This window comes from Alnus glutinosa, chromosome 4 (assembly GCF_958979055.1).
Source record: "Alnus glutinosa chromosome 4, dhAlnGlut1.1, whole genome shotgun sequence".
Lineage (NCBI taxonomy): Eukaryota > Viridiplantae > Streptophyta > Magnoliopsida > Fagales > Betulaceae > Alnus > Alnus glutinosa.
The window spans coordinates 13466769-13536715 of NC_084889.1; the positions used below are offsets into that span (position 1 = coordinate 13466769).

The following is a 69947-nucleotide window of genomic DNA, read 5'->3' on the forward strand; positions in this document are numbered from 1 at the left end:
TAGTGCTTTATCAAAAATGGTTGTTAATTTAGAGGGGGTAAATAATATTTAACAATTTTTTTAAAATGTATATATTTATTTTTTTAATATATTTTTATATTTAATGGTACTTTTGTCCTTTTACATCTAAAAAGCACATATTTTCACCAAAAAAAAAAAAAAGGAGAATAAGAAGAAAGTGACACATTCCGAGTTGATCTTCCACCTTCAATGCCCATTGTTGATTTGGACTATTGTTTGATGAGAAATGCTACGCATTCCTACTCCCACGCTCCTAAATGCGTACTTTGTTTGATGAATGCACCCTTCCAAATGCACATTATCTGAAGCGATAGTGAAAATCACAATTATATCCAAAATTTAATGGTAATTTTCACTAACACTTCAAAGAACGTGTACTTAAAAGTACATGAGTGAAAATGTGTGGAGCATTTCTCATTGTGTGATATAAAATAATCACTTGCAGAGTAGTAGTAATATTAGTTTAGGAGAAGGGTGGGCACTGACTCTAATAGCATAAAAAAAAATGCCCCTTTTGGCTTCAGCCTCCGCTGGAGTCGAAAGCATCAGAAAATGGACTTTTCCTGGGCTTCGTAAAAAAACATAGATCTGTTCTTCGATGAAAAAGAGATCTTCGACTCTCCATCTTCGATGATAAAGAACGAGAAACATATCCTCGTTCGACAAGTCAACAATGAAGAATAGTTCTTCATCTTCAATCGAAGGCAAAGATTTGCTCTTCGTCCTCGAAGACAAAGAACGAGTAATAGATTCGAGTTCTTTGAGGATGAACTTGCATGTTTCTTCTCTTTCAAACTACTAACCCAAGAAAGAAACAGTGGCGAATGAATAAGAAGATTCGAGAGAGAACTAGTCTATTGGGGAGCCCCTAACAGAACGAAATGAAACCTAAGTGGAACCCTCCTTTAGTGCGAACCCGGGGAACCGATAGAGATGCTCCTATCAAGCGACTCCAATCGTATCTGAATATGTTTTAATGGCAAAAAAGAAACCCCAAAGACAAGTAGTTTGTTGTGTTGAACATAGTTATAGTTTCTCCACCTTGAACTGAAATCTTACCTACCCACCACCAGCAGGCGTCTCGATTGAGTCAATGGTGGTCGTATGTCGCAAATTCAGGCTTTTGAACAACCCAAGTTTAGGAAATGAGAATATACAAGGAAACGCCAGGCTGACAAGGAAAGTAGTGAAGCCCCAAGAAATTGCCTTAATATGGGGTACACTAATTGACATTATAATTCACATTAGCAGGTCATTCCATTTACTGCAATTCTACCTGTCTTTGAATCCAGAGATCATTTGGAAGTCTTTACATGCGTGCAATATACATAGCTTATAGTATGGTTTAAGATTAGTCATAAAACAATGAGAGAATACTTCATGTATTTGGTGAGATTCAGAGACCATAAATTTATAAAATTGACTCTAACTGCTGCATTTCCCGGTCCAACGTTTCAGGTTCCACATCTTCTCTAATCCTATAAGAATCAGCAACAGCCTTCCCTTTGTCTAGCACATCAGAAGGTACAGTTTGGAGGAGGCTGTAAAACGGAAAGCTTCTTAGGTTCCTTGGTTATATGCACATCAATTAACAAAGTATGATATAGAAAGGAAGATTATGGAACACATAATAGAAACTCAGTGTTGAGGAGCATAATATATGAACTGCTTGAAGTACCACCTCTCCAGAGCGTTAAGGGCAGTATTTATCTTTCCCTTCATTGATTCAACTGAGGCTTCTGGATCATTCCTTGATGCGCGCAGAAATAAGGAATCAAGTTCCTCCAAGGCTCTGCAGAAGTAGAGGTTTCACTGGACTCAAGTTGGTTCGACAGCAATTGTAAACTTGCGACTAACTAGCATAAAATCCAACATGGTGATGTTTATTAGCTGGGACATTTCCAATAAGAGTAGTTATATATCACATTTTTATCTTAGAACCATTCCACAATGTTGATGTGACAGTCTCAACAAATCCTTAATTTTTATTTTTATTTTACCTTTTTTTTTTAAACAATGACTGATCTATAGGTTAATTGAGACTGACACAACATCATTGTGGATGATTGTAGAATAAAATTATAATTTCTAGCATTACTCTTCCAATAACACTGATTCTCCTAGTGGCTCAGTAGACAAGAAAGGGAGAGGACGGCCTCTCTTGAGTAACCCATAGGTCAATAGGCCTCCAATGGACCCAAAAAAGGAAAAAGACGGACTTTCTACCACTATATCCTTGGTGGGGTTGGGATCAAGCTTTGGCTTAACTCGTCTTGAGGGAGCCCTTGTGTATCCCTCCTCCCCCCTTTTGTTCATATGAAAATAAATAAATAATCCGTGATCTATAACTGCAAAGGTTCTTAATAGTACCCTCTTAACTGAGCTATGACTGAGTGGCTTGTGTATCAACCCTTAAATGTAGAGTACCTAGGAGAGTTCGATTTAAGGATATTACCAGGAGTAGTTCAATAAACCCACAACATTTATCTCTACAGATAGTCCCACAAGCTATTCAGGCAAAAGTACACCTTGAAATGAGTAAAACTTGCAATCAGATTGCAGGGCAAGATTATGGGTTAACTCAAGTGCTTAAAAATTACGACGAATTTCAGCAATGAGGTGATATACCTGAGACATTGATCAACACTGTTGGAAGCAGTTTTACCATTGCCATTGTCTGAAGCATATTGTTCCACCTATAGTTCCAAAGAAAATTTTCCAAAGCTCTTAGGAACTCATGCATACAAAAACTGCCATGAAGCAAATGTAAATGAGCATGGAGAGTGAGAATGGATGTATCATCTAATATGAAACACATGATGACAAGAACAGCGAGTCAGTAACAAACATGAACAAAAGGCAACACTGTTTGACGTACAAGTAATTACAGGAAAACTGAAAACACATGATACAGAGGCCCAGAAACACATCTCCATGCTCATTAACTGAACCACTTGGGGGACAAGATCAGAATTAATGGCTGATCAGAATATCTCTGGTCAATCTGAGAGGCGCTTTCCTGGTTAAATCTGAGAGTTCTTGCAATATTTGCATTACTGCAAACAGTGCTTTGGGTGGTCCATGCTCATATCTATTAGAAGTGAGACTAATTTTGGCAGTACAGTAATGCTCTGGTTGCAAAATGCGATAAACTTTGAGAATGGCTTTTCACTGAAAGCCAGACACTGTTGTATAGTATAGGAACCCAAAGGAAATGTAAAGGATCCAAGCATTCTAGTTGAATCCAGAAGAACATGATTCAACATAATGTAGAACAGGAACAGGGATGAGAAATTCTTTCATGCCAAGAATCAGAAGCAAACCACAGCTGGAAGAGGAAAACATAAAAAGTACTCAAAAGTTCAAGGAAGTCTCAACATACTGCTCGAATGTTTACACGAAGGGATGCTGCAGGGCCAGAGCGTAGTAGAGATCGGCAGGTAGCATACTGGGGTTGATCAAATTCTAGAGATTTCTCTGTACCAGTGGAAAAAAAAAATATAATTACTATCACCCCTGGTGAATACCTTTTGCAAATGCTTAAGCAAGCCAAACGCTAGAAGGAGCATACTAAAAGTTCATCGAATATAAATTAAATGCTTAAGCTTTTGGAATAAATAATGATTTAACATGGTATCAAACAAAAGTTTTGAGTTCAAACCTTGTAATTTGTATTTATCATTCATCTCTCATTTCAATTAAAAATTTTTCGTGTTGGGCCCCACTAATTAATGAGCCACGTGAGAAATGTGTTAAAATATAAATTAAATTATTAAATTAATTATTTACTATTAGCTTAAATTTTTTAGATAAGTACCACAAACGAGAACCAGAAAATGAGCAACAACAAAGATCTAAGAACGTGGGAAGAAAAAGTATAAAGACATACAGAAACAGACACAAGCACGCACACAAATTAATCACTAAACGGAAAATGAAACTCATCTCCATCAAAATAGAAACTGAAGAAAATTTTGATGAGATTGTAATGGACGAAAACACATTAAATGCACAAATCAAATAAAAGCGACATTATGAAATGAAATCAAATGATAGAGACCTTATCATATCTGGCATTAACTCCTTAGATAATTAAATAAATAAATAAAATAATTACCCAAGTCCTGGATCTGTAACTGTGTCAGTATGACAGCTGGTACATAAGCCTCTAGTGGGTCAAGCTTTTTCCTGGTTATTGTATCATAAGAAGGATTAGTGATGAAGAAAAAAAGTTTCAAAGCACAAAAAGAAATAAGGCCTTTTTGTTTGAAATATTTATTGCCATGATTAAACTAAGAAAAAAATAATAATAATTGAAACCATGCCATAGACGTCACCTTTTCACATATTTATCGAAAATGCTGCCGGCGATGGCATCTGCCAGAGAAAAATACAACAAATATGGGATTTGCTTTTGTCGACAACCAAAGAGAGGGGGGTACATAAAAACTTACGGTTGGGGATAAAGAGGAAGTGGGTCAGGACGAGGGAGACCAATCGCCTGCTCTCCCGCCATTTTGGGGGTGACAATGCGCACCTCGCGCGCGGTAGCTTCTTCCCGGCTCTAGCGGTCAGAGAAGGAGGGCAGCTCAAGGAATTCAAGGGCTTGGTGCTAACGTACGCAGGGGTGCCGAGTGTAGCCATGCCGATTGCCGACCCAACATCCGCTTTTCCTTCTCGGCAAAGATAGACAGTCTGGTCTGGTCTGGTCTCACTTGGATTTCAGGAAAAACTCTCGGGTCTTATCTCTTTGTTCATCTCTCGCGCCTTTCACGAAATATTTCTGTAAACTGACATATTTGCCCTCAAATTTGTCTTTTATTTTGAATGTATTTCCTTTTTTTATTTATTTTTTTTATTATTTATTTTTACGTATTTGGAGTTATTTTTGCAAATGCAAATCAGAATGTACCAACCTAAGGATGTACAATCGGTTGCGGTTGTAATTATTTTTTCATAATCGCAATTGCAATCAAGATATCCCGTTTACCGATTGTAGTTATTACCAACTGGCAGTTAGCAGTTGTTGGCGATTATTAACGGTTAATAACCGCTCCACTTGTAAACCCCTTATGTACCACCCGTACACACACCAGTAGGCAAAGATATTAGTGTTTCTTGTTGTCAAATTCTAGACTTGGGCACTTTTTGTAATTGGGAAACGATTGGCTTCTATTTTTTGAGTATTTTTTGTTCATCTTTATATAAGAAATGGGCAAATCACATCATTAAATACTACAAAAATTTAATGATGAATTTACAAAAAGAGATTGATATAAGATAGGCAAGAGATGAATGTATAACAACTCTCTTTATAATTAGAATATTGTTGTTGTTAGAATATCTTAGAATATTTAGAATATATTATACTCTAATTAGGTTTATCCGTATTTTCCCTTTGTAAGAATATTTATATTTTCCTTATTCTATTTCTTCAGTAAATTTATTTCCTATCTTATTTAGTTTAGGATTTCTTGTTCACTACTCATTGCATCTTTATAAATAGAGAATTATGTAATATTGTTTAATACAATGAATATACAAGATGTAGCCAATACCTTTAATTTTCTCTGTTTCCGCTCTTTTTTTCTCTTTCATATTTTATTATTTTATATTTTTTTCTACACTTGTTGATGCAACATGTTTGACAGTCGACTGGTGCCAAAGTTCTTGCAAAATAGGAAAAAAAAAAATTATCAAAAATTGTCGATCTTCAGGAGATTGGAGGAATCTCCAATACTTGAGTTAGCAAAGTTTTTTTTAAGAGAAAACAAATGCAAGCAGCAGGAAGAATGTATTATCCGATTGTTTTGAAATGCGTATCTCTTTTAAAGGGAGACTCTTTTTCTTCTATTTTTTTTTTTTTTTAACTAATTAATAAGGTGAAAAGAGGCAATCAGTGTAATTACCTCATTGGCGCAATGACGGAGAAAGGGGGGCCGGTGGGAGCCATGGTCCCCCCTCAACTCTTAGGCCTCGTTTGGTTCGCGGAATGGTCATTCCATTAAGAAAATGAATAGGTGGGAATAAAAAGTGGTGGAATGGAATGACTATTCCTATTCTTTTGTTTGGTAATAAACTGGTGGATGGCCGGCCACCTACCGTTGAACCAGAGGTGCCCGCAGCCACCCTTGAACAGCCTCCGGGGGTGGCCTGTGCCACTCCCACTTGCTCTGGGGGTGGTCGCACCACCCCCAGAACGCCTCAGTGGTCCCCCCGAAGCATTCCAGGGGTGATGCGACCACCCCTAGCCCTCCCACAGTCGTTGGCCGACCACCCATAGATTTTCTTTTTTTTTCTTTTTTTTTTTATAAAAAAAGATTAAAAAGAAAATAAAAAATGAGTTTTTTTTCTTGAAAAATGTCTTTACTCCAAGGAATAGCTATTCCTCTCATTTTTTAGAGGAATAAGTATTCCTCTTCGTAAGGGAATAGCTATTCCAATGGGAATAGTTGTTCCATGGAATATACCCCTACCAAACTAAAGAATAGTTATTCTTATAGAATAGTCATTTCATTCCAGGGGCCTATTCCACGAACCAAACAAGGCCTTAAGAAAAAAATAATAATTAAGATAGAAAAAAAAAATTAAGGTTTTTTGCCTATTGGACTATAGCCACAAAAAAAAAAAAAAAAAAAAAAAAAAAAAAAAAAAAATTGGCCCCTTGGCCCTTCCCTTTTATCATCACTTCAACTAATTTCATCTCATTTGGAACAATAGCTTTATTGTCAAAACTTTTTCCTTTAATATTTCACAGGTAGCAACGGACATGTCTGAGAATGTAACAATGGAATGAACTTTACAAAGTTGTAAAGGCTTTGTTCAAAGTAAATGAAAATGGTTTAGTAAAGCAATTCATTGGAAGAAGACGTGTGGATTTAAGGAGTCAAATGCTTAACAAAGCTTGATTTCTTAAAGATGTGTGGCAAAAATAACATAAAATTGGCAAAAATAGCTAGATGGCATTAGAAAAATCTAGAAGATATGCGTTTCATTTGTTTTATGTTACGTTTAGTAGAACGTGTTTTGTGTAGAATATAGTGTGTTTTATATAATAGTTAGTGAGCTATTATGTTAACGCGACTTTAATTGAACTGTTCTAACAAAAAGAGCAAGATAATGTTAACTTCAAAAGCCATGTCATTCAGGTAAAGCTTTGCAAAAAGGCCGAGAAATACACAATTCATCCAACTGAAATTTCTCAATTTTAGTACAGAAACTGTGACCTTTTTATTTTTCATTTTCTAAATCTTTGAGCAATGGTTTTCTTTACTTCTTTTTTTTCTTTTTCTTTTTTTTTTTTTCCAAAAAACTCTTCACTTTTACTTATTGATTTTTAATTTGAAGGGAATAATAAAAATATCAAAACTAGGTTATGTTTAATTTACTTAAAAAAAAAAAAAAAATTATATATACTTTAACCCCTACTTAAGAAAAAAATTTATTTGGCCCCCCTCCCATTAAAATGTTTGGCTCCGTCCCTGCTTGGGCGTGACTGTCGATATTTCTATTCATAGTGAAATGTTTGGTTTGAGCTATAGTTACTGTCTTGAAAGTCGAGTCCATCACCACAGCCCCACCAAAGTGCAAGTTGGTAAAACTTATTCTTAGCAACATTTGATTCATGGACTACTACCGTAAACGGGTTCGAGTCCGCGACTACTAAGAAGAAAGGAGGGGGGTTGAATATGATTCTTGAATGTTTATCATGTGGCGAACTTGTTGCCTAATAATTATTTTCCATTTGAGTGGACTAATGATTATTTATGTCTCCAAAGGGAAAGGAAAAATAATGTTTGATTTGTGTTCACGAAAGAACCAAGCTTATTTTATTGGTTTTAAGTGGTCAATTTTCATCTGGCCATGTTCAAGTGTAATGCAAGTCCCGTTTTGCACTAATACAATTGCTTTGCTTGTATCATATACTATAAGAAAAAGAAACCTCGTTTTAGTTTTGGGAATAATAAAAGCCTCGTGCTTCTTCTCTTAGCTGTTGAAGGGTATTGCAGTAGTTAGAAGGAGAAATGTTATTTAATATAAATAGCATGGCTTAAAAAATAGATATTTATTTTTTATTTTACAAGCCTTTGTTAATTTAACCGCTAATTTTTAGCGTTATGCTATCTCAATTGTATGGCATCATTATAACAGCCTATTAAATACAACTCATTCTTAAGATGGTTTAAAACAAATGATAAAAATTTATGAATAATTGTATCATTGGTCTTTGAGATTGGTTTAAATTACGAATCACTTCTTGTTGTACAAAAAATTTATGAAAAATTCATGTGATAAACTATAATTACGAATCACTCCATGAACTCGTTTTCTATCTGCCAAATTAAAAGTTTCCTATAAACGTCAAACCCATTTGGAATTTTGGAGAAAATTTGTGTCCTGAAAAGACATAGTAAGGGACGCCACCAGTTGAAGCAGACAGAAATACTACTAAAACGCAACCTCTGCTTCATCTCCGATCTCTGTGGGTTCGTTAACAGCAGCGAGAATGACAAAGACTCTGTGGCTTCTCTTGCTCTCCCTTCTCTTCGTCTCAGCTTCTGCAGCCGCTAATCAGAGTAAGAAGTCTCTACATTGCCTCTTTATACATATGTATGTGCATCATGTTTTGAATTAGTGGGGATTTATCAGATGCGGCTGATCTGCTTGAAAAGTTTTGAGAAGTTTGTCTGAATGTGTGTCTCTGTGATATTTCCAGAAATGCCATTTCTTAATTAAACACCCCCGAGGTGTTTATTTATGGTAAGAATGAACAATTATCAGATCTCTTGCTTAAGATAAGATTCATTAGTTAGTTGATGTCTCTGATGGGACATTTGTGGTAAGAATGCTGAATGTGCTCCTTCATTGTTTTGTTTGGTTCCTGAGAAATCGAGGTCAAGGAGAAGGAAAATAAATTACAGATTTTGGATTTTTTTTTTTTTTTTTTTTTTTTTTTTTTTTTTTTTTTTCTGTTATTCACAGACCGGACATATAAAAGCAGAAATAGAAACTTTTGTTTCTTTCTTTGCTTTTTCATTCGAACTCAATACAATTCTTCTGCTTGGTTTAAGATCTAACTTTTGGGGACTACAACCACTGAAAATCTCTTTTCTCGATGATTTTTTTTTTTTTTTTTTGTTCTGTTTTTTTGGGAGTTGATGGGATGTGAAAACACAATTAACCTTCAAAACTTCCTTGTCAATGTAGGATTTTTCGTCATTGTTGTTCTTTCTTCTTATATTAGCAAGCAAGAGGGATATTTCCTAGAACTTGGAACTTCGGGCAATCTCCAACACCAAACAATATAATTGGTTCCTAAGACCATAATAGCTCAAATGGGGCCAAAACAAAGTTAAGATTAGAATAGGGATAGGAAAAAGGATGAAACAAACATCGGAAATAAAGCTGGATTTAGGACATTCTATTGGAGGATTAGCTAAATCCACTTTGCTTAAAGTTCTTGTATTTATTTTAACCTTCTTGGGACTTATATTTCATAGCACAGTACATATCATGACAAAATCTATATGATTCTGCATGGCTGACTAACAAAAGAAACCCTTTAATTCTGGGGGCGTTTTGATTGTCCCCAAATTCTACGAAATTCTATCTATCTACTATAAAGCCTTAATCCTCTATATGCGCCCGCGCACACACATATATACATCTAAAGACTTAGGAGTGTACCTGCCAGAAGACCCTTTTAGTGAAGCGAATATGTCGAAGGGTTGATTTTCTTTTTTATTTAAACAAGTTATCTCTTGTAGTTTGCTTCATAGATTGTTTTTAGTGCATTAGTTCCCTTTGTTTTTTTCTGTCTCACCCTCTCATTAGTTGCTTCCTTTTTTCTTTTTCTTTTTTCAATTCATTTGTGGTTTTTATTATACGTTGAAATTACATATATCAGTTCTTAGATATTTTCCTTCCTTTAACCATTTTGACTTACCCATCCGCTATATGCTCTAAAATAGTTCAAATATCGTTGCTGCAAACCTTTTTTTTTTTTTTTTTTTTTTTGTCTGTTTCTGTTTCGCAATTTAGTTTATTGGATTATGCATAGGCATTAATGCAATTATATTCTCCCCATAAATGACATTATGAATTAAAATTGCTGTAAAAGGTACAAATAACCCTGCCGATGAGTTAGTGGCTGTACTTAATAATAACAGGACTGCACACCAGTTGAAATCCCTTTATGACAACCCTGGCCTGGCCTGCATCGCTCTGCAGTACTTAAAAGCCTACCAAGGTGATTGTGGTGCAGTAGGAGGGCCTAATGCGAAAAAGCCTGCTGATGCTCAATTTGCTGATAGTTTTGGTCCCAGCTGTGGTGTTCTTGTCTCAACCCTGTCTCCTATTACTGGTCGTCTACTTGGCTGCCAATCTCGTTATGTTAAAGCTTCTGAAGCATTTTCAGATATCCTAACGAAAAACAACAAGAGCTTAGAAATACTTTACAATAAGAATGACACTGAAGTTGGAGCTGCTGTGAGTGGCACTGATGGTGGGTCTCCCTACTTCTGGTGTGTCTTGTTCAGCAGCGGCAACACGAACAGCAGTTTTGCTTTTGAGGGAGGTGTGGCTAAAGTAACAAGACCCGGGTGCTATAGCGGTGCTAATGACGATTGCAGTGGTGCTTATGGTTGGTCTCAAAACAGCCGGATATGGCCATTTGCTGCCACAGCTTTGCTTGCAGTCGGATATGCTTTTGGATTATGATCAAATTTTTTTACCAGAATTTGAACTACTTATTACTTGATTTGGGGGCCCCTTTTGTTGTGTTTGTAATGAGAGGCTTGGCCTTTCTCATTCAATTTCTGTTTTGTATTTTCCATTCCTTGTTGATTGCAAGTGAAAGATCCATCCGATTCATTTTCTTCACTTGTAACTTGTGTAAACGTCTCTATTACTTGAGCTTGCTGAGGGCAATTTTTTTCTACATGAAGTTTGTTGTCACTTTTAATAATAATAATAAAAATATTAATATATTTTTAAAAATTAAAAACCTAAAAATTAAAAAATATAATTTTTTTTTTTTTTAAAAGAAAAAAAGTGGGTTTGGGAGGGGTGGCTGCAAGCCAATTCTTTTTTAATTTACTTTTATAGTAAATCCAAATTCTTTTTTAATCTACTTTTATAGTAAATTAAAAATTGGCTTAATTTACTATAAAATAAATAACACAAGGAAATACGGGTGGTTCGGTGTTAGACACCTCTGTACACCACTCTAAATAGCCCATATGACTACATTGTGTTTCATTAACTTATTTGTCTACGATACAGAAGTCCTATTTATAGGGTAGTGAGTAAGTACAAATATGATAATTAAATCTCCAAGAGGATTGTATTACAATACTCATAAGAATTTGATTACAATCAACCCTTAAATAGAGAATATTTCGACATTGAATATAAAAATATAATACTGAATATAAAAATATATTACATATTATATTAATAGAATTAAAAATTACAAATGAATCACAGGTCGTGTACTTACCTTGATTCATGGAATCCATAACTCTTGATGAAGAAATCTGCAGCGGAAAAACTTAAACAAAAGGAACAGATGATCCTTCTAGAGAGAAAGAGAATTCTGTAAGCATGAATAAGAGATGGGGTCTCTCAGGCATATATATTAACTCTTTTCTCTAGAGACCAACCATTATAACTTTTCATGAAAGGTCACTTCCCATCAAAGACATCCTTTCATTGATACCCTTTCAATGATACCATTTCAATTAAAACTCCCATTAAGACCCATTAAACTTTATATATCAAGATCTCTTTAGCCTAAGTCCAAGTGTATCATTGTCAAATGTGGTCCACATATGGCCTATTTAAATATTAGGCTCTAACATTCTCCCACTTGGACCATATTGACAAGTAAAAGAATGTTTTTTTTTTTTTTAAAAAAAAAATATATATATATAATAATAATAATAATAATAATAATAATAATAATCATAAAACACTTGAACTTGGTAAATTTAAAATATAATAATTTGCGCGCATTTAACAAAAATATCCTGATATAATTCTGGGCCAAACTTTATATTTGATTACCTAAGAATGATAATATGAACCATGGCGGAGATCTACGTGTGAATGGCATAAACCCTTCCATGATCACAATATCACCAACTTTAATAATCAAATCTTTATGGGTTAAATCTTCTGCATGAATGGATTTCTCATAAAATCCACTCGTTGGTCAAAATTTCTGCTATAAAATAGATTATCATATCATCAAGATATAATAAGCAAAAAAATAAATAAATGTGACATAACAACCATCAAAAGATGTCTCAAATTGTGCACAAATAGTACATCAACGAAAAGTATATCTTAATAGACCCATATGACCTACACGATCTTTAAACAATCCCGGGGATAAAGCCTTAGTAAAAGGGTCGGCAACCATAAGCACAGTACTGATGTACTCAATTGAAACCTTATGCTCATCGCATTTCTCTTTTACAACAAGGTATTTTACTTCCATGTGCTTATTTCCATTAGATACCTTGCCATTATTTATTGAGAAAACTGCTGCTGCATTATCACAAAACATTTTTATGGGCCTCGAAATACAGTCCACAACTTTTAGTCCCATAATAAAGTTTCTCAACCAAATTGCCTGAGTAACTGCCTCATAGCATGCCACTAATTCAGACTCCATAGTTGAAGCAGCTGTCAACTTCTGTTTCATACTTCTCCAAGAGATCACTCCACCAGCAAGTAGAGAAACATAACTTGATGTTGACTTTCTACTATTTGGACATCCGGCAAAATCAGAATCTGTATATCCAACTATTTCTAAAAGGTCGGATCTGTTGTATGTAAGCATGTAATCTAGAGTTCCTTGAAGGTACCTAAGCACCTTTTTCGCAGCTCTCCAATGATCCAAACCAAGGTCACTCTGAAATCTCCCCAATACTCCAACTACGTATGCTATATCTGGTCTGGTACAAATTTTAGCATACATTAAAGTCCCAACCAATGAAGCATAAGGATATGCTTTCATTTGATTTCTTTCAAGCTCATTTTTCGGAGATTGGCATTTACTTAACTTATCACCCTTAGCAATAGGCGCAGGGCTAGATTTGGAGCTTTCCATACCATATCTTTCTAGCATTTTCATAATGTAAGCTCATTGAGATAGATAAAGTTTTCCTTTAAATCTATCTCTGTGAACCTCTATGCCGATAACATATGAGGCTTCACCCATATCCTTCATGTCAAAATAACTAGAAAGATAATTCTTAGTCTCTCTAAGCAATGCCAAATCACTAGTAGCAAGCAAGATATCATCTACATATAAGACCAAAAAAATGAATCGACTCCCACTGACTTTAAGGTATATACAATGATCAACAACATTTTCTACGAAACCGTATGAAGAAATCATGTTGTTGAATTTAAGATACCATTGACATGAGGATTGCTTAAGTCCATATATAGACTTATTTAACTTGCAAACTAGATGACTCTGATTTTTAGAAACAAAACATTCAGGTTGTTTCATATACACTTCCTCCTCTAAATTACCTTTGAGAAAAGTTGTTTTCACATCCATTTGGTGAAGCTCTAAGTCAAAATGAGCCACCAAAGCCATAATTATCCTCAAGGAGTCCTTCTTTGATACAGGAGAGAATGTCTCATTATAATCAATACCTTCTTTTTGAGTGAACCATTTGGCAACAAGTCTAGCCTTATGTCGTTCTACATTACCTTTGGAGTCTCTCTTGGTCTTAAAGACCCATTTACAACTGATAGCTGTAGCCCCATGAGGTAATTCGACTAAATTCCAAACATTATTTTTATCCATTGATTCAATCTTGTCCTTCATGACGTCATACCATTTTGAGGAATTCATATTATTCATGGCTTGTGAGAAAGTGAATGGATCATCATACTCTCCAATGTCAAAATCAGACTCTTGAAGGTACACAATATAATCTGATGGAATTGATGGTTTCCTAATCCTTGATGACCTCCTTAATGTTGCTTCTTGACCCACTGCGAGTGGAGGTTGAGCAACATTTTCACTAACAACTGGCTTAGTTACAGATGGCATATTTATAGTAGGCTCATCCTCAATTAAATCATTATAAATGATAGGTGGAGGAATCATTGGCCACTCATCTGAACTTTGCACAGTAGATGGAGTTTGACTTTCCTCAAAAACAATATTCTGAGGCTTTGTACTCCCACTGATTTGGTCATTTTTAAGAAACTTGGCATTCCTTGTCTCAATAATCCTTAAGGAATAATTAGAACAATAAAATCTGTATCCCTTAGACTTCTCTGGATACCCAATAAAATAACCACTTATGGTTCTTGGGTCTAACTTTTTCTCATGTGGGTTGTACACCCTAGCCTCAGCCTGACAACCCCAAATGTGTAGATGCCCTAAACAAGGTTTTCTACCTGTCCATAACTCAAAAGGTGTTTTATGAACAGCTTTAGTAGGAACCCTATTTAAGATATACACGGCGGTTTTTAAGGCATCACCCCACAAAAGAAATTGGGAGAGTGGAGTAACTAATCATACTCCTAACCATGTCCATTAATGTTCGATTCCGTCTTTCAGCTACTCCATTTTGATCAGGAGTACCGGGCATAGTATATTGCGCTGCTATTCTATATTCTTGAAGGAATTGAGCAAATAGACCTAGGTGTTGTCCTAACTCAGTGTACCTACCATAATACTTACCACCTCTATCAGACCTCACGATTTTAATCCTTTTATTAAGTTGTAGCTCTACCTCTATCTTAAAAATCTTGAATGCATTTAATGCTTGAGCCTTATCAGATTGTAGGTAAATATAACTGTATCGTGAGTAATCATCTATGAAGGTGATGAAATATTTATGGCCTGTAAAACATGGGAAAATGGCCCACAAATATCTGTATGTATGAGATCCAATACATATGAACTTTTTATGACACCTTTCTTAAACTTGTTAGTCTGTTTACCCTTAATACAGTCTATACACTTGGACCACATTTGACAAGAATTCTATAAGCATGAATAAGAGATGGGGTCTCCTTAAATGTTTCCTTGTCAAATGTGGTCCACATATGGCCTATTTAAATATTAGGCTCTAACATATATTTCTCATATATTCTAACAAAAAGTAAAAGCATTTTATGCTCTTAAAATGTTTGAGAAAAATGCTTTAACTCAACCGTTTTAAATTAATTGAAAATATTACTTATTAAGCCTTTGACTGTCCTTCATTTTTTCTCCTTTACAAGTCATGAAGCAAGGGAAAGCTAAGATATATGAATGCATAGTTTTTAAGAAATAGATTGAAATGGAGGAGATCCTTTTCCAGTTTTTATGACATCTGTGAGTGATTTTATTTTTTTAAATACTGTTTTTTAAAAAATTCTATTCAGATTTTACTTAACTTTTTTTAATTTTGTCTCAAATTTTTTAAACTATTTAAATATAATTTTAGAAAACAAATTTTCTCGCTCTTCCCAAAATTTTCAAAATATTGTACACCCAAACAAGTCATAAAGCCGAAAAATTTCAGATGTGTTGATAATTTATCATTCATGATTTTAAATAAGTGTCTTGGGGCATGGGAAATACAATATAATACTCCGTTTTATTTTTAAAATATATTATGTTTTGACTTTACGTTTTCTGCAATTAGTTCTTCATCGTTTGCATTTAATGTAATTTTTTTTTAATTTTTTTGTTCTATTCTCATTGAATAAAGAAAATGTTACATAGGTCGAAAAAAAATAAGTTAATGATCCTAAAAATGAAAATAGAGTGAGTTTTCCAACAACAGACCCAACACAAATTAAAACAGTGTAAAAATAATTACAAAAAGTAAGAAATAGGACAACAAGTAATCTGATCCTTTTAAAAAGCCGTACAATGAGGTTACAAAAGCAAAATGAGTATAAATTAAGGCGAATCTATATGAACCTCCAACTGAAAAAGAGATAGAAGTCGAAAATGCACTATCTTAGTCCAACGAAGGGACTGCAGGAAAGAGATGAACCAATACAAATTCAGTTACAAAAGTTTTCACAATAAAAACAAACAAGAACTGGGAGACAGCAATCCACAAAACAAAGAAACAGCTAAAAACAAAAGGAGCTGCAAAACACAAGGAAAACAAATACAGGGAAAATAATAATAATAATAATAATAATAATAAGTAATAAAACTCATTGAGCAACAACTTGAATAAAGAACGAGACGGAGGAAGACTGGCATAGGAGCTATTGGCAGTAGCTCGAAAAACACACGGTCGCGCGTGTGATTCATGTTCCAACACGTATGGACCACGCGGTTGTGCATGGTGACTGGATCAAGACGGTGGCGGTATCAGCATAAAGCCGGGAGGCTAGTGAAGATAGTGGTGTGGCGCGTCGGAGCAAAGGATGGACAGAGGGTGAAAGTTTTGGCTTTGAAAGATTTGGATTTGAGAACTACTATAGATCCATGAATGACACGTCTATTCGAGTTACGCCACGCCTTCCTGAGTCATGACACGTGTTCATTCAAGAAACTGCTCTCTTATCTCTGAAAAGATGCATACAATTCTTTGATTCGCTTTCCCCACGAACAACAGAAAAAAAAAAAAAAAAAAAAAATTCAGTCAAGCCTCCCAGCTCTTTACGGAAGATTTACACTTCAAAACCAGTACAAGAACGATAAGAATCACGATTATACCAGCAGAAGAACCACCGACTCTGTGAATACAATGAGGATCAGACCTGGTAAAGATCCTGTCTAAGTAACTTGACAAGAAGATGGCCAAGATCAACACCAGGAGTAGTAGAGGCAGCCAAGAAACAAGGTCGATGAGCTGCTCATCAAGTTCTGAATCACTCTCTGTTCTCCGGTTGATAAATAGAGGAGAAACCACAGCTACAAGGGCCAAGCCTATTGCCACCAGCCGAGAATACGAAGAAGATCGCCTTGTCGTGCATGTACCTCCGACCGCCATTCAGGATGGAAATCTCTTCAATCCTCCATCCTCCTGATTGTTAGATTGATATATTCTTTTGGAGGAGAGTTCAGGAATCTATCTATAGACAAGTAATAAAATTTACCCCGTGCTTTGTTGGCAGCTTGCTCATGAAGCCACAGTAATTGACAGATTGAATGGATGTGGAGAAGCCGCTTGGAAAGGAGCAGACTATTCTCCATTCACAACAATATGTATTTGATGCTGCCTCCATACTTGCTTGGAATCTGATTCTGTCTGATCGATCAGTCCCATGAATTCTCCACACAATTAACAGGAAAGCCGGCAATCTTATGGCACAAGGAATTTTAAATCAATACGGGATTGTGACGCTTGCCAAACACCGGTTGCCTTGACTCGTGCAATTGGTTCGTCTTGGATTCTGTCATGTTAAATCATTATTCGCTCAAAAGCTTAATTAATATTTTATACACTCTACTTTTCGTGTGAATTCAAGCTCTCCCTTAATAAATAAGGCCCAATATATAAAATATTTAATGAGTGAATTATGGAGTCAGAATTTAATACGGACCCTAGACTTCCCTATGAGTATATAACACAATAACCTAAAAAAGAAGAAGAGAAACTTCATTTAATTCTCTTGAATTGTCGTCGTTGTTGCAATTATCATCTCAAAATTTAAAAACTCTCAATTTAGTGAATCCATCTTTCAATTTTTTTTTTTATTTTAATTTCACCCCTCTATTAAGATTTTTCGTTAATTCCTAGCAAAATTCTCAAATACCCCATTTTTTTAGAAAAATAAATAAATCAAATATTCGAACATGCATATTTTTGCTAATTCCATTAATTTCAAACCAACGCCTAAATCTTTACAATTGTTTTTCTTTTTTTCCTAAAAAAAATAAAAGTATTTTAAGAATTTTGACACCCTGCGGAAAATCCTAACAAAATGGTGAAATTAAAACAAAAAATGAAAGATGGATACACTGAAATAAGAGTTTTTTAAGTTTGATGGGAGGTAATTGTAAATGTGATGAAAGTTCAGAAGAATTAGTAAAGATTTTCCAAAAAAGAAGAAGAAAGAAACCTACATTCACCAGCATTTGCTTTGACAGAAGTCCAGAGTAAATGAACAAAATCATGTACTAGTCTGCCTACTTCATCCTATCAATAGCAGTAGACTAGTTCACCATAATGACAAATAAAAATAACTTGCATTGTTATTCAATGCATTAGCAGAAGAATTTCTGCAGTTCAGCCAGAACAAGCCAAAGGTAATAGCCGGAATGTCACTGTCCAATACTCAAAAGAATACAAGAATACAGACACTGCATGCCTAGAAGAGTATGACAATTAAGAAGGTAGAAAAATCGGAGATGGAAATGAACACAAGAGCCTAATTGACACCACTAGAGCTCTCTGTCTTGTTTCCGTGAAGCCTTCTCATCCATTTCTGCTGTGATGTGGTAATATTAGTAAACTTTGCAAGAGATGCACAACCTTCTTCGGGTGTTCCTGTTGCTGGAAGTTCTGCAGGAAGTGCTGAAGCAGTGCTTGTAAAGGCATTCAGAACCAGAAATGCCAGTATGGGAGAGAAATCCAGTGTTCCTCCAAGTGGTGGGATAATTCCACGGAAGATGTTCAAGTATGGGTCACATATAGTGCTGGATGACACCACAGCACCCATCGTAAAGATATAGAAATGGTTGTGAAACATAAACAGTCAGTCCAGAGGAATTAGTTCAGCACCATAAGCATAAAGCAAAGCAAAACCTCCTTTCATAGACTAAAGCATACTACTGATGACCCTCATCATGAAGGGTGAATAAACCCATCGGTTATGGTTGACTTGAACACCAGTCAAACTCGAACTTATTCATGAACTGCTCAATTAACTATTCATTCCCTATATAAAATAATCATGATCGTTTATTTTTTCATAAATCCATACTAATTAATATTGTTAAGATTTTATCATTTGAGTTAATTAAATAAATTAACATAAATCTCAAATAATCCAATCTCAAGTTTATATGTATGTTTTATAATATGTATATAAATTCATTATGCATGCACATATTTATACATACACACAAACAGACTCATCTATTACAAATATACATATATCTATATCAAGACTCACCATAACAATAATTCAAGCTATATCTATTATATTATGAAGAAAATTTATTTTTACTTAAAATGTTCTAATTACGAAATTAAAATTATATTATAAAAATCATAAAAATAAAGTTATACAAGTAGCGTCGAGATTATATAAACATAAATCGTTTAATAATCTAGCCTAATATTTGTTTATGATCGGCTCATTTATTAAAGAAACCAAATTCAAGTCATGTATCGAGCAACTGACTCGTTCATTTACAGTCGTAGCAGGATGGCTCTTACACCATGCTTGCAGGTTTATTCACCCTTTTTTATTCCTACAATGGAATTGAATGGAGTATATAATGTCAAAGTAATTACAACATATAGGACGCTCACCTGAGGGGACTAACAATGGCAGGAGGAGTGTTCGGAAACCAGGTCAAAACAAGCCTGACAATCAAAAGCGTGTTGTAAATGTTCAAGAAATTTAGGATACCATTAGCCACCACGATCCCTGCCACTGAATCTCCGGGAATGACGGCAGCAAAATTGTGACTGGACAGAGATTTCATATTCCTGTATTTCCTGCAGTTAATCTGAAGTAGAGTTCAACCAAATACTCCTATACCCATCAAAGAAATGAGAAAACTGTTTTTCTAAATCAGATGTAACATCAACTTGAACTACTTCCAATCACTTCCTCGTCGCGGCCAAACCATATCAGCTAACAAAATTCATCTTCCGTTTGATAGAAACAATTAAACAGTCATTGAATATTGAGACACAAACACGCACAAGCCTGTTAAGAGAGAGGAAGAGTTACCTGTTGGCAGAAGCCCTGAAATTGAGAAGACCAAGAAAGCACTTGCTTGAGAGCCGGATTTTCAGATGCGAACAAGTGAAGAAATCCAAGACAGTTATCAGCAGTTGACATTACTGAGCTGCGAAGGTCTCGAAGAATCATGCTTGGACGAACAAAATTACTGGGCTTGGGGCTGGAGTTGGAGTTGGAATTGGATGGCCTCAGAAATGGCGTTTGCGTGAATGCCCAAGAGAGAATTACGCGGTTCGGAACGGACGCTGTCTCTGTGGACGACTCCGCCGGGCCCATCTCTCACAAAGCTCACCGACTCTTACTGGTAAAGCAGGCTGAAGAGGATAACGTATCGAAATCTTTAGATGGCCCCTAGCCTTGTACTCCATACGACAACGTTTCGCTCCTCCTGTTGTTTTGACCACATGCTAGTTATTAGTCTGACCAGCAGCCATATATGATTGAGGAAATGGTTATCTGTGTGGTTCCACTTCCTCGTGTCCAGTGTGAGTGCTGCACGTGTGAAATGTGAGTGTAACAATCATTTTCCTAAATTAATCACCTCCACTTTACCGGTAATCTGAAGTCTCATTGTCCACCGGTACCTCTCTCTTTCTCTCTGGCGAAATGACGATCGAGATGCTAGGGCTCTCGCTCTGGCCCCACCGAAAGCCCTGCTTAAGCTACGGCGCAAACACCATTGCTCGCCGTTCGGACTTCAACCCTCTAGTTCCACGAAAATGGTGTCGTAACCTTCTCCCAAACCGGCGCCGATTCTCGGCTCCCAATCTCATTCTCTCCAGCTCCCTGGAGACTGAACCACTGACGCGAGACGGCGCGTTTCTGCAAGAGCGCAACCGTGAAAAGTCATCGCTTCTTCTCGATGTCTCGGGAATGATGTGCGGGGCCTGCGTGTCCCGAGTCAAATCGGTTCTCTCCGCCGACGACCGAGTCGACTCGGTGGTGGTCAACATGTTGACCGAGACCGCGGCTGTCAAACTGAAGCCCGAGACCGCGGAGATCGACTTGTCGGCGAATGTTGCGGAGAATTTGGCTCGGAGGCTGACGGAGTGTGGGTTTCCGACGAAGAGGAGGGTTTCGGGGATGGGTGTGACGGAGAGTGTGAAGAATTGGAAGGAGATGTCGAAGAAGAAACAGGAATTGCTCGTTAAGAGTCGGAATCGCGTGGCTTTCGCCTGGACTTTGGTGGCCTTGTGTTGCGGATCGCACGCTTCGCATATCTTGCATTCTCTTGGGATTCACGTCACTCACGGTAATCGTATAATCATTTTACAGACGATTCTCACTCCAATGAGGAAGAGAAAGAAAACCAATGCGACATTCGCTTATAAAAGCCAAAAAAAAAAAAAAAAAAGCGCTTTAATTCTCAACTTTGGTTTCGTTGTCGTTGGTTTAGGAGCGTTCTGGGAGGTACTTCATAATTCGTATGTAAAGGGCGGTTTGGCTGTGGGGGCTCTACTGGGACCTGGACGAGGTCGGTAATGGTTTCTCCCTCCTCTTGTTGAAATACCATTTGCTGCTTGTTTTGTTAAGTACTCCATGCCTCGAGGGATCTTTAGATTTGCTAAAAAAAGAAAAAGATTAATTTGATCAGTATCTGTGAAGTAATTAATATTCTATTTTAGTTCTTCTGTTATATTCTATTTGTGTCTATCCAGCTGATCGATTTGTTTTATTGTATGTTCACAATTCCGTATTTCAATTATTATTTTGTGGTTTAAAACAATAAAAATGTGTTGGTCAGACTTGCTTTTTGATGGTCTGAGGGCATTCAAAAAGGGTTCACCAAATATGAATTCTCTAGTGGGATTTGGGTCCATAGCAGCATTTATCATTAGCGCGGTAAGACCCTTTTTGAAAGCTGACATTGAGTTTTCCCTTGCTTTCCGAGATGATCCCTTTTTGGTTTTTTTTAGTTAGTTTTATAATCTTCAATTTCTTCCCTTTTCTAGGTCTCACTTCTTAACCCAGGGCTTGAATGGGATGCATCATTCTTTGAGGAGCCGGTGAGTTGCTCTACTTTCATTTGTTGCGGCATTGCTCATGATTATGAGAAGTTAGTTAAATTTTCAAGCCGAGCTTTAGAAACCTACAATTCAACTTGGCTGTTATAACGACCTATCTTATCATGACATGTCCAAGCTAGTAGGTTGAACTTTAAAATTTTGTAGATTGCAAGTTCCTCTTCTAAGGCTCCTGTATTTTAGTATGCAGGTCATGCTTCTTGGTTTCGTGCTCCTTGGACGTTCTCTGGAAGAAAGGGCGAGAATCAGGGCATCAAGTGATATGAATGAACTTTTAGTAAGTTAGAATGTCCTCCATGTTTCTAATTTCAATGAATAAAACTGTGAACATTAAGTTGGTATTTTCTCATGAAATTTGACTTCATTTAAATTTCTGTAACTTGTACCTTCTACTGCAAACTTATGTTTGTATAATTGCAAATTATATTTCGATCCTATTACATTGCATAATTGTTTGCTTTCCATCTGCAAATATGATTTTTCTTATTTATACGTGTTTGAAATGTTTTCAACAGGTGTTTCGAGCATGAAAAGGATTTTTTTTTTGGGGGGGGTTGGGGGGAAGGTTCTCCAGTGCATTTTAGTGGAACACTCGCACTGCTAGTTCTTCCCATAGCTGCTTTCTCTCTTTGCTCTATTCTGTGCAACTTCGTTTTATATTAAAATATAATTTATTTTGTCAGTTGCTGAAACGCATTGATTCAGTTGCCTCAATGTATTTTTGGTTTGACTTAGTGTCTCCGTGTCTCTGTTGTCTGTATCCTACCTAGCCTAATGCCATGGCCAATATGAAGTTAGCATAGATATGCATATTCATTTGATGTTAGAGTACTATTTGCTCACTGTGATGAACACGCTAGCCTAAGCATTTGTGAGTTACTGTATTGTCGAAAAATTTGTCACAATGATTTATTTCATTAAATTCAGCACTTTTCAGAGCTCACCCTTTTCTTGTTCTCTGTCTCTTTGTATAAGGTTTAGTGACCAGAAAAAGTCATTAGTGGATAGATGTTTATTACATAGGCAGATGGCTTTTACTTGGGGTACAAGAAATTGATATATGCATCATGTGCTTTCCCGTCTACTTTATATCTTATGGTGGATAAATAATCGACTCTTGTTGATTTGGGTGCGCTGGATGTTTTTGCAGTCACTGATATCCACTCAGTCACGACTTGTGATTATGTCCTCTGAAAGTGATCCGAATGCTGATAGTGTACTTTGCTCGGATGCAATATGTGTCGAGGTCCCAACTGATGATATTCGAGTAGGAGACTCTGTGTTGGTTTTGCCTGGAGAAACTATTCCTGTAGATGTAAGTTGTCCAGAATGGTTATGGAGCTCTATGATTTGAATTCGGTCATGATGAGAAATCATATTTGAATCTTCAATGAGCAACTTATACTCTGCTTTTTTCCCTTTGCATTTTATCGCTGACTTTACATGTGATACCTGCTAACCCATAATTATTATGCAATCAGATAATTGCTTGTTAGGTCAAATTTTGCATATTGCCTCAGGCTGTCATGAATATGGCCTATTACAACATCTTCATGCTTTATAGACTCATGACGTGTTTTTTTTTTTTTTTTGGTTTAAAACTAAATTCCTGTTGATTATTCACAATAGTATCTCTTTCATTTATTTTTGCTGCTTGAGCCTCCATTATATATTGATGCAGGAGAGAGCAGTGGTGGGAATTTGATACCAAATCTGATGCAGGATCCTTAGGATTTGAGCACTATAGTTAGGTTTCTTGATGTGATCTTATTGGGGTTTGATGTGAAGGGGTTTAGGGTCTTTGGTTCTTGTTGAAATGCAAATGGAAAAGTGGAAGAAGGAAACAGCCTAGACAATCACACCTTAAAGCTCAAAAGCTGCTGGAAATTTGTATAAAACAGTCTCTATGTTTTGGCAGATTATATGGAGGCCTTTATTTAGGCTATTGCCAATCCGCTGGGATTTTTAAATGAAAATAGAAGAAAAACTACTAAACAGAGTAGAAACCTTGAGAACAAAACAGAAAATGGCCCCCAAAACTAAAAATAAAACTTTAGGGCCTCTAGTGCAGCTTATTCCAGCAAATCTGAAAATTACCAGATTACCCCTACCTGAGAAACAATTAAAACTGAACCAATCAGCTTTTTAAAACAAAAAAGCATAAAAATATATTAATGCAACTACAACACAAGACTCTCATTCCAAGTATGAGTCTTGTGCGGCACAATTCTATCCGAAAGTGGTTGATAAGAAGTCTATCTCATCCGGTCTCATCTAGACTCCTAGTTCTAAGCTAGAGTCCTAAGTCTAATTGTATGCTAAATAGATGGGAGTTAAAGAGTCCTACTTTCAGTATGTATAGGAGTCCTAGGGTCAGTTTGGGTTTGCGATTTCAAAAAATGCGATTTAAAAGCACGATTTTAAAATGTGTGATTTGAAAAAAGTGATTTTTAAAAACGCAGTTAAGCGTTTGGCAAAATCGCAAATTAGCCTTTAAAATTCCGCGTTTTCAAAAAAACACCATCTTACCTATGATTTGAAAAAGCAAATTTTCTGCGTTTTCAAATCGCAATTTTTAAAATCGCACTTATTGTCTACGAAATCGCAATCCCAAACGCACCCCTAGTCTATTATGAACTCTTGTAATTCTCCTATAAATATTCAATGAATGCTCAGCTATAGAGTAAGGTTTTAGAGCCTAATATATTTGTTCTATCATGGTATCAGAGCCAAATCATCGACTAACGTCGTGATCCATGGCTTTCGACTCCGAATCCTCTGCCAAATCGGCAACTTCTCTTGCTTTACAGCATCTCCCACCACCCGTTCAGCCCCTTGTTATCCTTTCGGTCCCAAATATGAACCATAATCTCAGTATTAAACTTACCAAAGGCAACTTCATGGCCTGGCGAACTCAGATTCTTGCGTATATCAAAGGCCAAGACGCTTATGGCTTTCTCGATGGTTCTTCTCTACCGCCTGCCCAGACGATTCCCAATCCCAGCACTGCTGCCAGAGCACCAGACACCGTCGTCAACCCAGAATTCCTCGCTTGGAATCAACGGGATCAGATGATCCTTAGTATTTTAATTTCTACATTGTCCAAGCCCTATGTCGTCCATGCAGTCGGCTCTCCCTCGACTTCTTCTCTCTGGAACATGCTGCTCACCATGTTCGCTTCTCAAGCCCGTGCTTGGGTCATGCAAATTTATTTCCAGCTCGCAACGGTCAAGAAAGGCAGTAGCTCGATCACCAAGTACTTTCAAACCATCAAGACACTCAGTGATACGCTTGCAGCCGCCGGACAGCCTCTCAATGATTTCGAGAGCGTATCCTTTCTCCTTAAAGGACTCGGCTCCGAATATGATCCTTTTGTGACGTCGGTCACAACCCGAGTCGACCCACTGTCCTTTGATGAACTTTATGGCCACCTCCTTGCTCACGAGATGTGCCTCGAGCAACAAATCCTGATCATTGATGTTCCCCAACCTGCTGCACACATCACCACCCGCAATTCCACCTTTCGCGGGCGAGGCTTCCATGGTCGTGGCGGTCGCCATAACAACTGGGGTATCGGGTCCTTCAATAGCAACAGAGGCCGCGGTTCCTACTTCTCCCCGGATGCAGCTTCTTCTCGGCCTTACTGCCAGATTTGTGGCAAGCCCGGTCACACGGCAGTTCGTTGTTACTACCGTCAGGAACAACCCGAGGCATCCCAACAGCACGAGTCATACCAGCCATCCAATCCACAGGGTTATTACTCCTCCCCTGTACTACCAGCCGAGGACCTCTGGTATCCTGACACCGGGGAAACTCACCATCTCACCGGACACCTTCAGAATCTCAATTTGGATCAAGAGGCGTACCACGGCCAGGACCAAATCCGCATAGGTATTCTATCCGAAAGTGGTTGATAAGAAGTCTATCTCATCCGGTCTCATCCAGACTCCTAGTTCTAAGCTAGAGTCCTAAGTCTAATTGTATGCTAAATAGATGGGAGTTAAGGAGTCCTACTTTCAGTATGTATGGGAGTCCTAGTCTATTATGAACTCTTGTAATTCTCCTATAAATATTCAATGAATGCTCAGCTATAGAGTAAGGTTTTACAGCCTAATATATTTGTTCTATCAAAATAAGACTAAAATTAAGGAGGCTAAGACTTTGTAGGATTCCAACTTGGTCCACAATAAATTTAGACCATAATTTCAAATAATTTTGGTTCTTAAGTTTGCTCTTCTGGGAGCTTCTTGATGCATATATATGTGTGTATGTATATATACTCTCATTTGGATATGTATCAAAAGTGTTTGTGCATATTGATTGTCATCTGACATTGAATTTTCTGAAACAGGGAAGAGTTGTTTCAGGAAGAAGTGTTGTGGATGAATCCATGCTTACAGGAGAATCACTTCCTGTGTTTAAGGAAAAAGGCCTCACAGTCTCTGCTGGCACAATAAATTGGGTATGATTATATTTAGACTTGAGAGTCATGCTATTCTTTATGCCCTTGATTCTTTTCTTTAGGGTGATATTGCTAATCTTTGAGACAGATAGAACTTATATATATATATATATAGATTGTATTAACCTTATATATTTAGGATATATGAGATGGGAGATTGAAACATTTTTTATTGCCGTTTTTCTTCTTGCAAGATTAAGCTTTATGCCATGTAGTACACTTTTCAGCTAATTCTCTGGCATTTCAAGTTTATTTGGCTTTTGACGTTGCAATTTCATTAATTTTATTAGAAGGGTATTATTGTTTCAGGATGGCCCTTTGAGGATTGAAGCCTCTTCCACTGGTGCCAACTCAATGATATCCAAGATTTTTCGCATGGTTAGTAAACTACACTTCTATTCCTCTAATTTTATTTTTTAGTTTTTGGTCCATATCTTTAGAACGGAGGTAATTTGAAAAGCCTCTTCATGCTTTAAAGAGGCGAGTGGTACAACTATTCAAACCCAACCCAGGAACATGTATTACAAACGTTGTTGCCAATAGGCTAAGTAAAGGAAGGGTTGAAAGTTATGGTGCTGCATCATATTGTCAACAATAAGAATTGACCCCATCCCTCCTATTCCCTTTACCACTATTTTAGCAACCCATATAAGCATACATTTGAAACTTACTACAGTTGCATGAACAACTCAAATAACATGGCCTGGTTGGATTGACGGTTATGGTGTTAAGACTAAATGAACAATTGAATGCTTGATGGTTCAAAATATATGAGATTCTAAAGCTTATTATATTTGAGTAATGTCTGCTAATTCATAGGCTCTATGTTGTACTTGTTAGGTTGAGGATGCCCAAGGTCATGAAGCTCCTATACAAAGGCTTGCAGATTCAATAGCTGGGCCATTTGTATATGCTGTAATGACTCTTTCAGCTGCTACATTTGCATTTTGGTATGTGTTTGTTTCTTTAGTTGTTTTTCCATTTGATTGCGCCATACCACTTAAAAGTGCTTTAAGGGTTGATGGAAGGATGAAGGGACCAGGATTAAATTCTCAAGAAAAGCTAAAATTTCTGAGTCCCCTATAACATTAATCAATTTAACTCGATGTTGAAATTTGAGTCTGTAATATGTTCTGTTATTGTCTATTTGCTTCTTACAACTTCTTGTATTCATGTTCAGGTATTATATTGGGACACACGTTTTTCCAGATGTTTTGCTCAATGATATTGCTGGGCCAGAAGGAGATCCTTTGCTTTTGAGCTTGAAACTTTCTGTGGATGTATTGGTGAGTAATGGCAAACTTATATTCTATTGACTAGCTATATCTGCCTGAACTTATTTTCTTTAAACTATTTTCTGGTTTCATCTCAACAGACAATTTTGGGTCGTAGATTTTATTTTCTGATAAGTGATAAGCCAATCTCAATAAAAGCTGGGTCGTAGAAATGGAAATGGATACATCTATAAACTGTACCTTCTTCTTCTTCCCTGTGCTTGTAGTACTTTTTCTTTTTTCTTTCTTTTTTTTTTTTTTTAATCTCTAGTCCCTGGAAGATTCCCTTTGCTTGTGGTATTTTTTTTTTTTTTTGAGAAGTAATAAAATTCAATAAAAAGCGCAGAGGAGCGCAACCCTAGTACACATGAAGTATACAAAAGTGCCCATAATCAGAGGAAACAAAAGAACATGAATGTAAAAACTCAGCAAACATAATACGACTTGGGCTATGCGCTGAGACCCAAACATATAACATATTAAGCACATTTCGACACAAGTCCACAACCGGTAAATCCACATGGCATCCTGCTAAGGTTAAATCCATGCCTCATAGACTTCGTTTTTCGGGAAAACTTCACTTACATCCCCCGAAATATAAACGGTTTTGCAATCATAATTTCGAAGTTTAAAAATTTGCAATGTTAGTATCCCATGTTTTAGCCCCTTTTAATTTCACCCATTTTTTGTTAAAATAGCCCCCCCCCCCCCCCCCCCCCCCCCCCCCCCCCCCTTTTTTTTTTAAAAGAACAAAAGTGAAAATTTTGGTGACCCACGGCCATCTAGATCCATGGCTGGCCGTGGGTCAGTCCAGATCCACGGCTGGCCGGCAGTCCATGTTATTTTTATTTTTTTTAAGGGGTGGAATTAAAAGGAGCTAAACCATGAGATACCGACATTGCAAATTTTTAAACTTTGAAGTTTGATTGCAAAATCTCTTATACTTCTAGGGGTGTAAGTTAAGTTTTCCCTTGTTGTTCTGATAAATGGAGAGATTTAATTGGTCCTTAATGATATTATTATCCTTATAACAAGGAATAACAAATAGATGGAGAGATTTGGTTGGTCCTCAATGGTTCCTTTTGCAAGAAATAACAAGAATCCAAAAGGCATAATCTTATTGGTCCAGAAAGATTTCTATCATGCGGCTCAATAATCAATCAAAGAGATAGGATGAAATGGATAATTTCATAAAGAAATTATTTAGATTAAGATAAATAATATATTTTTTTTGATAAGTAAATAATTAAGATAAATAATTATTCAAGATAGTTGGTAGCTCTCATTGTTTGATTGGAAAGTGCTCCTTATCCAAAAAAAAAAAAAAAAGATTGGAAAGTGCTAGGCTGCTTAAGTCACTAGTTAATCAATTGTAGAACATTACTGGACACTGAAAACTTTTCATCTTATTCATCCTACAAGCTGCCAGCCATTACTTGCTGTCAATTTAATCCACTTTATCTTGTCAATTGATGCTATTTTACAGTGATTCATTTGGACATTTGTCTATAACTGCCATCTATGCAGTCAGAACATTTTTGTAGATGATCCTATATGTCAAATGAGAAACTTTTCAAAGAAAATCTAAAGAAATGTCATCCATCGAATTCATTCAGTTCATAAAACTAATTCTTTCTTTCCATACAGGTAGTTTCTTGCCCATGCGCACTAGGTCTTGCCACACCCACAGCAATCCTAGTTGGCACCTCTCTTGGTACACGATCTAATTTGTTCCATATATTCAGTTGGATATTTTATAATATAGACAGAAATTCTAAAACAAATATATCAGAGAATCCTGTTGCTCATGTGATACTTCATACCACCCTGCAATTAACTTTCTTTCTTCATGATAACTATTATTGATGTGGAAATGTGACATGATTGAGGGTGTGCAAAGTTTATGGGGTTGCTTTCATGTTGATTGGTGTTACTTGTGTGCCAACGGAGCGTCGGGTGGGATTTTGTTAATGTGGGATAGAAGGGTGGTGGAGAAAGTGGAGGAGTGTATAGGTAGATACACTGTTGCTTGTTCTTTGCGCAACACTGGAGATAACGTAGTCTGGGCTTTTGGGGGGGGGGTTTATGGTCCGAATGATGACAGGGAGAGGAGGGATTTGTGGGCTGAGTTAGCTGGATTGATGAGTTGGTGGGAGATGCCTTGGTGTATTGGGGGAGATTTTAATGTGGTTCGTTTTCTTAGGCCCCGTTTGAAAACCCCGTTGCCCTCCTCTCCCCTTGGGTTTTTATTTTTAAATGATTCAAAATTAAAATTGAAGTGATATAAAGTTGATATAATTTATATGGAAAAGTGAAAAAAATTTGTATTGTAGTTAGTTTTTTATTTAAAAAGTAATAAGAAAGTGTTGATGTGATATAAAAAGTGAAAAAAGTTAAGAATGTTTTGAAGTTGATGTTTTTTGGGAGAAGTGAAGGGAAGGGGAGGGGAGGGGAGGGGAGGGGAAAGTGGTTTTCAAACGGAGCCCTAGTGAGAGATCAAGTGGTACTGGCTTCTCTACAGCTATGGAAGAGTTCTCAGACTTCATATTCATGCATAATTTGGTGGACCTACCCCTTGAAGATGACCAGTTTACTTGGTCTAATGGTCAGGAAGATCATATTTGGTCTAGAATAGATAGGTTCCTAATTTCTCCCGAGTGGGAGGAACTATTTCCCGAAGTTTCACAAAGGAGATTGACAAGACTTTTCTCCGATCATTTTCCTTTGTTATTGGATTGTGGGACAAATAGAGGAGGAAACATGTATTTTAAGTTTGAAAACATGTGGTTGAAATACAAGGGTTTTGTTGAGCAGGTTAAAAAGTGGTGGATGTCTTATGAGTTTTCTGGTTTGCCAAGCTTCGTTTTGGCCGATAAACTGAAGGCTTTGAAGGCTGATTTGAAGAAATGGAATGAAGAAGTGTTTGGTGATATAGGGAAGAAGAAGAAAGAATTATTGGAGGGTATTCGAGAGCTGGAATTAATCGAAGAACGCCGCTGCCTAGAGGAGGATGAAAAAGTTCGAAGGGTAGATATGGCGAGAGAGATGGAGAAGACCCTTCTTTTTGAGGAAATGAGCTGGAGGCAAAAGTCTAGAGCTTTGTGGCTAAAGGAGGGGGATAAGAACACAAATTTTTTTCACAAGGTGGCCAACTCACACCGCAAATTCAATCAAGTGGATTCTTTGAATATTAATGGTATAATTTCCAGAAATCCTGCGGAGATTAAGGAGCATTTAGTTCTTTTTTACAACAATCTGTACTTGGAGAATTGTTCTTGGCGGCCTAGGATGGAGGGTCTATCTTTTTTATCCATTGATGCGGATGAGAGCATCTGGCTAGAAAGAGCGTTTGAGGAGAAGGAGGTGTGGGATGTAATCAGGGATTTGAATGGAGATAAGGCGCCGGGTCCTGACGGATTCACTGCGGCTTTCTTTCAGAAGTGTTGGGATTTTTTAAAAATTGACATTATGGATGTTTTTGCAGAATTTCATGCTCGAGGCAAGTTTGAAAAGAGTTTGAATGCTACTTTTGTCTCTTTGATTCCTAAGAAGATTGGTGCCATGGATGTGAGAGATTTTCGCCCTATTAGTTTGGTAGGGGGGATTTACAAAATTATTTCAAAGGTTCTTGCAAACAGATTTAAGTCTGTTGTGGGCAAGATTATCTCCAACACTCAGAATGCGTTTATTGGTGGTCGACAAATATTAGACTCTGTGCTTATTGCAAATGAATGTGTGGATAGTCATATTCGATCAGGGGAACCTGGACTCCTGTGTAAGCTAGATTTGGAGAAGGCTTATGATCACGTGAATTGGGACTTCTTGCTTTATTTGCTGCAGAGATGTGGTTTGGGGGGAAAATGGAGGAATTGGATACGTTTTTGTATTTCTACGTTGAGATTCTCTATTCTTGTAAATGGAACCCCATCCGGTTTTTTTAGTAGCTCTCGTGGTTTGCGACAAGGAGATCCTCTTTCTCCTCTGTTGTTTGTAGTGGTTATGGAGGCTTTGAGTCGGATGCTGACTGTTGCATTGGATCAGGGTAATTTGACAGGGTTCTCGGTGAGTTCTAGGGATTCCAAGGCCTTAGTTGTGAATCACTTGCGGTTTGCTGATGACACATTGATCTTTTGTGGTGCTCAAGAAGAACAAATTTGACATCTGAGATGTATCTTCTTAGGCTTTGAGGCAGCTTTTGGTTTGAGAATTAATTTAGGAAAATCAGAAATTGTTCCAATTGGCGGTGTAGAGGATGTCGAAAGGTTGGCTAATCTTCTTGGATGTCGGGTTGCATCTTTGCCGATGACTTACTTGGGTTTGCCGTTGGGTACTTCTTACAAGTCCACCTCTATTTGGAATGGTGTTATTGAAAAAATGGAAAGGAGGTTGGCGGGTTGGAAGCGGATGTATTTGTCGAAGGGTGCCCGGTTGACTCTTATTAATAGTACGCTCTCCAACATCCCCACTTATTACTTATCTTTGTTTCCTATTCCAGTGAGGGTGGCATTGGTGATGAGACCAAATTTCATCTAGTGAATTGGAACAAGATTTGTACACCTTTGCATGCAGGTGGGTTGAGAGTTCATAATCTCATCCAGTTCAATCGAGCTCTCTTGGGTAAGTGGTTGTGGAGATATGGTAGGGAGAGAGAGGCTTTATGGTGTTTGGTGATTGATGCCAAATTTGAGAGTTTAAAGGGTGGGTGGTGCTCGAAAGAGGTTTCGGGTTCTTTTGGAGTGGGTGTATGGAAACATATAAGGAGGGGGTGGGAGAAATTTCGCAATTTTGTTCGTTTTGAAGTGGGGAATGGATCAAATATTAGCTTTTGGCAAGATTGGTGGTGTGGGGATACATCCTTGAAGCAATGCTTTCCGGCGCTTTTTAGCATAGTAAGGAACAAAGATGCGATGGTGGCAGATAATTTGGTGGTTCATAATGGTGTAATTCAATAGAATGTTCTCTTCACGCGACAAATCCAGGATTAGGAGATGGATATGGTCCTTTCTTTTTTCGATCGACTATACTCCACTTCGGCTCAACATGGAGAGGGTGACAGGTTAGTGTGGAATTCCTCTAAAAAAGGTTTATTTGAGGTGAGATCCTTCTACAAAGAGCTTATTAGGAAAGATGGCCCATCTGTTCCATATTTTTCTTGGAAGAATATTTGGCGTGTTAAGGCTCCAACAAGGGTGGCCTTCTTCGTATGGTTAGCTGCTTTGGGCAAAATATTGGCGCATGATAACTTGCGTAAGAGGAATGTTATAGTAATTGATTAGTGTTGTTTATGTAAGAAGAGTGGGGAGTCTATTGATCACTTGTTGCTTCACTGTGAGGTCGCCCGGGATCTTTGGAGCTACGTTCTTATTTTATTTGGGGTTGAGTGGGTTATGCCGCGAACGGTGTTGGAGTTGTTGAGTAGTTGGGGGGCGGCGATTGGGTGTGGTCATGCTAAAGAGGCTTGGCGGTTAGCTCCTCTGTGCTTGTTGTGGTGTATTTGGAGGGAGCGGAATGCTCAATTGTTTGAAGATGTAGAGACTTCTATGATGGAGCTACGGAAGCGGTTGCTCAATACATTATATTTTTGGATAGTGGCCCATCATAGTTGAGTGTTTTTACTTATATAGAATTTTTAAATTTATTCTCTGTTTGTCCCTTTTAGGGGTTCTCTTGTATACTTCCCGTGTATAAGGGTTGCGCCCCTTTGCGCTTTTTAATAAATTGCAATTACTTATCAAAAAAAAAAAAAAAATGGCTGAAAATAATGAGGAACTGTCATAAAAGATGCTAAAATGAGTTGCTTCTTAGATATGACTACAGATAACCGAGGAAACATAATGGAGATTTGTAGTTTACTCAAATTGTGATTACTATCTTTAAGCATCCAAAAAATAACTTTTGGAGAAAACAAATTTGAAGTCTACTTGTTTATGGATTCTCAGAATATCCTTTGAGTATGAAATACTACACCTTTCATCCCAAAATTGATGGGATTTTGCAAATGGCATGTGTTTGTGAAATGAAATAAACATAACATTCTTCCTAAGATTCCTTGGGCGGATCAGGAAAGGTGGGTTCAAATTCAAAAAAGAAAAAAGAAAAAGTGGGTCCATATTGGAAATTAAATGAATAAATGATTTCATTTTTGTGAACTCCCATATATTTTTAGACAGCCCAAAAAGGAAAGCATCCATCTAATTGGGGATTAAGGAGAGTAGTAGTTTTAATATAAGTTTATTGAATATGACAGTACAACTTCGATAGGATGGTATGGAGAATGTCTTAAATCAAGGCATAGAGCTCACTTGTGCTTGAAGATTTTCTGCGTTGTATAGCAATAAATCATCTCTTTGTTTTTCTATCCCTTAAATTGTAAATATTGTACTTCCTGAGACCTCCAACTTCCTTTGTCATTTTGGAACATGAGCAGGAGCAAGACAAGGACTTCTTATAAGAGGAGGAGATGTATTGGAACGCTTGGCCAGCATAGATTATGTCGCTTTAGATAAGGTGGTTCTTTTTCCTTTTTTTTTTTTGTTCTTTTTTTGGAGCTTTAGATAAGGTGGTTCACATGGATAGAGTGCCTTCTCGCTCTGGCACAAACACATACACACACACACGAGTCACATGACACATGGAACGACTCTGAAAAATTGGAAATGTGTTGTATAATAATGCATTTTACTCTACATCATTTGAATACTCTGCATCCTCACTTGACTTCTCAACTTTCAGACAGGGACACTCACAGAAGGAAAACCTGCTGTTTCTGCTGTGGCTTCCTTTGTTTATGAAGAATCTGAAATTCTTCAAATTGCTGCTGCAGTAGAGAAAACGGCATCACATCCAATTGCAAAGGCTATTGTAAAAAAAGCTGAATCATTATATTTGGATATCCCAGTCACAAGAGGACAAGTAACAGAACCAGGTTTCGGAACCCTAGCAGAAGTAGATGGGCGTTTGGTAGCAGTTGGTTCTCTAGAGTGGGTTCATGAACGGTTCCATAGGAGAACAAGCATGTCTGATATAATGAATCTAGAGCATGCTGTGATGCAACATTCATCAACAGGCATATCATTGGCAAACTGTTCAAAAACAGTTGTTTATGTTGGACGTGAAGGAGAAGGCATCATTGCTGCTATTGCAATATCTGATAGTTTACGTCATGATGCTGAATCTACTGTGACCAGGTAATTTGCTCTCCCATAAAATGATCTAAGAGCATTAGCAGCAGATTCCCAACAATTTTCCCTATATTAAGATAACAAAACTACTTTTTGCTTCCCTGTAAAAAAAACATCACACAATAGAATCCCTTACATTTCTCTATATCAATTAAATATTATTTTTTTACCCTTACTTTATTCTTTTTATCTCTTTCCTACTTTTTCTCTCTTCCCTATATCAATTAAATATACATTTTTTATATTAAAATAATATATAGGGAAGGAATAGTAGACATGTATACATAGGGAATTACTATTCATTCCCAACCCCCTCATCTAAATATAAGGCATCTGCTGTAGAAGGTTTTTTGATGTTTTTCATGAAATTTTTCTTAAATATAAGGAAAGGAACCAATATAGGGTAACTGCTACTAGTGCTCTAATCCTGATAATTTCTGGCTGCATATAGAAAAACACTTCTTTACTTTATCTGATAAGTATGTCCGGGTCCTAGTTTTAACTTAAAAGCGGCCATGAGCATCCTTGTTGACAAAATCTGTTCACTGTTTCCAGCTATAGTGCAACTCAATTTTCTTTTCTTTTTTCCTCTTCCCTTTCTTCTGCTTTTTGCTCAGGGAATCCCTCACTTATATTATCTAAACTCAAGTTTTTCTTGAACCTCACCAAAAGAACCATTTCGGTACACTTGTCACCAAAAGAATATAGATTGTCTCTGATTATGGAAAGAGAAGATCTTCCTAAGAAATGTGTGCTATGCAGAGTAAAATACAAATACAGACTTTGGCTTTAAAATTTGTCAATGATAAATTTATATATTTGATATGTTTGCGAGCATCTTCATAATTGCTAGCCTTCCACATTTCTATGTTGCATAATTTGTCCCAAACCTCAGGATGGGTAATTGTGTTCTTTTAATTAATTATGTGAGGTGCTTATGGTATACTACTTATGAGTAAAAACCATCATGATTTAGGTTGTTTTTTATAAGTAAAGGAAATTTATTGAAAACGCAAGGGGCACAACCTAAGTACACAAGAAGTATACAAGAGAAAAATATCTAGAAAATCAAGAACGAGAAAAGAAGAAAAAAAAGTACAAAAACCTGATAAGGAGAAGGGCGTTAGCAGATTTGTAGATCTGAGCTCCTTCTCTCGCAATCTTCAAAGCTTTGAGCGTTCATTTCTCTTCATATGCACCACGTTAAGAAGGAGAGGATTGCATTTCAAACAATATCAATATCATTCCGACCAAACCTTCTTTTCCAACACGCCATGAAATCCACCACTTGTCTTGGCATAACCCACTCTACTCTAAATGTCTGAAATACTATATTCCACAAATCTCTCTCGACATCACAATGAAGAAGAAGATTTGGGATTTTTCCACTCTTGTTACGTATACAACACCAATCTATCAGTATGATATGACGCTTGTGAAGATTGTCCGATGGGAAAATTTTCCCTCAAGATGTTGTCCAAGTGAGAGAAACAAAGAAAAAAAAAAATCCTCAAAGGAGTCTCAGACCTAAATGCTCTTCCAAGGGAAAGATAAAAAAAAAACGTTGGGAAGAAGAACATTGTAAAAATATTTAACCTCAAAAGTTCTTCTTTTCAAGGGAATCCAACATAGCTTATCATTTCCTCCGACTCACCCTAGCTGAATATAAGTCATTTAGTCCCACCCCCCAATCATGCACCAACCTAAAGAAATTAGTGTCTCAATGAAACATATCATTACTAACAGCCCTAAGGTCAGCCACCAGAGCATCCCTATTCCTAGCAAGACAAAATAACTCCAAAAAAGATTCCTTTAAACGACGATCTCCACACCGAGCCCTTCTACACATCCTCCCCTCATCCCCCCCTTATCACCCTTTTATAATAAAAAAATTGATTTTTATTAAAAAGTTCTCTGATGTGACATCAGAGACAACTTTTTAATAAAAATCAATTTTTTTTAAGGAAAAGAGGGTGATGAAGGGGGGATGAGCGGAGGATGTTTAGCATTTCCCCTCCACACCACATGTCATGCTAGAACATAGTGCGAGAGCTAACCCACCTCAGCACTAGCAAAACTAGAGAAGACATCCTACTCCCTCCTAATATGTTTTCAAAGACTCACCCCGTAGGGTCCAGTGACACCTTTAGTGCACCATCCACCCGCCAAACTCACATACGTATCCACTATTTGATGCCAAAAAGCCTTCTCTCTACTACAAACCCCCATAGCCACTTTTCCAATAGAGCCTGATTAAACGTAGTCAAACTCCTAATCCCCAACCCTCTAAGCTGAATTGGAGTACAAACTTTCTTCCAATTAACAAGACCGAGTTTTGAATCATTATCCAAACCACCCCACAAAAAATCCGTGTGCAATTTTTCTAACTGATTAGCAACACCTTCTCGATGTGGGAAGGTTGGAGAGCGTGCTCTTAATCAACATTTCTTGACTGCCCTTAGACAAGTAAAATCTTTTCCATCCAACTAATCTTCTCTCCATTTTCTCAATGATATTATCCCACATAAATTTAGCCTTGAACGAAGCGCCTAATGGGAGGCCCAAATATTTCTTAGGCAAAGACGAGACCCTGCATCCCAAAATATGAGCCATTCCACTCCGCATTCGGCACATTTTGTACCCACAGGAACCAATTCGGATTTAGCCATATTAATCTTTCACCTTGAAGCAAGAACCCCAGCATCCACCTTAAACCGGTTTGCAAGTCTTCGGGTCAAGATTTTAAGTTCGTTTTCAGGTCTTCCCTTTAGCCCAAAGGCACTAGGCGTGGACCTTCGGTTTTGGCAAGAACTCACGGAGCTTCTGATGAGATTTCTTCACCGGAGATCTTGACGGAGGAAGGTCTTGGGTCTAACTCGGTGGATGGCTCGGGGTTGGGGTTGTCGAAGGTTGGGTCTGAGATGTTCTCGAAGGACCACCGGTTGGTAATGTGGTTTTGGTTTCCACTGCTTGGGATGGGCCTATCCCTGTGAGCTCCGGTCCTTCTCCTTCGGCATCTCTGCTTGAGCAAGAATCAACTACAATGTCTTTGGAAGCTTCTCTCAAAGCCTGAGGGGTATGCTCCAGCTCCGATTCACCTTTTCCCAGTTGGTTCTTCCTCAAGGGCTGCTGAGTTGGAAGAGAGGCTACGTCTTTCTCTTCTTATGGCATCGACCTCAAAGCCATTTTAGAAGTATTTTAGGAAGGCTAGGGAAGGTCGAGCTGTGAAAATGGATGAGCGTTTATTTTCCGATTATGTGGCGGCGATGAGATCAGATTTTGTTGATGTGATACATTTTCCTCTCTCAGGTGCCACTCCTGAGTCAGAGCTCCCTTTGGAGTCTAAGCTAGTGCAAAGCTCTCGGGTGCAACCCCTTGTTGACGAGGCAGCTTCTGTGAAGGATGTCATTAAGCGAATTCCTCCGGCGAGGGGTTTCTTACGGAGGGGTTTTCTCAACTTGAGTCCGGCAAGGCAAGTTTCGCCTAAAGTGCCGGTCGTGTCGCCGTCGACCCTAATTGTTAAGGAAGATGAGGTGGTAGGGACTCTCTCTCTTTTGGGTCGTTGCGTCTCTCCATCAGCTAATAAGGGTAAGGACCTTAGGGTGAACTGTTTGGTCGAGTCTCAGAAGTGGTCGGTAGGTTTTGGTCCATCTGGGGAGGTTGTTATGTGGGATCAGGGCGAGGTCTGTGATGGGGAGGATGGAGTATCCCCTCTCCATTTGGGTGTTTATCCACTCGATGAAGAGGATGAGCTTCCGCTTTTGGCTATCCTGGATGCCAGCATTAGCGAAGAGGAGTTTCATTTGGAATCTATGGTTGCGTGTCAAAAGACTAAGGCCTCATTTGGTTCACGAAATAGACCCCTGTAATGGAATGACTATTGCATAGGAATAGTCATTCATATGTTTGATAGGGGTCTATTCCTTGGAATAGTTATTCCCATTGGAAAAATTATTCCCTTATGAAGAAGAATCTATTCCTCTAAAAAATGAGTGGAATAGTTATTCCAATTAGAATAGACTGTATTTTTCAGAAAAAAAAAAAAAAAATAATAATAATAATAATAATAATAATATTTTTTATTTTCTTTCTTTCCTTCTCAAAAAAAAAAAAAAAAACAAAACAAAACAAAACAAAACAAAAAGAAAAAAAAAAAAAGAAAAAGAAACCCCAAGGCCTGCCAGCCACATATGGCATCGGGGGTGGAATGCCTCATGGTGGACCCCCGGAGCATTTTGAGGGTGGCCTAGCTATTTCGTGGTTAGTTTTTTTAAAAAAAAAAAAAAAAAAAATTGTGTTCTTTTTTTTTAAAAAAAATATATAATGTGAGGGTTTTTTTTAGTAATTTTGATTGAATTCCAATTCAAGTATATGAGTTGTTACCAAACTAAATATTATGAATAATCATTTCATTCCACTCTCTTTTATTCCTGGTAATAACTATTATATTTCTCAATGGAATACCCATTCCGCAAACCAAACGAGGCCTAAAGGTAGGAGGGAGATGTTGAATTTGAAAAGCTCCATTAATTATGGCGATGATTATGCAACCTCCCGGCGTCGGAAAAGCAAGGCTCACATGATGTAGTGTCGAGTGCCTAGAGGGTCTTAGGTCTTTTGGGTTTTGGGGTTTTTAGTGTCTCGCGGGTTTGTTGGGTCTCTTTCTTTTTGGGGTGGTTTGATTGCTCCCTTGTATACTACCTGTGTACTTAAAGGCGTCTTTTCGCTTTTTTAATAAAATACATCTCAGGTTATCGAAAGTAATATGGAGCAGTCCCACAGAAAATGAGGTTATCATCAGAAAAAATGAGATAGTATACAGATGCAAGATCATCATTCCTAGCCCTTATAAAAAAACCAGTGATAAAGCCCACATTCATAGCAGCTTGGCTAGCCCATTTTTATTTGTAAGAAACCGTTGGACGCCATTAATTAGAATGGAAAACCGAACTCTGGATATGCAATGCATGATCCACGTCCACCATTTCTTCCCAAAGCCACGTCTCCTTAACATGTAAATGTGGCCAGCTAACATGATCATAAGTCTTCTCTGAATCCAATTTATACAAAACTCCCGGCTCACCTGATTTCAGACAGCTATCTAGACATTTATTAGCAATAAGAACTAAGTCTAGGATCTAACGACCTCTTAAAAAAGCATTCTGAGTATTTGAAATGATAATCTCCAAAACAGATTTCAATTTATTCGCCAAGTCTTTGCAATAATTTTGTAGATGCCACTCCCCAAACTAATAGGATGAAAGTTTTTGACCTCAACAACCCTCACTTTCTTAGGAATAAGAGTGATAAAAGTAGCATTAAAACTTTTCTCAAACTTACCCCGTTGATGAAACTCAAGAAAGACTTTAATGACATCTAATCCAATAACATCCCAACAAGATTGGAAGAACGCCATAAAGAAACCATACTGCCTCCTCACTAATAGATTGAATCCTAGTATTCTATTCTTTGTATGGTATTTGCTGAATTGATGCCTTGGACTTGCTATTGTTATCACGTGATTTCCTGCTTCATGTGCTTATATTGCTGCTTTGATGGGAAGGCTCCAGCAGAAGGGTATCAAAGCAGTTGTTGTATCAGGAGACAGGGAAGAGGCAGTTGCAACTATTGCGAAGACAGTTGGAATAGGAAGTGATTGTATCAATGCTTCCTTGACTCCACAGCAGAAATCTGAAGTTATATCAACTCTAAAATCTGCTGGGCATCATGTTGCTATGGTAACCATCTTCTAGCAGATCCCTTACTCTTGAATTTATATGAACATAGCCAATTTGCAATAGTCAAATAGGCCCTAGCATGCTAATGACTCTGATTTTTTCTGTTAGATATTTACATTAAATTTTATGGATGCAAACAAAACAGCTCTGAGGTACCCTCAGTTGAGCATCCAACCTTTCTCATGACTATCAGACTAAGATTCGCATATACCTTACCTCTAAACAACCTACTACGGAGCCTTAAAAAGCTATTGCTTTTGGTAGAAATGATGTTGTTCTAATATGTCTTGTTTTATTAAGGTAGGTGATGGCATAAATGATGCACCCTGTCTGGCTCTTGCCGATGTTGGGATTGCTCTGCAGATTGAAGCACAAGAGAACGCCGCATCAGATGCAGCATCCATTGTACTTCTTGGAAACAAACTTTCACAAGTATGTTATTTCTCGTGTGACATATTTCGTCTTCTTGTTTTATGCAACTCATCATTCTTGGGATTTCTCTGTCCCGACAAAAAAGAAAAATGTTGTGGATCATCGCAGAGTCTAACTTGGCAATAATATGGGGTGATGGATATTTTGTTATACATAATATTAGATGATGTGTTCTCATGGTTTTTTGATAATGATTGTTCTTGAAGCTAAAAATATTAGATAACATTCTTTTTGATAGCTTTTATATTGAAGATATAATTCATTACAATATTTTCATTCTCTCCATAAGATGGTATACAAACCGCACTGTAAGCTCTTACTCTGTTCAGTAATGATCAAAGTAACCATTCAACCCAGAAAACTTTGGAAAAATTACAATATATTTTAGATATGAACCTTTATTCATGACTCCTATTGGCATTCAGAGTTTCAGAGAGCATGTATGATATGTAGTTGCATGCCTGAAAGCTTAGGTTTGCAAAGTTGTTGCCATCTCAAGTTAGTCACTTGAGAGAAGCTCTTGGTGAGGCATAAGGTTACAATATGAGAGTTGAGGAACTAAACTATCCTTTCAGAAAGGATGAGGAACCTTCTATAAGTTGACAAATGAACAAAACCATTATAATAGTTATCCTTGGCCGAATGCTCCATTCACAAATTAGCCACTTTATATTCTCTTCTGTTGCAAAGGTTACTCATTTGCAAGTGAAAGGATAAAATTCATAAAAGCTTATCACGTCTTGGTGGTAGATTGAAGCTTTTGAATTTGAAAGTACTGCTATCTAATGCATTGAAATTTCATCTTCTCTTTTTATGGTAATGGCGTTCTCATAAAATTGGGAAATTACAAAAGAAAAAGGAACAAAGAAACTAATGCAAGTTTTTTGAACTATTTATAGGTCACTTTTTATACAGTAAACAAAGCCTATATTAGGTTTTCCATGCTTCTATTTTCTGACTTCTTTTATTGGCAGGTTGTAGATGCATTGGAACTTTCACGGGCAACAATGTCGAAAGTGTACCAAAATTTGTCATGGGCGATAGCATACAATGTGGTTGCCGTTCCCATAGCCGCTGGAGTACTCCTTCCCCAGTATGATTTTGCCATGACACCTTCACTATCAGGTCCGCAAAATTCGATTATTCAATCCATTTTCTTTTATTGGAATGGTGAAAAAACCATGTTCCATGCTCATCTTGTAGAATATATGCCTTTGCCTGGATAAATTTGAGCACCACGTACTAGTTTACTACTACATGCGGCCTACTTAATTTTATTTGTTTCCATGTGAATGAAACTATGAAAGAATCAGTCTCTTATCACTTCTGACGTTTGGTTCGACAGGTGGGCTGATGGCTCTGAGCTCGATATTTGTTGTCACTAACTCGTTGCTTCTACAGTTCCAAGGGCCTCAGAAAAGCAGAAAGACCTAGCTTTGAATCAGATGCCAGTTCCGGATTGAGTTTTTTTTATTTTCTTTTCTTTCCTAGTAAAGGATGAGTTTGCTTCTATGATTTAAAAATAATATTAATAATAATAAAATAAAAGGGATTTGAGTGTGTGCATATATATTGTCAAAATATATTAAAAAAAGAAAATCATACAATGGGATTTGCTTTTGCCCAACAAGCCAGCCATGAATGCCAGCTCAACTGTTTGCTTGGGCATGGCAGGGCTGGAAAAGCAGGCTGGATAATTCAGATTTCGAAGCAGCAGATCCACGGGCAATAGCCTGCATATGGAGTTGAATAGGTTCATTTATTTTCCTTACTGGTTTCTTGTGCCCTCTCAGTAGTCAATACTACCAATGAGATATGTTATTCCTACACCCACGCTACGTGGCTTTTTTCTTCTTTTTTCTTCATCTCTTTTCTTTTGGATCTGAAAATGGGTTGAAGGAGAAAGGAAATTTCACTTCCCCTCCATGGTAAATGTTCTCTCTCCGGCCAGCCAGCCGTCCTTCACCGGCGCTGTCTCCACCAGCCCGCATCTCTCCCGGTCGTACGTCCCTCTCCCGGCGTCCCCTGAAATAGATCCGGCCATCCCTCTCTCCCAACGTCTCTTAAATAGCCAGCTATTCCTCTCTCTCGGCGTCCCCTGAAACCCGCCAACGCCGTCCCTCTCTACCTATATCAGAAGGTACTATTTCCTGCCAAACTGTTTTTTTTTTTTTTTTTTTTTGTTTAAATATTTGTAAAAGATTAGCCACATAGAAAGAAACTAAGTTAACAAAATACAGCATACTATAAAACTTTATGCTTGAGTTATCATGATCTCCATCTATGTTGCGTCAACTATATTTGATCTTCTACAAACATATCACTCACCAATCGAAATCCACCATTTAAATTCCATTAAACAGAATCAATTCTATAAAGTTGAATCCTAAAAATTGTACTCAAAAGTAACTTAAAGAAGCCCAAATTTTTAATCAATAAACACAACCCAAACAGTAACTCACATTTTCAACTTAATCCAAAAATCCGAAAAACTTAAAAGCCAATGTGGAATCACATAGCCCTCTCCATTATATTTTCACATATTTTCAAATCTTTAAACAATCCCTCACATAAATGACATGCGTGCCACAAAATTTCCCAACTTTTGTATAGAGGCAAAGAAGAAACAAATACATTGTTACGTCATTTTCACCTAAATTTCACAAATTTTTAATACTCTAAATAATCATTCACAAAACTCACTACATAAACTAAATAGGCATCACCAAAACCCGAACTTTTCATAAACGTAGAGTAATGCATAAACATCAACAAACCCATCATTCTGACCCAACTGAAAACTAGAGAAAAAATAAATAAAAAATAAAAATTCCTAAACAACCATAATTCGACCAACACAAAGGACCTAAAATAAATCTCACCTTTCTCACCCATTTTCGACCAAATGCAAAACAAAACAGAGCATATCATTAAATGGGCCAAAATAATTCGACCAACATAGGTTTTTCAGTTTAACCTTTTACAACCGAAAAAAAAAAAAATAACTAACAAAATGATAACTCAAGCATAAAGTTTTGTAGCAGCTGTAATTTGTATCTTTCTTTGCTTCTAATGTTTTACCAATATAAAAATAAATAAATAAACAAAAAATAAAAATATTGACAAAGTTTTGTAGTAAAAACTACCTGTTGATATCGGTGGAGAGGGTGGTGCCAGTGGGTTTCAAGGGACTCCGGGAGGGGAATGGTCGGCTATTTTCAGGAGACGCTGGGAGAGAGGGACGGATGACTGGGAGAGATTCGGGCCGGTGAAAAAGGATGGTCAGCTGGCCCGAGAGAGAGAGAGAGAGAGAGGGGGAGGGGAGAGAAAACATGTGCCGGTGAGGGTAGAAATGAAACATATCTCCTATAAATAAGTATAAAGGGGAACATCAGATATACTAGAGCTCCAACACATCAAATTATTTGTGCTTTCCTACTAATTTGAGGTTGGATTAGGTCTACCAATTCGTTTTATACGTAGCGGGTTCACGTCGAGTTGATTTACGGGTAAACTCAAATCAGGCTTATTTAGTTAAATCGGTTAATTTTTTTAATTTTTATGCGAACCATTTAAATTAGCGACTAACATGACACGACTCGCTATCTTGTTTAATAAATAGGTTGTATTGGATTAACTCAATACGACCTGACCTGCATAACCTATTTAATAAACAGGTCACATTGAAATGATCCAAACACTACACATTTCGACGTGTTATGTGAATTTAAATTAATAATAATTATTATTATTTATATAAATTTATGAATTTTGAAATAAATTTTGTATAAAAATGAATTTACATGAAATTTAGTCTTTTTAGGGTTTTTTTTTAATTGTAAAAATAAAAATAAAAAATAAAAATTCTAATTTAAATTTTACGAATTATGCGGGTTACACCCATAACTTAAGCAAATCGACCTGAATCGACATGTAAGAATAAATTTGGTGGGGAAAAAAAAAAAAAAAAAAATAGAGAGAGAGAGAGAGAGAGAGAGAGGAAAAAGTTATTAAACTCTGATTGCAGACAACATCTTATTAAACATAATTAAAATTCATTAAAAAAATATCCTTCCTTGCATAAGAACGTGGTTTCAGTGCCAAGTCCGGCACTTTTGTTTCCTACCGGAGCTTTTGGGACGACAATTATGGTTGAAGTTCTTACATAATTAAATTGTGGGTCATCTCTCATACAAATACTCCGTTCATTTAGGAAAAATAATAATAATTAAAAAAAAGAAGAAGAAGAAGAAGAAGAAGCCATCTCTTTCAAAGTTGTTCTATCAATGACTGACTGTGTAGTCTGTTCTGAATCTTCTGATACAAAGAAGAAGACAGAGAAAAACACATAAAAGTTAGCAAAATCAATCTATCTTTCAAATTTGTTCTATCAATGATTCTGTTCTGATACATAGTTGATCACACGAAAAAGTTTACAAAAAATCAATCCATCTTTCTAAACACGATCATCTAGATCTACAGCAACAACGACCGATACATGTTTCCTATGAAGAGCCCATACTGTATCTTTTAGGGAATTACGGCAAAGTGGGCAAGTAAGCTTTTGGCGCAAAAGCCAAGCATTAATGCACAGCACATGGAACTGGTGGTTGCACTTTGGAAAGACTCGGCACCTTTCCCTGTCCTCGAATTCTTCCAAGCAAATCGCACACTCGCTGCCGCCGCCATTATTTGATGCTTTTTCATTGCCATTGCTGCTAATTTCTACCACAACAACCGGCATAAGTTGATCGATGTCGATGCTCTGTATTCTTCTTGGCGGCACTGCCACTGCCACTGCCACTGGCTCTGGCTCTGGCTCTGGCTCTGGCTCTGGCTCTGCAGGATGGAAGAATGCACTGAATATTGAGCATATGCAGCTGCAGCACTTGCCAAGAAGCCAGCAAAATATCCCTGCAACTGTCACAAAAATGAGTCCTGCCAGAAAAGTTTTTACGAAACCGTAAGGCATTATAGGAGGATAAGCCGGAGGATCCATCGAATGGTTCTTGGCTTTTTTTACTAGGATTACTTTTGTGGGTTCTCTTGTCTAAACTTCTTTCGGGAAGAGGGATATATATATAATAGAAGTTCAACTCTCTCTCCGAATTAATCTGGATTTCCTTGTCAGTCCAGGAATTTGAGCGAGAAGAGAACTCCTTGGCTCCCAGGTTACCAACTCAATTTAGAATAAAATAAAAAGATTATAATTTCACAGCATATTAATTAGCAATAGCCAATAGTCTTATTTGAATTGGAACGTGTTGTACAACTGGGGCTCTTTGTTTAACCGACTTTGCTTGCTATATAAGTTTCCTTTGACAAGCGCAAAACTCCACATGCACCTCCTCATCAGCGAAAAGAACAAAAGAAAAAACTCGAAACCTCGAATTCGATCATGGCGAACGAGAAGACGGGGATCATGGCGATCATCAGGGCAGCGAGGCCGTCCTTCCGCAACAACCACGACAAGATCGCCTTCGCGGTACATGCCTCCTTTCTTGCCTCGGGCTACATTCTCACAGCCACCGGACCCGCCGCCTTCTCCGAGACGGCCTTATCCTCTCCGTCCACCGATGAGGAGGTGGGCATGGACAAGTGGCAGGAGTTAGACGAGGAGTACGCGTTCGTTTACACGAACCCTTAGAAGGGTTCGAAGAAGGTGCTGGTGAAGTGCCTTGCGATGCACGATAAGTTAGTGGTCGATGCTCTCGCTGACGGGGCTGCCGAGCCGGCCCATGTACAAATTAGTGTTGGAGATTATGCTGTAGAAGGGGGCACCAATAATTGTTCGTCGCAGTTCAAGAATCTGGAGAAGCTGGTAAAGATTCTGGATGCTCAACTTGTGTCTAAATTGGACGGTTGTTCATCAAGTAATTCTTCAAGTTTGGAGACCAGGGAAGCATCAAGAAGTAACACAACCATTGACGCAATTGGAAACCCATTATATCTTCCTACTTGTCCCATATATTCTTGGGGGATGTCTCCTGTTGGCCTTGTGGTGGAATGTACCCCACCCCCCCCCCCCCCCCCCCCCCCCACCCCAACCAGGGCTGATTTTAGAATTGGAATTGATGGGATGAGCACGCTTCTAGGGCTTGGTGGATTTGAGGGAGATCCTGGTTTCCCTGGGAGAGGGACACATCCAGACCTGGAACAGTTTGGGAGCGGTTTGGAACTTTGTTTTCTATTTTATGTAAACTTGTGGAATTTCAGCCACCTGCTCCTTTTATCCAAAGCTATTTATTTAATTCTCCCTAATTTTTTTTTTGTTTTGTTGGGGCTTACAGCTTGATATTATCATAAAACTATATTTGCAATAAAAAAAAAATTAAAAAAAATATATGATTTGTATGAAGGAGATGTGTGGTAGTCATCGTGTAGATGCAAGGTTTAGGGTTTACGATTTAGGTTTAGGCCGATGGTAAAGATGCAAGTTTGTGTTCAATAGGTGTTAGGGTTGTCTGTGTAATAACGATCTTTACCAAAAGATGAAAAAAAAAAAATCCAAAGAAAAAAAAAACACAGGTAAAAATAAGTACTTCTTCTCAAAGGCAAAAAAACCTTTTCATAAATTCAACAACTAGTTCTAGAAGAAAAAAAAAACAAGATGGTTACATTGAAAGTCATATGAGTTAAGGAGTTATGGTAAGATGTTATAAAATAGGCTTTATTTTCGGGAAACTTTCTAGTTTTTTTTGAATTTCGAGGACGAAATTCTAATAAGGAGGGAAGATTATAATACCCCGCATTTTAGTTTTAAATATGAATAAATATTTATTTACTAAGGAACCTTTTTCCTTTATTATTTTAATTTAATAAAAGTTCAATCGGTCCTTAAACTTGGGAATATTAAAAATATGGTCAAACTAACTCCGTTTTGTACGATTCAAAAGCCAGAACGCTTGTCTCGAAGTCCTTTAGCTACCCTCTAAATTTCATAATTTTTGGACTTCGTTAAGGATACAAAAACAGCTGCGAAAAATACTACATTTGTTTTGGACGAAAATTGATAAATAATATTTGTGGGCCAATTTCTATTCTTTAAGAGCCCAGCCCAGTCCACACGTGAAGCCCAGCCAGCCCATGTTGATTCAGCTCTCTCTCACTCTCTGCCTCTGCACCTCTCATGTTCCAACAGGTGTTCCCCCTTAATTGATTTTTTTTACAAAAAAATCTCCCCTTCTTGACGCTCAAGACGTGTTGCCCAAGTATAAATCTCAGCCTTTGATTCTTCTTGCTGCCCACGCTTGGATTCAGAGCCATCGATTAGTTTTGATACAAGCAATCACAACCACCCGTTTCAGTATAAAGAGAAACAAATTTTCTCTTTAGATGATCGCACAGCTTCTTCTTCAAATTCTCTCGATATGCAGCACCCCTCATTTTTTTCTGCAGAAAATCTTTATGCTTCCTCTGTTCTTCTTTCATTCCAGCAAATACCCACAAAAATAGAAGTCCTCTTCCTCTTTCGTTTTCGGCTAACAGCAAAGGCAAGAAGAAGATAGCACTCAAACCATTTCCTTCCCATTCGGACAGCAGCAAAGCTGCAGTACAATTTTCCATTCCTTGCAGTTTCTTCTTCTTCTGCAGAAAAACAGAACAGAAAAGGGGAAGAAAATCCCTTCTCTCTGCCACGGCCAGTAGCCATAGAAGCCTCTCTCCTTTTCTTCCTCAGTCGGTCTACACCCAAAACAGAGCAACAGCTCCTTCCTTCTTAAAGCTGCAGAAAAATCCTCAAAGCAAAATCAAACCTTTTGCTCTCTCTCTCTCTCACACCGTAAGTCTCTCCCTCAAGTCCCTTGTTTTTCTTCCCCTGGGTGTGTGCGTGTATGTGTAAGAAAACAAAGTGACGCAATAAAAAGAAAACAAAAGGAAGGAGAAGAAGTGTGTGTTCGGTGGGTGTAAGGAAAAGATAAAAAGAAAAGAGAACAAAGGAGAAAAGAAAAAGACAAGAGAGGAAGAGCAATTTAGAAGGACCCACTTTCCTCCTCTCTCTCCCGTAAGTTACTTAGGCTCCCCTTTTTGGTTTATTTCTTCTTTTAAGGCTCATGGTTTATATATATATATATATATGAGAGAAGAGACAAAGAATAAAGAAAAGGTAGAAAAAGAAATAAGACTTAATGACCCCTCACTGTCTATGGGTGTGTTTTACAAAATATTTCAATGATAATTTTTTTAGTTTTAAATAAACTTTGTTTTAATGTTTTAAGATTATTTGTTATCAAGTTATCTAACGCTTTTGATGTTGTTTTTAAATATGATTTTTCAAAGTGGGGTGATTAAATATGTTATAATGTTCGAGTAAAAAAGTTACTATTCTTATAAAAGCATTGTTACGCCACTCTAATATTTTAAAGTATTTTAGGCGTTATTAATATTAATGCTGTTATTCTGCCCAGATTTTATAAAAATACAACAAAGTTATTATTCTATTAACTTGTTTTGAAACATAAAGCCTAATATTTATATTTGATAAGCTATTATGTTTATATATATATATATATGCTTTTATGATAAAGCTTTTATAATGTCATTTTAATTAAAATTGGTTTGTTTGGAAATTTTATGTGGTTTAGGCCAAATAAGTTCATATTGAAATTCCTAAAATGTTGATGATTTAGTCTACTAAGTGGTAATGTTGATTTATAAATATAGATAAGTAGTATAATTTGGAGACCTATGGTTACATATTATAGGATACCTTAGTTTAAGTTTTAGACTTCAAATTTTAGAATATTTCTCTAAACTTCTTCTTGCAATTTATCTAGGTAGAAGTTCGATTCTGACGCTAATGGTAAATCCAGGTAAGGGGATACAACACCGAAAAAAACCCTCAACAAGATTTTATTATAAATCTTTTGAAAAAGTGTTGGGGAATTTTACAAAGCGTTGCTCATGTGATTTTTAATACCAAGCTTTACTACTCATATGATATTGTTTAAGACTTTTGAGCATAAATCACAGTTTTGGGTTAAGAGCATTTTTTTAAGAATTATGATTTATGCATAATTACCGATATGATCAAAGGCATTTCAAAGTTATGAATTATGCATACTTACAATGATGAAAAAGAGAGCATTTGAAAGTTATGACTATAGAGCATTCCAAAGTATATGACTCTATTCATGAATACAGTTTTGAAAGAAAAAGAGTATCTAAAGTTAAATTCTGCACATGACTACAGTTATGAAAGCGGCTCTTACAGTTTTGAAATAAAGTATACAGATAAAGCAGAGCCTACAGTATTACAGAAAAACGTTCATGTGCAGTAATTGTTTAACCCTGAGGCACTATTACAGTTAGGATTGGTACCCATAGGGTAGCATGGCAAGCATACCATAAGTTGGTGTGTGCTACTAGCCGAGGTTGGCCTTCACTTAGGGAAGATCCCCAACTCGGAACGGCTCTCCCCTGTGACGATAGGCTGAGCCCATAGGTCTGTGTGACAAAAGCCAACGTGCTCCGCTCACGGTTAACAGCGGTTTAGAGTCTACAAAGGTTTAAAGAGAAAACTGATAAAAAGAATTTACTGAATCATTAGAAAATCTGTTTAATTGTTCATCTTGTTAAACTGCATAAACTGTCATTCTTATACCATTGTTCATATGCTATGCCACCTGTCCTAAAACAATACATTTCATTTTATGAATCATGCTTTAATATGTGTTTTCTTATAAAATATAAACAGCCTAGCATAACACTTCTCAGACAATTTTCATAACTTGAATCTCCAACTTATATTCAGTCTAAAATCACATATCATATTCATACTTTTAAACATCATCGTAATTTTTAATATACTCAAAAACACTTAATTCATCTAAAATAAATTAAAATCAACATACTATTGATTTAGGTTATAAATCAATTTACATTATACAATTCATCATATGTGAAATTAATTCTTATCAGTGAGTAGAATAAATCTGTCATTATGCATGACTAAAGATTATGGCATAAAGGTTTATAACATGTTTTATTCCCCTGGTGTTGTATTTTCCTTACTGAGTTGTCGAACTCACCCATTTTTCCTCCACCCCTTTCCAGATGACAACAGTAAGACGAAGTCTTTTCCTTGTAAGGGCGTAGACCTCGCTGAGAGCGATAGTTCGTGATGAACCGGCCAAACCCTAGTATTGTATAGTATGTTTTGTTCTTTTTGGAGTTCATGACCTTGTAAAGAATTATTAATGGAAAGGTTTAATAAAATAGGAGATTTAAATTTATATGTTATAAATGCACACTTCCATTTATATGATTTTAGTACTCAAACTCACGTTTCCCTTATATCCCAAAACGGGGGCGTGACATCATGCAATACATATATAAGTATTAATAGTCATAACTTTCTTCCATATGGTCTACTCAGGCCCTTAACCCATTCTCGCTCTGGTTGGCATTGTCTCGTGGGACCTACAGTACAATATTGGTGCCCCGGATATTGCTGCATGCCATCATATACTAGTATCCCAACCAAGTTCGGCCTCGGGTGACCCACAAGGACGGAGCTAAAAAGCCTTCTCTCTACTACAAACCCCCATAGCCACTTTTCCAATAGAGCCTGATTAAACGTAGTCAAACTCCTAATCCCCAACCCTCTAAGCTGAATTGGAGTACAAACTTTCTTCCAATTAACAAGACCTAGTTTTGAATCATTATCCAAACCACCCCACACAAAATCCTTGTGCAATTTTTCTAACTGATTAGCAAAACCTTCTCGATGTGGGAAGGTTGGAGAGCGTGCTCTTAATCAACATTTCTTGACTGCCCTTAGACAAGTAAAATCTTTTCCATCCAACTAATCTTCTCTCCATTTTCTCAATGATAGTATCCCAAATAAATTTAGCCTTGAACGAAGCGCCTAATGGGAGGCCCAAATATTTCTTAGGCAAAGACGAGACCCTGCATCCCAAAATATGAGCCATTCCACTCCGCATTTGGCACATTATGTACCCACAAGAACCAATTCAGATTTAGCCATATTAATCTTTCACCTTGAAGCAAGAACCCCAGCATCCACCTTAAAGCGGTTTGCAAGTCTTCGGGTCAGGATTTTAAGTTCGTTTTCAAGTCTTCCCTTGAGCCCAAAGGCACTAGGCGTGGACCTTCGGTTTTGGCAAGAACTCACTGAGCTTCTGATGAGATTTCTTCACCGGAGATCTTGACGGAGGAAGGTCTTGGGTCTAACTCGGTGGATGGCTCGGGGTTGGGGTTGTCGAAGGTTGGGTTTGAGATGTTCTCGAAGGACCACCGGTTGGTAATGTGGTTTTGGTTTCCACTGCTTGGGATGGGCCTATCCCTGTGAGCTCCGGTCCTTCTCCTTCGGCATCTCTGCTTGAGCAAGAATCAACTACAATGTCTTTGGAAGCTTCTCTCAAAGCCTGAGGGGTATGCTCCAGCTCCGATTCACCTTTTCCCAGTTGGTTCTTCCTCAAGGGCTGCTGAGTTGGAAGAGAGGCTACGTCTTTCTCTTCTTATGGCATCGACCTCAAGCCATTTTAGAAGTATTTTAGGAAGGCTAGGGAAGGTCGAGCTGTGAAAATGGATGAGCGTTTATTTTCCGATTATGTGGCGGCGATGAGATCAGATTTTGTTGATGTGATACATTTTCCTATCTCGGGTGCCACTCCTGAGTCAGAGCTCCCTTTGGAGTCTAAGCTAGTGCAAAGCTCTCGGGTGCAACCCCTTGTTGACGAGGCAGCTTCTGTGAAGGATGTCATTAAGCGAATTCCTCCGGCGAGGGGTTTCTTACGGAGGGGTTTTCTCAACTTGAGTCCGGCAAGGCAAGTTTCGCCTAAAGTGCCGGTCGTGTTGCCGTCGACCCTAATTGTTAAGGAAGATGAGGTGGTAGGGACTCTCTCTCTTTTGGGTCGTTGCGTCTCTCCATCAGCTAATAAGGGTAAGGACCTTAGGGTGAACTGTTTGGTCGAGTCTCAGAAGTGGCCGGTAGGTTTTGGTCCATCTGGGGAGGTTGTTATGTGGGATCAGGGCGAGGTCTGTGATGGGGAGGATGGAGTATCCCCTCTCCATTTGGGTGTTTATCCACTCGATGAAGAGGATGAGCTTCCGCTTTTGGCTATCCTGGATGCCAGCGTTAGCGAAGAGGAGTTTCATTGGGAATCTATGGTTGTGTGTCAAAAGACTAAGGCCTCATTTGGTTCACGAAATAGACCCCTGTAATGGAATGACTATTGCATAGGAATAGTCATTCATATGTTTGATAGGGGTCTATTCCTTGGAATAGTTATTCCCATTGGAAAAATTATTCCCTTATGAAGAAGAATCTATTCCTCTAAAAAATGAGTGGAATAGTTATTCCAATAAGAATAGACTGTATTTTTCATCAAAAAAAAAAAAAAAAAAAAACCATTTTTTATTTTCTTTCTTTCCTTCTCAAAAAATAAAAAAACAAAACAAAAAGAAAAAGAAACCCCAAGGTCAGCCAGCCACATATGGCATCGGGGGTGGAATGCCTCATGGTGGACCCCCGGAGCATTTTGAGGGTGGCCTGGCTATTTCGTGGTTAGTTTTTTTTTTTTTTAAAAAAAAAAAAAAAATTGTATTCTTTTTTTTAAAAAAATATATATAATGTGGGGGTTTTTTTTAGTAATTTTGATTGAATTTCAATTCAAGTATATGAGTTGTTACCAAACTAAATATTATGAATAATCATTTCATTCCACTCTCTTTTATTCCTGGTAATAACTATTATATTTCTCAATGGAATACCCATTCCGCAAACCAAACGAGGCCTAAAGGTAGGAGGGAGATGTTGAATTTGAAAAGCTCCATTAATTATGGCAATGATTATGCAACCTCCCGGCGTCGGAAAAGCAAGGCTCACATGATGTAGTGTCGAGTGCCTAGAGGGTCTTAGGTCTTTTGGGTTTTGGGGTTTTTAGTGTCTCGCGGGTTTGTTGGGTCTCTTTCTTTTTGGGGTGGTTTGATTGCTCCCTTGTATACTACCTGTGTACTTAAGGGCGTCTTTTCGCTTTTTTAATAAAATACATCTCAGGTTATCGAAAGTAATATGGAGCAGTCCCACAGAAAATGAGGTTATCATCAGAAAAAATGAGATAGTATACAGATACAAGATCATCATTCCTAGCCCTTATAAAAAAACCAGTGATAAAGCCCACATTCATAGCAGCTTGGCTAGCCCATTTTTATTTGTAAGAAACTGTTGGACGCTGTAAGGGGTTTTCTTATGAAGAGAGTGAAAATGGCAACAAAATGAGGATAACAGTGACTGAATATTGAGGAGGGCTCTTAGAGAGGCCCGATCTCTCAATACAATGGAAACTCTTCTTGATTCTTCTACATAGCTGTATATCCTTTTCCTTCCTTTAATAGGCCAATCGGTTAGAATATATTCTAACCGATTGCCAGCTGTCCTGCCACCTATATGACTAAAGGAATACAATGAAAGATGCTTTAGGAGCACCGTTACAGAGAAAGCAATAACATAGATGAGGTGGATTTATTCTAGAAGCTAGGTGAATATCCCCTCTAGATGTAGGTGAATAGATGAGGTGGGCTGTCTCTCTTCTGCTACCATGGGCTACTGTTGTCAAAGAGTATTCTTAGTTGATCCAGCCAGTAGGCCCATAACAAGGCCTCCCCCATTAGAGCACCTTGCCCACAAGGTGCGGGTAGCGTTCCTGCAAAGTCCACAAAAGCTCCCAAGTATCATCTTCAGCCGAAGCACCAAGCCATCGTACCAAAACTTCAGTTGCTGCACGGCCACGGCGTTTGACCATCCGTCGATCCACAATACGCTCAGGTTCAGGGTAAATCTCACCATTGAGGTCTACCGGTGGCAAGGAAGACAATGGGAAGGTCGATTGGCCCAGTTTCTTCTTGAAGCACGAAACATGAAAAACGGGATGCAGGCGTGATTCGGATGGGAGGTCCAAACGGTAAGCCACGGTGCCAACCCTGCCCAGGACTTTAAAGGGGCCAAAAAACCTGGGAGATAATTTGAGATTCTTTCGCAGAGCCAGGGATTTCTGCCGGTACGGCTGGAGCCGTAAGTACACCCAATCGCCAATACTAAATTGACGATCCGAACGATGTTTGTCAGCATAAGTTTTCATGCGATTTTGGGCATGATGTAAGTGTTCCTTGAGTAGAGTAAGCACCTTAGTACGATCCCGTAGCTGAGTATCCACGGCTAAATTTGCTGAAGTGCCGGGAACGTAAGAGAGGAGGGAAGGTGGTGCATAGCCGTAGACAGCTTCAAAAGGAGTATACCCAGTAGAAGAGTGGTGGCTGGTGTTGTACCACCACTCAGCCAGGGGTAGCCAAGTACTCCAAGCCTTAGGCTTAGACCCTGCATAACAACGAAGGTATGTTTCGAGGCACTTATTAAGGGCCTCGGTTTGGCCGTCCGATTGAGGGTGATAAGAGGAGCTGAAGGACAAGGTGCTACCCTGCAAACGGAAGAGTTCACGCCAGAATGAACTTGTGAAGGTAGGGTCCCTATCGGATACAATGGTAGATGGCATACCATGTAACTTGTAAATGTTGGTCATAAACAAGTGAGCTACCCGAGAGGCAGAGTAAGGATGATCTAATGGGAGAAAATGGCCATATTTGGATAGGCGGTCGACAACTACCAAAATAACAGAGAACCCATGAGAAATAGGAAGACCTTCTATGAAATCCAGCGATATATCCGACCAAACCCGAGAAGGTATTGGCAAGGGTTGTAGGAGCCCAGCAGGGAGTACAGTCTCATGTTTATTTTCCTGGCAGACCTGGCACTCTCGGACAAAGGTTTTGATGTCAGTCTTCATTCCTGGCCAAATAAAATTGACCTTGGCAGGAGCAAGAGTTTTATGGTACCCGGAATGTCCAGCTGCTGGGTTGGAGTGAAGAAACTCCAAAATTTGATGTTGAAAGGGAGACCCTTTGACAATCCATAGTCTGCCCTTACAAAGCAGCAGACCTTGTTGAAGTGTGAACCGACCAGAGCTGGTTTTTCCTGACTGCAATTCATCCAATACTGCCAGAGTGTTCGGATCATCATTGTAAGAAGATTTTAAGTCAGATATCCAATCCGGAGTAGGAAAGGAAATTAAAGAGACCGAGAAATCTGTCTGAGGTGAATCACATGCGGCAGCCTGCCTTGATAATGCATCGGCTACTTTGTTGTCCCGGCCTTGCTTATACTCAATGACAAAGTCGTACCCCAAAAGCTTGGACAACCAACGCTGCTGCGTACTCGTACCAACCTGCTGTTCTAAAAGGAATTTTAAGGCCTGATGGTCGGTGCGAACAGTGAACGAATGCCCGAGTAAGTAAAGACGCCACTTCTTAACGGCTGTGGCCAAGGCAAGCAGCTCTTTCTCATAGGTAGAAAGAAAAAGGGCACGACCCTTCAAGGACTTACTAAGGAAGGCAATAGGCCTACCAGTTTGCATTAAAACGGCTCCCAACCCAGAACCGCTGGCATCGCATTCAATAAGAAAGGGTTGTGAAAAATCTGGAAGACGAAGCACAGGTGGGGAGCTGACCGCTTCTTTGAGGGCTGCGAAAGCCTGAGTAGCGGCAGGAGTCCACACAAAAGAATCTTTCTTCAATAGGGCTGTTAACGGAGCCGCGATCAACCCATAATTACGGATGAATTTCCGGTAGTAACCGGTGAGGCCCAAAAATCCTCGTAAAGCTTTAATGGATTGGGGAAGAGGCCAGGAAATCATAGCATCCAATTTAGATGGGTCTGCCCGCACCCCATGATGAGATATCAAGTGACCAAGATACTCAATTTCAGATTCAGCAAATCTACATTTTGAAAGTTTGGCAAAAAGGTGGTGTTGAACCAAAACCTGAAGTACTGTCTGCAAATGAAGCAAATGATTCTCCATAGAACTGCTATATACCAAAATGTCGTCGAAGAAGACGAGCACAAAACGGCGGAGGTAAGGTCTGAATATATCGTTCATAAGACCTTGAAAAGTGGCCGGGGCATTTGTGAGACCGAAAGGCATGACGAGGAACTCATAATGTCCTTCATGGGTTCGGAACGCCGTCTTCGGAATATCGTCCGAGTGCATGCGGATTTGGTGATAGCCGGAACGTAAATCCAGTTTAGAGAAGACCACCGCCCCTTGAAGTTCATCAAGCAATTCGTCAATGACGGGAATCGGAAACTTATCTTTGACTGTAACGTGGTTAAGTGCCCGGTAGTCAACACATAACCGCCAACTACCATCCGGTTTGCGCACCAAAAGGACAGGAGCCGAAAAAGGGCTTTGGCTCGGCCGAATGACACCAGACAACAACATCTCCTGGATAAGTTTTTCGATTTCTGATTTTTGGAAGTAAGGGTAACGATAGGCACGCACATTGACTGGATGTGAGGTTGTCAAGGGAATTTTGTGGTCATGGGATCTAGGAGGTGGTAAGGCAGTGGGTTCAGCAAAGGCTGACTTGTATGTGTGAAGAAGGGACTGGAGAGCAGGCGGGTACTTGGGTTTTGGATGATCTGTTGAGCTTGAAATGAGTTTAAGTAGGAACCCTTTATTGGCCGAAGCAGCTGGTTTAAGAAAATGACCCCCTTCTTCCAGTGTTAACTCGAGAGAGCTTAACCCTTGCAACAAGGTAGACACGCCATCACATGAGTAATGCATAGTCATTAAAGAAAAATCCCAAAGAACGGGTCCCAGGGTTTGCAACCACTGAACACCAAGGACCATGTCACAGCTTCCTAAGGAGATGATGTAGAAATCAGCCAAAATAAGGTGTCCCTGAACCTTGAAGGAAACTGCCGAAACACGCCCGAAGCATGGAATAGTATCTCCATTAGCAATCTTGACATGCAACAGGGAAGTGGAGATAATTGAGAGGTTGACACGGGCAGCCATGGATGGATCCAGGAAGTTATGAGTACTTCCTGAATCAATAAGGATGCTTACTGGGTGAGACTGCAAAACCCCGAGGACACGCATGGACTTGGAACCTGGTGAACCAGAAATAGCATTGATGGAGATCTCCGGATCCTTGCATTCCACCACATCGAATGCAGGAACAGAATCAACGAAATCCGTTGTATCATAAAAAACATCCTCAGAGGGTTCTTCCATAGGAAGTGTCAATCCAGACATGAGATATAGCCGTGGAGATTTACATTTATGCCCAGGTAACCATTTATCATCACAGTAGTAACAGAGGCCTCTGTCACGCCGTTCTTTCATTTGAGCGGGTGAAATGCGCTGGATGGGAAGCCCGGAAGGACTCTTGGCAGGTAAGGCCAATGGAACCTGGGATGAGGGCAAAGAAGGGCTCGAGGTAGCTGGGGAGCTGCTGGACTGGCCCCAAGACTGGTGACGGCCAAAAGAGTAAGAAGAGGAAGAAGAACGGAGCGGCCGTCGAGAGGTGAGAAGGTACTCTTCTTGTAACTTGGCCAACCCAAATGCTGCCACCAAGTTAGGGGGATGAAGCATCCTGACCGGCAAACGGATGTCATCCTTGAGTCCGCTCAGAAAACAGCTAAGGCGGTTGGATTCAGAAATCCCACGCAAACGGTTTGAGAGGGCCTCAAACTGGGACGTATAGTCCGATACAGAGGAGACTTGACGAAGACGCATCAATGACTCCATCGGGTCGTCATACGTCGGCCCAAAGCGGGTAAGCAGGGACTGAAGGAAAGCGTCCCAAGTGGGAAACTGGCCAGCATCGTTTGTATCTTGGAACCAGATAAGCGCTTCCCCCTCCATGTGAAAGGAGGCGATGCGGAGACGTTGGTACAGAGGAGTTTGATAATAATCAAAGAATTGGTTCGCCTTGTAAGACCAATTGGCTGGATTTTCACCATCAAATCGCGGAAAGTCCAGACGAAAAGGCCGAGCAGGAAACAAGCGCTCCTCCTGGTTATGCTCAGGATAGTCATCCTCAAATCGAAAATGGCGCTCATCACGCATGTCCCAACCATCATGACCTCCTTGGCGAAGGTGGTCTCTATGAACTCGTTGGTCGTCCCGACCCTCCAGAGCAGCACGCCCGTTACGAGCATGCGGAGGTTGATCAGCACGTCCAGGAGCAACATGAAGCTGAAATGGTGGAGCCTCATCAGGTGGTGGTCGCTTCGGGGGAGGTCTGGGCTGAGTGGCCAAAAAAGTTCGGAACATTTCTGTCAACTCGGTCAGCTGTTGTTGAACAGCTACATTAGTGGATTCTTGCTGGGCGATGTGGTCATGGCAAGTTTTTAAGGAATCGGTGAGGTGGGCAAGACGAGTACCGTCAGCCATGAGAAATGAGAAAAAAAAAATTTTGGGCAGGGAGAGAGAGAGAAGGCAGAAGCGATGGGTAAGAAAGACTGGCTCTGATACCACTTGTAAGGGGTTTTCTTATGAAGAGAGTGAAAATGGCAACAAAATGAGGATAACAGTGACTGAATATTGAGGAGGGCTCTTAGAGAGGCCCGATCTCTCAATACAATGGAAACTCTTCTTGATTCTTCTACATAGCTGTCTATCCTTTTCCTTCCTTTAATAGGCCAATCGGTTAGAATATATTCTAACCGATTGCCAGCTGTCCTGCCACCTATATGACTAAAGGAATACAATGAAAGATGCTTTAGGAGCACCGTTACAGAGAAAGCAATAACATAGATGAGGTGGATTTATTCTAGAAGCTAGGTGAATATCCCCTCTAGATGTAGGTGAATAGATGAGGTGGGCTGTCTCTCTTCTGCTACCATGGGCTACTGCTGTCAAAGAGTATTCTTAGTTGATCCAGCCAGTAGGCCCATAACAGACGCCATTAATTAGAATGGAAAACCGAACTCTGGATATGCAATGCATGATCCACGTCCACCATTTCTTCCCAAAGCCACGTCTCCTTAACATGTAAATGTGGCCAGCTAACATGATCATAAGTCTTCTCTAAATCCAATTTATACAAAACTCCCGGCTCACCTGATTTCAGACAGCTATCTAGCAATAAGAATAAGTCTAGGATCTAACGACCTCTTAAAAAAGCATTCTGAGTATTTGAAATGATAATCTCCAAAACAGATTTCAATTTATTCGCCAAGTCTTTGCAATAATTTTGTAGATGCCACTCCCCAAACTAATAGGACGAAAGTTTTTGACCTCAACAACCCTCACTTTCTTAGGAATAAGAGTGATAAAAGTAGCATTAAAACTTTTCTCAAACTTACCCCGTTGATGAAACTCAAGAAAGACTTTAATGACATCTAATCCAATAACATCCCAACAAGATTGGAAGAACGCCATAAAGAAACCATACTGCCTCCTCACTAATAGATTGAATCCTAGTATTCTATTCTTTGTATGGTATTTGCTGAATTGATGCCTTGGACTTGCTATTGTTATCACGTGATTTCCTGCTTCATGTGCTTATATTGCTGCTTTGATGGGAAGGCTCCAGCAGAAGGGTATCAAAGCAGTTGTTGTATCAGGAGACAGGGAAGAGGCAGTTGCAACTATTGCGAAGACAGTTGGAATAGGAAGTGATTGTATCAATGCTTCCTTGACTCCACAGCAGAAATCTGAAGTTATATCAACTCTAAAATCTGCTGGGCATCATGTTGCTATGGTAACCATCTTCTAGCAGATCCCTTACTCTTGAATTTATATGAACATAGCCAATTTGCAATAGTCAAATAGGCCCTAGCATGCTAATGACTCTGATTTTTTCTATTAGATATTTACATTAAATTTTATGGATGCAAACAAAACAGCTCTGAGGTACCCTCAGTTGAGCATCCAACCTTTCTCATGACTATCAGACTAAGATTCGCATATACCTTACCTCTAAACAACCTACTACGGAGCCTTAAAAAGCTATTGCTTTTGGTAGAAATGATGTTGTTCTAATATGTCTTGTTTTATTAAGGTAGGTGATGGCATAAATGATGCACCCTGTCTGGCTCTTGCCGATGTTGGGATTGCTCTGCAGATTGAAGCACAAGAGAACGCCGCATCAGATGCAGCATCCATTGTACTTCTTGGAAACAAACTTTCACAAGTATGTTATTTCTCGTGTGACATATTTCGTCTTCTTGTTTTATGCAACTCATCATTCTTGGGATTTCTCTGTCCCGACAAAAAAGAAAAATGTTGTGGATCATCGCAGAGTCTAACTTGGCAATAATATGGGGTGATGGATATTTTGTTATACATAATATTAGATGATGTGTTCTCATGGTTTTTTGATAATGATTGTTCTTGAAGCTAAAAATATTAGATAACATTCTTTTTGATAGCTTTTATATTGAAGATATAATTCATTACAATATTTTCATTCTCTCCACAAGATGGTATACAAACCGCACTGTAAGCTCTTACTCTGTTCAGTAATGATCAAAGTAACCATTCAACCCAGAAAACTTTGGAAAAATTACAATATCTTTTAGATATGAACCTTTATTCATGACTCCTATTGGCATTCAGAGTTTCAGAGAGCATGTATGATATGTAGTTGCATGCCTGAAAGCTTAGGTTTGCAAAGTTGTTGCCATCTCAAGTTAGTCACTTGAGAGAAGCTCTTGGTGAGGCATAAGGTTACAATATGAGAGTTGAGGAACTAAACTATCCTTTCAGAAAGGATGAGGAACCTTCTATAAGTTGACAAATGAACAAAACCATTATAATAGTTATCCTTGGCTGAATGCTCCATTCACAAATTAGCCACTTTATATTCTCTTCTGTTGCAAAGGTTACTCATTTGCAAGTGAAAGGATAAAATTCTTAAAAGCTTATCATGTCTTGGTGGTAGATTGAAGCTTTTGAATTTGAAAGTACTGCTATCTAATGCATTGAAATTTCATCTTCTCTTTTTATGGTAATGGCGTTCTCATAAAATTGGGAAATTACAAAAGAAAAAGGAACAAAGAAACTAATGCAAGTTTTTTGAACTATTTATAGGTCACTTTTTATACAGTAAACAAAGCCTATATTAGGTTTTCCATGCTTCTATTTTCTGACTTCTTTTATTGGCAGGTTGTAGATGCGTTGGAACTTTCACGGGCAACAATGTCGAAAGTGTACCAAAATTTGTCATGGGCGATAGCATACAATGTGGTTGCCGTTCCCATAGCCGCTGGAGTACTCCTTCCCCAGTATGATTTTGCCATGACACCTTCACTATCAGGTCCGCAAAATTCGATTATTCAATCCATTTTCTTTTATTGGAATGGTGAAAAAACCATGTTCCATGCTCATCTTGTAGAATATATCCTTTGCCTGGATAAATTTGAGCACCACGTACTAGTTTACTACTACATGCGGCATACTTAATTTTATTTGTTTCCATGTGAATGAAACTATGAAAGAATCAGTCTCTTATCACTTCTGACGTTTGGTTCGACAGGTGGGCTGATGGCTCTGAGCTCGATATTTGTTGTCACTAACTCGTTGCTTCTACAGTTCCAAGGGCCTCAGAAAAGCAGAAAGACCTAGCTTTGAATCAGATGCCAGTTCCGGATTGAGTTTTTTTTATTTTCTTTTCTTTCCTAGTAAAGGATGAGTTTGCTTCTATGATTTAAAAATAATATTAATAATAATAAAATAAAAGGGATTTGAGTGTGTGCATATATATTGTCAAAATATATTAAAAAAAGAAAATCATACAATGGGATTTGCTTTTGCCCAACAAGCCAGCCATGAATGCCAGCTCAACTGTTTGCTTGGGCATGGCAGGGCTGGAAAAGCAGGCTGGATAATTCAGATTTCGAAGCAGCAGATCCACGGGCAATAGCCTGCATATGGAGTTGAATAGGTTCATTTATTTTCCTTACTGGTTTCTTGTGCCCTCTCAGTAGTCAATACTACCAATGAGATATGTTATTCCTACACCCACGCTACGTGGCTTTTTTCTTCTTTTTTCTTCATCTCTTTTCTTTTGGATCTGAAAATGGGTTGAAGGAGAAAGGAAATTTCACTTCCCCTCCATGGTAAATGTTCTCTCTCCGGCCAGCCAGCCGTCCTTCACCGGCGCTGTCTCCACCAGCCCGCATCTCTCCCGGTCGTACGTCCCTCTCCCGGCGTCCCCTGAAATAGATCCGGCCATCCCTCTCTCCCAACGTCTCTTAAATAGCCAGCTATTCCTCTCTCTCGGCGTCCCCTGAAACCCGCCAACGCCGTCCCTCTCTACCTATATCAGAAGGTACTATTTCCTGCCAAACTGTTTTTTTTTTTTTTTTTTTTTGTTTAAATATTTGTAAAAGATTAGCCACATAGAAAGAAACTAAGTTAACAAAATACAGCATACTATAAAACTTTATGCTTGAGTTATCATGATCTCCATCTATGTTGCGTCAACTATATTTGATCTTCTACAAACATATCACTCACCAATCGAAATCCACCATTTAAATTCCATTAAACAGAATCAATTCTATAAAGTTGAATCCTAAAAATTGTACTCAAAAGTAACTTAAAGAAGCCCAAATTTTTAATCAATAAACACAACCCAAACAGTAACTCACATTTTCAACTTAATCCAAAAATCCGAAAAACTTAAAAGCCAATGTGGAATCACATAGCCCTCTCCATTATATTTTCACATATTTTCAAATCTTTAAACAATCCCTCACATAAATGACATGCGTGCCACAAAATTTCCCAACTTTTGTATAGAGGCAAAGAAGAAACAAATACATTGTTACGTCATTTTCACCTAAATTTCACAAATTTTTAATACTCTAAATAATCATTCACAAAACTCACTACATAAACTAAATAGGCATCACCAAAACCCGAACTTTTCATAAACGTAGAGTAATGCATAAACATCAACAAACCCATCATTCTGACCCAACTGAAAACTAGAGAAAAAATAAATAAAAAATAAAAATTCCTAAACAACCATAATTCGACCAACACAAAGGACCTAAAATAAATCTCACCTTTCTCACCCATTTTCGACCAAATGCAAAACAAAACAGAGCATATCATTAAATGGGCCAAAATAATTCGACCAACATAGGTTTTTCAGTTTAACCTTTTACAACCGAAAAAAAAAAAAAATAACTAACAAAATGATAACTCAAGCATAAAGTTTTGTAGCAGCTGTAATTTGTATCTTTCTTTGCTTCTAATGTTTTACCAATATAAAAATAAATAAATAAACAAAAAATAAAAATATTGACAAAGTTTTGTAGTAAAAACTACCTGTTGATATCGGTGGAGAGGGTGGTGCCAGTGGGTTTCAAGGGACTCCGGGAGGGGAATGGTCGGCTATTTTCAGGAGACGCTGGGAGAGAGGGACGGATGACTGGGAGAGATTCGGGCCGGTGAAAAAGGATGGTCAGCTGGCCCGAGAGAGAGAGAGAGAGAGAGGGGGAGGGGAGAGAAAACATGTGCCGGTGAGGGTAGAAATGAAACATATCTCCTATAAATAAGTATAAAGGAAAGACTGGAACATCAGATATACTAGAGCTCCAACACATCAAATTATTTGTGCTTTCCTACTAATTTGAGGTTGGATTAGGTCTACCAATTCGTTTTATACGTAGCGGGTTCACGTCGAGTTGATTTACGGGTAAACTCAAATCAGGCTTATTTAGTTAAATCGGTTAATTTTTTTAATTTTTATGCGAACCATTTAAATTAGCGACTAACATGACACGACTCGCTATCTTGTTTAATAAATAGGTTGTATTGGATTAACTCGATACGACCTGACCTGCATAACCTATTTAATAAACAGGTCACATTGAAATGATCCAAACACTACACATTTCGACGTGTTATGTGAATTTAAATTAATAATAATTATTATTATTTATATAAATTTATGAATTTTGAAATAAATTTTGTATAAAAATGAATTTACATGAAATTTAGTCTTTTTAGGGTTTTTTTTTAATTGTAAAAATAAAAATAAAAAATAAAAATTCTAATTTAAATTTTACGAATTATGCGGGTTACACCCATAACTTAAGCAAATCGACCTGAATCGACATGTAAGAATAAATTTGGTGGGGAAAAAAAAAAAAAAAAATAGAGAGAGAGAGAGAGAGGAAAAAGTTATTAAACTCTGATTGCAGACAACATCTTATTAAACATAATTAAAATTCATTAAAAAAATATCCTTCCTTGCATAAGAACGTGGTTTCAGTGCCAAGTCCGGCACTTTTGTTTCCTACCGGAGCTTTTGGGACGACAATTATGGTTGAAGTTCTTACATAATTAAATTGTGGGTCATCTCTCATACAAATACTCCGTTCATTTAGGAAAAATAATAATAATTAAAAAAAAGAAGAAGAAGAAGAAGAAGAAGCCATCTCTTTCAAAGTTGTTCTATCAATGACTGACTGTGTAGTCTGTTCTGAATCTTCTGATACAAAGAAGATGACAGAGAAAAACACATAAAAGTTAGCAAAATCAATCTATCTTTCAAATTTGTTCTATCAATGATTCTGTTCTGATACATAGTTGATCACACGAAAAAGTTTACAAAAAATCAATCCATCTTTCTAAACACGATCATCTAGATCTACAGCAACAACGACCGATACATGTTTCCTATGAAGAGCCCATACTGTATCTTTTAGGGAATTACGGCAAAGTGGGCAAGTAAGCTTTTGGCGCAAAAGCCAAGCATTAATGCACAGCACATGGAACTGGTGGTTGCACTTTGGAAAGACTCGGCACCTTTCCCTGTCCTCGAATTCTTCCAAGCAAATCGCACACTCGCTGCCGCCGCCATTATTTGATGCTTTTTCATTGCCATTGCTGCTAATTTCTACCACAACAACCGGCATAAGTTGATCGATGTCGATGCTCTGTATTCTTCTTGGCGGCACTGCCACTGCCACTGCCACTGGCTCTGGCTCTGGCTCTGGCTCTGGCTCTGGCTCTGCAGGATGGAAGAATGCACTGAATATTGAGCATATGCAGCTGCAGCACTTGCCAAGAAGCCAGCAAAATATCCCTGCAACTGTCACAAAAATGAGTCCTGCCAGAAAAGTTTTTACGAAACCGTAAGGCATTATAGGAGGATAAGCCGGAGGATCCATCGAATGGTTCTTGGCTTTTTTTACTAGGATTACTTTTGTGGGTTCTCTTGTCTAAACTTCTTTCGGGAAGAGGGATATATATATAATAGAAGTTCAACTCTCTCTCCGAATTAATCTGGATTTCCTTGTCAGTCCAGGAATTTGAGCGAGAAGAGAACTCCTTGGCTCCCAGGTTACCAACTCAATTTAGAATAAAATAAAAAGATTATAATTTCACAGCATATTAATTAGCAATAGCCAATAGTCTTATTTGAATTGGAACGTGTTGTACAACTGGGGCTCTTTGTTTAACCGACTTTGCTTGCTATATAAGTTTCCTTTGACAAGCGCAAAACTCCACATGCACCTCCTCATCAGCGAAAAGAACAAAAGAAAAAACTCGAAACCTCGAATTCGATCATGGCGAACGAGAAGACGGGGATCATGGCGATCATCAGGGCAGCGAGGCCGTCCTTCCGCAACAACCACGACAAGATCGCCTTCGCGGTACATGCCTCCTTTCTTGCCTCGGGCTACATTCTCACAGCCACCGGACCCGCCGCCTTCTCCGAGACGGCCTTATCCTCTCCGTCCACCGATGAGGAGGTGGGCATGGACAAGTGGCAGGAGTTAGACGAGGAGTACGCGTTCGTTTACACGAACCCTTAGAAGGGTTCGAAGAAGGTGCTGGTGAAGTGCCTTGCGATGCACGATAAGTTAGTGGTCGATGCTCTCGCTGACGGGGCTGCCGAGCCGGCCCATGTACAAATTAGTGTTGGAGATTACGCTGTAGAAAACGGGGCCTGGGGCACCAATAATTGTTCGTCGCAGTTCAAGAATCTGGAGAAGCTGGTAAAGATTCTGGATGCTCAACTTGTGTCTAAATTGGACGGTTGTTCATCAAGTAATTCTTCAAGTTTGGAGACCAGGGAAGCATCAAGAAGTAACACAACCATTGACGCAATTGGAAACCCATTATATCTTCCTACTTGTCCCATATATTCTTGGGGGATGTCTCCTGTTGGCCTTGTGGTGGAATGTACCCCCCCCACCCCAACCAGGGCTGATTTTGGAATTGGAATTGATGGGATGAGCACGCTTCTAGGGCTTGGTGGATTTGGGGGAGATCCTGGTTTCCCTGGGAGAGGGACACATCCAGACCTGGAACAGTTTGGGAGCGGTTCGGAACTTTGTTTTCTATTTTATGTAAACTTGTGGAATTTCAGCCACCTGCTCCTTTTATCCAGAGCTATTTATTTAATTCTCCCTAATTTTGTTTGTTTTGTTGGGGCTTACAGCTTGATATTATCATAAAACTATATTTGCAATAAAAAAAAAAAATTAAAAAAAAAATATGATTTGTATGAAGGAGATGTGTGGTAGACATCATGTAGATGCAAGGTTTAGGGTTTACGATTTAGGTTTAGGCCGTTGGTAAAGATGCAAGTTTGTGTTCAATAGGTGTTAGGGTTGTCTGTGTAATAATGAACTTTACCAAAAGATGAAAAAAAAAAATCCAAAGAAAAAAAAAAACACAGGTAAAAATAAGTACTTCTTCTCAAAGGCAAAAAAACCTTTTCATAAATTCAACAACTAGTTCTAGAAGACTCAAATAATTTCTCTTAAGCTATATCACAAAATCCCACAACAAGAAATATGAAAGACAAAGACAACCTCAAAACAAGCACCAACCCCTAAAAAAAAATACAACTGGCCACCATTTTTTCTTAAAGACCTTGGTTCAAACAAGGATAAGGTTGGTTTGAGTGAGACATACAATCTAGGTTTGGTTCGAAGGGCCTTGAGGGCCATTCGAATGTGACTATCATAGTCTAACTCCTAACAGCTGCTCATAAAAACCCTCAAATACTACTATCTCAAACATATATATATATATATATAGTATGTTATAATATGTTGTAAACAAATTATAATGCACCATATGTGGTGAAGCCGAAATCAACACGACTACTTCCTTGTTGGCAGGAAACTTGCAAACACTAAGAAGAGTGGCTTAAATGCCTGTCAAGGCCAGTTAGTAAGAAATATCTTCGATGTCTAAGTCAGTAAGAAACTTGAAAAAATTATTCTTCCTTGAAGGGAAGAAGCTTTAGATTAGTGTGTGTTTTGAATTAATGAGTGAAGTGTTTACTTTTCCTTTTAAACCGTGTTCCCCCCTCAGCCGAAGGCAATGCCTTCCTAGTACAATTATGTCAGGTGTCGTCCTTCGGTTGGGTGGTGTGTAGTAAGTGATAGATCATCAGCTCTGACAAAGGGTGTCCCGGTAAACTTTGCTTTGTCACAAGTTAGGCGGCATTTAAGAAGAAACATTAGGTGCTACACGTTTTATGTGGTTACCAAAATGAGTTGGTGGGCTAGTTTGGGTTTGGGCTAATTATTGCTTGGAATGGGCTTCTTGGCTTAGTCCTAACAAGTGAAATACGATGTATTATTATTATTATTATTATTGTTAAATATATGTAAGTTTGAATATTAGCAAGGACTAAACTTGAGCTGTAATTTAAAACATTTTTCGTTTAACGGATGAATGGAGTTGTATGATATGAAATTTAAAACTCTTGGGGAGCCCATCACCCCTCTTTGTTTTGTATTTGAAGATAAAAATTATAACTTTAAAAAGGCTATGTCATAAAAACTGATAGAATTTATATGAAATTTAATGGAAAGATACATTGATTTTAGCTCTAAGATAAATTTGATACTCATGGATCGATTTGATTCAATAAAGATAAACACCATCAGGAGCACCCAGTGAACAGCCCTCTCAATTGGTATATTCTTGCTGATATTCCTTTTCTTTTATTTTTTTATAGGAAAATTACATTTAAGCCCCTCAAACTATCCGTTGTTTTGGAAGTAACCCCCAAACTACCAGCCGTCGCACTCGAGCCTCCCAAACTATCAAAAAGTGCCAAAAAGGCCCTACTTTTTGAAATATTCTCATCATACCCTTGCCACATATCATTTAATTAAATTTAAAATAATTTAAAAATCAAAGGAAAAACCTAAAAAATATATATATATATATATCGGGGGTGGCTAGCCACCCGCATTTAAAATCAAAACAGCTGGCCATTCCTCTCTCCCAGCGTCCCCTAAAACCCATTGGTGCCGTCCCGCTCCACCGGTATCAGAAGGTTGTTTTTACTGCAAAACTTTTTCATTATTTTTTTTTTTTTTTCATATTGTTAAAAGATTAGAAGCAAAGAAAGAAACTAACTTAACAAATTACAACAGACTACAAAACTTTATGCTTGAGTTATCATGCTCTCTATCTATGTTAGTTATTATTATTATTATTATTATTATTATTATTATTATTATTTTGTCTCAGGTTAAACTGAAAAACCTGTGTTGGTTGAATTACTTTGGCCCATTTAATGATATACTTTGTTTTGTTTTGCATTTGGTCGAAAATGGGTGAGAAATGTGAGAATTTTGGAAACCCAATTCATAATATCAAATATTTTTAGCCCATTTACGTAGTTCGGTCTATGACCTAATTGTATGAAAAAATGTCAAATCAAATCATAATTGAATGTATTCAATTCTAATTTGATTATAATTAATTATAATCAAATGTACAATCTCATATATTCTCCTATCGTATCCAATCGGACAGAAATTTTTCACAAACCGGTTTTAATAGCATATGAGAAGCACATGTTGTTTTAATAGCATATGTTTCTCACATGCTAATATGTCACTTTTATTAGTCATATTAATAAAGGGTGAAAATTCTAAATGAAACATCTTTAAACTTTTTTTTTTTAAAGAAATTTCTTGGAGATTTTTATTAAAATATAGAAAGAAGCATGTTGCTCAGCAAATACAATATTCAAAATAAATACAGAAAATCCACAATCCAAACTTGATCTAAAGACTGAAAATAAATATCTTTGCTAATTTA

At 38.1% G+C, this 69947-nt stretch overlaps 8 protein-coding genes and 2 pseudogenes across 9 annotated transcripts; 5 read left to right on the forward strand and 5 right to left on the reverse strand.

Moving 5' to 3' along the window:
• Nucleotides 1-1193: 1193 nt before the first annotated feature.
• On the reverse strand, nt 1194-4796 carry LOC133866553 (uncharacterized). Of its 2 annotated transcripts, XM_062303111.1 has the most exons (7): nt 4476-4790; nt 4359-4398; nt 4139-4209; nt 3404-3498; nt 2650-2717; nt 1703-1813; nt 1194-1562 (listed from the first exon to the last, which is right to left on the reverse strand). In XM_062303111.1, the coding sequence occupies exons 1-7, from the start codon at nt 4663-4665 to the stop codon at nt 1433-1435; spliced, it is 705 nt and encodes a 234-aa protein (XP_062159095.1). In that variant the 5' UTR covers nt 4666-4790; the 3' UTR covers nt 1194-1432. The 2 variants fall into 2 exon arrangements, with proteins under 2 accessions (XP_062159095.1, XP_062159096.1); XM_062303112.1 differs by lacking the exon at nt 1703-1813 and having other exon boundaries at nt 4476-4796.
• A 3608-nt stretch (nt 4797-8404) lies between these two features.
• Nucleotides 8405-10960, forward strand: LOC133866892 (uncharacterized). The gene is made up of 2 exons (XM_062303545.1): nt 8405-8597; nt 10142-10960. The coding sequence occupies exons 1-2, from the start codon at nt 8528-8530 to the stop codon at nt 10738-10740; spliced, it is 669 nt and encodes a 222-aa protein (XP_062159529.1). The 5' UTR covers nt 8405-8527; the 3' UTR covers nt 10741-10960.
• Nucleotides 10961-15881: 4921 nt separating this feature from the next.
• On the reverse strand, nt 15882-17372 carry LOC133866883 (uncharacterized). Its single transcript, XM_062303539.1, has one exon. It carries the CDS (start codon nt 16998-17000, stop codon nt 16650-16652), a length of 351 nt encoding a protein of 116 aa, XP_062159523.1. The 5' UTR covers nt 17001-17372; the 3' UTR covers nt 15882-16649.
• Nucleotides 17373-18180: 808 nt separating this feature from the next.
• Nucleotides 18181-20315, reverse strand: LOC133867479 (ylmG homolog protein 2, chloroplastic). The gene is made up of 3 exons (XM_062304257.1): nt 19918-20315; nt 19491-19690; nt 18181-18649 (listed from the first exon to the last, which is right to left on the reverse strand). The coding sequence occupies exons 1-3, from the start codon at nt 20203-20205 to the stop codon at nt 18382-18384; spliced, it is 756 nt and encodes a 251-aa protein (XP_062160241.1). The 5' UTR covers nt 20206-20315; the 3' UTR covers nt 18181-18381.
• Nucleotides 20316-20406: 91 nt separating this feature from the next.
• On the forward strand, nt 20407-42606 carry LOC133867478 (copper-transporting ATPase PAA2, chloroplastic). Its single transcript, XM_062304256.1, has 17 exons — nt 20407-21181; nt 21326-21403; nt 21674-21771; nt 21882-21935; nt 22144-22230; nt 23104-23268; nt 26305-26415; nt 26725-26793; nt 27256-27365; nt 27596-27701; nt 29337-29403; nt 34117-34196; nt 34422-34876; nt 40434-40608; nt 40909-41040; nt 42015-42165; nt 42386-42606. Exons 1-17 carry the CDS (start codon nt 20536-20538, stop codon nt 42472-42474), a joined length of 2673 nt encoding a protein of 890 aa, XP_062160240.1. The 5' UTR covers nt 20407-20535; the 3' UTR covers nt 42475-42606.
• Nucleotides 42607-45496: 2890 nt separating this feature from the next.
• LOC133866137 (RING-H2 finger protein ATL79-like) lies at nt 45497-46039 on the reverse strand. The gene has a single exon (XM_062302690.1). It carries the CDS (start codon nt 46037-46039, stop codon nt 45497-45499), a length of 543 nt encoding a protein of 180 aa, XP_062158674.1.
• Nucleotides 46040-46438: 399 nt separating this feature from the next.
• LOC133866138 (probable proteasome inhibitor) lies at nt 46439-52431 on the forward strand (annotated as a pseudogene).
• Nucleotides 52432-60426: 7995 nt separating this feature from the next.
• On the forward strand, nt 60427-62606 carry LOC133866139 (copper-transporting ATPase PAA2, chloroplastic-like). The gene is made up of 4 exons (XM_062302691.1): nt 60427-60609; nt 60910-61041; nt 62016-62166; nt 62386-62606. The coding sequence occupies exons 1-4, from the start codon at nt 60427-60429 to the stop codon at nt 62472-62474; spliced, it is 555 nt and encodes a 184-aa protein (XP_062158675.1). The 3' UTR covers nt 62475-62606.
• A 2888-nt stretch (nt 62607-65494) lies between these two features.
• Nucleotides 65495-66037, reverse strand: LOC133866140 (RING-H2 finger protein ATL79-like). The gene has a single exon (XM_062302692.1). The coding sequence runs from the start codon at nt 66035-66037 to the stop codon at nt 65495-65497; it is 543 nt and encodes a 180-aa protein (XP_062158676.1).
• A 399-nt stretch (nt 66038-66436) lies between these two features.
• Nucleotides 66437-67330, forward strand: LOC133866141 (probable proteasome inhibitor; annotated as a pseudogene).
• The last annotated feature ends 2617 nt before the right edge of the window (nt 67331-69947 follow it).

Bases quoted from the DNA above. Each gene is read 5' to 3' on its own strand.
- LOC133866553 (XM_062303111.1), bottom strand. From the start codon at position 4,665: ATGGCTACACTCGGCACCCCTGCGTACGTTAGCACCAAGCCCTTGAAT. The intron at 4,399-4,475 runs GTAAGTTTTTAT...TTTCTCTGGCAG, and splicing joins CTTCCTCTTTATCCCCAACC to ATGCCATCGCCGGCAGCATT. The intron at 1,563-1,702 runs GTGGTACTTCAA...TCCGTTTTACAG, and splicing joins GCCCTTAACGCTCTGGAGAG to CCTCCTCCAAACTGTACCTT.
- LOC133866892 (XM_062303545.1), top strand. From the start codon at position 8,528: ATGACAAAGACTCTGTGGCTTCTCTTGCTCTCCCTTCTCTTCGTCTCA. The intron at 8,598-10,141 runs GTAAGAAGTCTC...TTGCTGTAAAAG, and splicing joins TTCTGCAGCCGCTAATCAGA to GTACAAATAACCCTGCCGAT.
- LOC133866883 (XM_062303539.1), bottom strand. From the start codon at position 17,000: ATGGCGGTCGGAGGTACATGCACGACAAGGCGATCTTCTTCGTATTCT.
- LOC133867479 (XM_062304257.1), bottom strand. From the start codon at position 20,205: ATGGGCCCGGCGGAGTCGTCCACAGAGACAGCGTCCGTTCCGAACCGC. The intron at 19,691-19,917 runs GTAACTCTTCCT...ACTCTACTTCAG, and splicing joins TTCAGGGCTTCTGCCAACAG to ATTAACTGCAGGAAATACAG. The intron at 18,650-19,490 runs GTGAGCGTCCTA...GGTGTCATCCAG, and splicing joins GCCATTGTTAGTCCCCTCAG to CACTATATGTGACCCATACT.
- LOC133867478 (XM_062304256.1), top strand. From the start codon at position 20,536: ATGACGATCGAGATGCTAGGGCTCTCGCTCTGGCCCCACCGAAAGCCC. The intron at 26,416-26,724 runs GTATGATTATAT...TTATTGTTTCAG, and splicing joins CTGCTGGCACAATAAATTGG to GATGGCCCTTTGAGGATTGA. The intron at 40,609-40,908 runs GTAACCATCTTC...TGTTTTATTAAG, and splicing joins CTGGGCATCATGTTGCTATG to GTAGGTGATGGCATAAATGA.
- LOC133866137 (XM_062302690.1), bottom strand. From the start codon at position 46,039: ATGGATCCTCCGGCTTATCCTCCTATAATGCCTTACGGTTTCGTAAAA.
- LOC133866139 (XM_062302691.1), top strand. From the start codon at position 60,427: ATGGGAAGGCTCCAGCAGAAGGGTATCAAAGCAGTTGTTGTATCAGGA. The intron at 61,042-62,015 runs GTATGTTATTTC...TTTTATTGGCAG, and splicing joins TTGGAAACAAACTTTCACAA to GTTGTAGATGCGTTGGAACT. The intron at 62,167-62,385 runs GTCCGCAAAATT...TTGGTTCGACAG, and splicing joins CATGACACCTTCACTATCAG to GTGGGCTGATGGCTCTGAGC.
- LOC133866140 (XM_062302692.1), bottom strand. From the start codon at position 66,037: ATGGATCCTCCGGCTTATCCTCCTATAATGCCTTACGGTTTCGTAAAA.